The 72089-nt window shown below is 35.3% G+C and overlaps 2 protein-coding genes across 5 annotated transcripts; one reads left to right on the top strand and one right to left on the bottom strand.

The window, feature by feature from the left end:
• Positions 1 to 32414: 32414 nt before the first annotated feature.
• Positions 32415 to 49467, top strand: LOC136220133 (calmodulin-binding transcription activator 2-like). 4 transcript variants are annotated; one of them, XM_066007848.1, is made up of 12 exons: positions 32415 to 32670; positions 33615 to 33734; positions 35001 to 35116; positions 37143 to 37231; positions 38471 to 38516; positions 38814 to 39096; positions 40192 to 40472; positions 40858 to 41160; positions 41254 to 41939; positions 42417 to 42969; positions 45569 to 45877; positions 47793 to 49091. In XM_066007848.1, the coding sequence occupies exons 1-12, from the start codon at positions 32625 to 32627 to the stop codon at positions 47841 to 47843; spliced, it is 2883 nt and encodes a 960-aa protein (XP_065863920.1). In that variant the 5' UTR covers positions 32415 to 32624; the 3' UTR covers positions 47844 to 49091. The 4 variants fall into 4 exon arrangements, with proteins under 4 accessions (XP_065863920.1, XP_065863921.1, XP_065863919.1 ...); XM_066007849.1 differs by lacking the exon at positions 47793 to 49091 and adding an exon at positions 49098 to 49467 and having other exon boundaries at positions 32418 to 32670; positions 40378 to 40472; XM_066007847.1 differs by lacking the exon at positions 47793 to 49091 and adding an exon at positions 49098 to 49467 and having other exon boundaries at positions 32418 to 32670.
• A 5122-nt stretch (positions 49468 to 54589) lies between these two features.
• LOC136220132 (kinesin-like protein KIN-12C) lies at positions 54590 to 69664 on the bottom strand. Its single transcript, XM_066007846.1, has 33 exons — positions 68921 to 69664; positions 68591 to 68746; positions 68205 to 68288; positions 68014 to 68133; positions 67777 to 67890; positions 67591 to 67683; positions 67349 to 67509; positions 67200 to 67274; positions 66491 to 66578; positions 66339 to 66397; positions 66187 to 66250; positions 66033 to 66098; positions 65908 to 65954; positions 65763 to 65832; positions 65646 to 65684; positions 65493 to 65551; positions 64984 to 65041; positions 64834 to 64893; positions 62882 to 64691; positions 62722 to 62795; positions 61310 to 62605; positions 61113 to 61220; positions 60807 to 60970; positions 60644 to 60722; positions 60326 to 60400; positions 59853 to 60092; positions 58496 to 58594; positions 58332 to 58406; positions 58193 to 58251; positions 57258 to 57369; positions 56332 to 56445; positions 56118 to 56248; positions 54590 to 54925 (listed from the first exon to the last, which is right to left on the bottom strand). The coding sequence occupies exons 1-33, from the start codon at positions 69467 to 69469 to the stop codon at positions 54910 to 54912; spliced, it is 6414 nt and encodes a 2137-aa protein (XP_065863918.1). The 5' UTR covers positions 69470 to 69664; the 3' UTR covers positions 54590 to 54909.
• Between the last annotated feature and the right edge of the window lie 2425 nt (positions 69665 to 72089).

Below are 72089 nucleotides of genomic sequence, written 5' to 3'. Positions count from 1 at the left end.
AATTATAATTTCAGCTAAGGGATTCTCAGGCAAGGAATTTGGTTAGTCTTGATCATTGACAGAGATGATATTTCTTCTAAATTGCATATCAGACTAGTTTGGTATATTCTTCCTAAGTAATGAATTAACTAAGTAAGACTGTAATTAACTCCTAATTAACGAATAACCTTACCTCAGCGGTTAAGATTCAACCCGTTAATAGCGTTATGAATAAGAAGAACCTAATCTAAGCCAACTGATTCTCAGCGATATCGATTCAGAAACTTAATTACTCATTCACTTAATGTGATAAAGTCGAAAATAGATGTATTAATGTCACATGGAGAGTTCTCAGTTGTCAATTTGATTTTCCCCAAATACAATCTAGATTTCAACTTTATAGCATCAATTGCTACTTGCTCAGATTAAACTAAATAATGACTCGTTGATTATCTAGTTTAATCAGACAACTGTATGCTAGTTTAATCAAATGAACAATCGGCCGTATCATTCAAAAGGAAACGAACAATTGAGATAAAATCCCTAAACACAGTGAATAAACAAATGATATGAATAAATAGAAAATACTAGAAGAGAAACGGTCTCACAATACTTGAAGATTCCTGCCTTTGAATTATCCCTTAACCGAAATAAAGGGTTTAGCTATGAATAGCCATTAAGAACAAAATAAAATGTTTCGAGTTTTCTCACTCTGAAAGTTACGTTCTCTGGGAATGTCCAAATCTAAGAAAGAAGAGAGAGAGAGATAATCTAATCTAAAACCTAATGTTTTTGTAAATAAAATATATCCCTAAAAATTAGCTAAAAAATAATATCTTTCCCAATCACAAATCTTTTCTAATCTTCCCATATCTCCTAATTTCGTGCATGCTTAGTCATTCCCAACTGTCCAGGTTCATTCTTGATAGAATAAAGGAGAGTCCTGATCAATTCTGGAGTCTGCGATTCCCGAAATCCTTAGTCTTGGGCAAGACTAACTCCATTTTCGTTTCAGCTCCTCTGAATCAGCTCCAAATTCCCTTTTAGTCCAAATTTGTTTCAAGTTAAGTCCAATTCCGCTCCTTTTAATCATTTGAGTCCTGTGGAGGCAAATCATACCAAAACAAGCAATAATATCCGAAATAACACTAAATTAATTAAATAACCTAGCACTAAAGTGGACATTTGAACGTTGAATTGGACACTTATCAATAAACATCTCCACTAAGTGCTTTGAAAGCAATGTGGGATGTTTTTCACTTGAAAAAACATAAAGACACTTGAAAGGGCTTTATTTCATAAATTTTACTTGGGCTAAGCCCAACAATCCCCCACTAAAATTTTTGAAAACGTTTTACTGAGCAGTTACATAAGGTCAGACATAAACAGAGGTATCTTTCGATTTAAACCTTTGCGTAGTGAGTATAGTTCAGATTTTACTAGAGTGACTCGTAGTCTTGAACTCTATCTCTGACGTATATCACGCCATAAGCTTTTCAGAGTGTAGTTCTAGTAGCCCGTGAATTTATGGCCTTGCACGTCTATCCCGGTTTAATGAATGCTTTAGAGTTTTGCCCTAAACTCATAGGAAGCGGCCTAACTTCCACATTCATATAGGTGAGTCTATCAAAAGTACTCCTGTAGCTAGGTACTTCACTCCAAATGGAGTATAGACTTCATTAAGAGTTTCTATTATCTCAACCTCAAATCGCTTCAGGATATTCATGCTTCTAATTGCATGATCTGACTCATATTACCACACAACTTGTTATTACCCTTTGAACCTATTTCTTGGGATCTCCAGTCTATAGGTTGGGTTACCATTGTGTGTAACTCATCACTGTAGGGGCATAAGTCCCATACTCTTTGCCGTATTATGGACTTTCTCTCTAGCTAATCCTTTCGTCAAAGGATCGGCTAAATTCTCTTCTGAGCGTATGTGATCCACTCTAACAGCTCCTTTAGTGAGTAGCTCTCTCACAGTGCTGTGCTTACGACGTATCTGTCGTTTCTTATCATTGTAATAACGATTCTGAATCTTAACAATAGCCGCCAGTGGATCAATACAGCTGGAATCGGTTTTTCCCATAGGGGAATCTCAGCTAACAGACTTCTCAACCAACCTGCTTCTTCACTAGCCACAGCTAGTGCAATCAGTTCTGATTCCATGGTTGATTGAGCTAGAATATTCTGTTTCTTAGGCTTCCATGAAACAGCACCACCAGCTATATTGAAAATATAGCCACTAGTAGCATTGGAATCATCTGATAAGGTATTCCAGTCAGTATCACTATATCCTTCAAGGACTGCTGGAAACCTTTGATAATGTAATCCAAGTTTCATGGTTCTTTTAAGGTATCTCATGACCCTTTCTATAGCATTCTAATGCTCCACACTAGGTCTACTAGTAAATCTGCATAGCAGTCCTACGACATACGCGATGTCAGGTCTAGTACAATTAGTGGCGTAACGAAGACTGCCAATTATGCTAGCATACTCTGATTGTCTTACACTGTCTCCAGTGTTCTTAAAAAATTTTATACTAGGGTCGTAAGGTGTACATGCAGGTTTACAATCAAAGTAGTTATATTTCTTTAGAATCTTCTCAACGTAGTGAGATTGATCTAGAGAAATTCCAGTTTCAGACCTAGTTATCTTTATGCCAAGAATGACGTTCGCTTCTCCTAGATCTTTCATGTCAAAGTTCTCACACAACATTGACTTAACATTATTTACAACATGAATATTAGATCCAAAAATAAGCAAGTCATCAACATATAGGCATATAATGGTGCAAAGACCATTTTCATATTTATAGTAGATACACTTATCACTTTCATTCACCTTATAGCCATTTGAGATAATCAAGTTGTCAAATTTTGCATGCCATTGCTTAGGTGCTTGTTTTAGCCCATATAAAGACTTATCTAACTTACATACCTTATGGGCTTGACCAAAGACTACAAAGCCCTCAGGCTGATCCATATAAACCTCTTCTTCTAGTTCACCATTCAGAAACGCAGTTTTAACATCCATTTGGTGCACTACTAGATTGTGCACAGAAGCAATAGCAATCAAAACACGTATAGACGTAATCCTAGTGACAGGTGAATAAGTATCAAAGAAATCAACATTTTCTCTTTGTCTAAAGCCTTTAGCTACAAGGCGAGCCTTAAACTTATCTACTGAACCATCAGGTTTCAGTTTCTTCTTAAGGATACATTTACAACCTATTGGTTTACAACCTGGTGGTAAGTCTACTAAGTGCCAAGTTTGGTTTGACTCAAGTGAGTCCATTTCATCATTAATGGCTTCTTGCCATAAGTCAGCATTTAATGATGTTAAGGCTTCTTGTATGGTAAGTGGATCCTCTTCTACTGTGAAAGCATAAAAGTCAGAACCAAAGTCTTTAGATACTCTAGGTCTCTTACTTCTCCTAGGTTCAGATTCCTCAATCTCTTTTTGCATTATAGGTCTAGTAGCAGGTATGCTACTAGATGATGCACCCCCACTATTTCTCAACTTAAAAGGAAATCTATCTTCATAAAAGTCAGCATCGTTCGACTCCAATATGACTTTCGCATTCAAATCATAAAACCTATATGCTTTGCTATTCACAGTATATCCAATAAACACACATTCATAAGCCCTACTAGCAAGTTTGACTTTCTTAGGGTCAGGAATCCTAACATAAGCCAAACAACCCCAAGTTCTAAAATATGATAGACTAGGTGTTTTATTTTACAAGATCTTATAAGGAGCAATTTTGCTTCTGGATTTAGGGACCCTATTTAGCACATAGCAAACAGTCAAAAGGATTTCTCCCCACCAATGTGAGGCGGCACCTGAACTAAGCATAATAGCTACTACAGATTCGGTAAGTTTCCTATTTTTCCTTTCAGCCTTTCCATTCATTTCTGGTGAATAAGGTGTTGTGGTTTCATGTATAATACCATGTGTTTTATAGAAATCAATAGACAGGCTAGAACCATATTCTGTGCCTCTATCGCTACGAAGTCTCTTGACTTTCCTATTGTATTGATTTTCTATTTCAACTATGAACAACTTAAACATGTCAAACGCTTCACTTTTATTTTTCATAAGATAAAAAAAAGTAAAGTCAGAACAATCATCAATAAAGGTTATAAAGTACCGTTTGTCATTTCTAGTCAACTTTCCATCTAATTCACATATATCTGAATGAATTAAATCTAGAGGTTCAGAATCCCTAACAACAAGTTTATGAGGTGCTTTTGTGATTTTTGCCTGACTACAATAATCACATTTAAGAAATTCATTCAAATTTAATTTTGGAATTAACCCTAAGTTACTCATATTTTTAATGATTCGCTTATTAACATGACAAAAACGAGCATGCCAAACATTAAAAGTACACAAGGAGTAAACAGAAGCATTCACTTTATTAATCTCAACATTCAACTTAAACATGCCTTCAGTAGCATAACCTTTTCCTACAAATACATTGTTCTTAGTCAAAGTAAATAAATCTGCTCCTATAGTCTGAGTAAAACCAGCCTTGTTGAGAAGATAGCCCGAAACCAAATTTTTCCTCATTTCTGGAGTATGCATCACATCCTTCAAAGTTAAGGTTTTTCCAGATGTGAAGTTCAATTCCACACTACCAATTCCAGCAACAATAGTGGTATGGGAATCACCCAATAACACTTTCTTATCTTCGGTCACAGCACTGTATGTTTTGAACATACTTCTATCATAGCAAACATGGCGAGAGGCACCAGTGTCTACCCACCACCTATCTGATCCACCTATGAGGTTGATCTCAGAAATCATAGCAACAAAGTTATGTTGCTCTTCAGTCAGGTTAACACTAGGAGTAGTGTTTGGCCTGTTCCTGCACTTACGTGCCATATGACCTGGTTTCCCACAATTAAAGCATAGGAAAGCAGCATCATTTCTAGGTGGTTGTTGTTGTGGCCTATTTTGGTTCCTTTGAAGGTTCCAATTCAAATTAACTCGGGTGTTGCGGTTTTGGATTGGTTTGCGGTTCTGATTCTTAAAATTCTTTTGAGTGGGTTTCAGAACCGCAGTGGACCTTTTAGTGCTATTAGAAACAATAATCACTTCCTCTTTTAAATCTTGTTTTCGAGCTTCTTCCTCAATTCAGAGTCAAGTAATCAAACTTTCCATCGAAAATTCTTTTGTTTTGTGCCTCAAAATATTTTTAAAATCTTTCCACGAAGGAGGCAATTTGTCAATAATGACAACAACTTGAAATTGATCGTTTAAAGGCATACCTTCTGAAATAATTTCATGTGCTATCTTCTGTAATTCATGAGATTGAATTTCCACTGACTTGTCATCAGTCATCTGGAATTTGAGGTAGCGGCTTACAGCGTATTTTTTCGATCCGACCTCCTCAGTGTCATATTTTCTCTACAGAGCTTCCCAAATTTCTTTTGTTGTTTTTTCTTCAACAGTGTAGTAATCATACAGATCGTCAGTCAGTCCATTGAGTATATAATTTTTGCACAGAAAATCATTTTCTGTCCATCTCTCAGCAGCACGAACTCGTCACCATCTTCAGGAACAATAGGTTTTTCTGAAGTCAGAACAGAAGCTACCTTCTTTGTTGTGAGGTAGAACAGCATCTTCTGTCTCCATCTTCGGAAATGAGCTCCTTCAAATGGGAATGGTTTGTTAATCTCAGCAATCCCATTTGATTGTTCGGTAGCCATCAGCAGTAATTGAATCGTCTTAAAATTGTTGTAGCTCGAACTCAGAAAATAGGAACAGACCGAACAAAATTAAATGGGCAGAGTCGCGGACAATGTCGCTTTCTTTAAGACGTTCGCGGAACTTCCGGAATTTAGCAAACAGTATGAACTCCGGTCGCCTCCAGGATAAAACAGCCCTCTTAAATATGATTTTCGTATTGCACCATACGAAAATCGTTCTGTATACACTCTCTGTTTAACTTGCTCAGTTTTCGAAAAAATACAGAATGAATGAAAGTAAATTGTGTACTGAAGGCAGTCTCACATCACCTATTTATACAAGAAAAAAGAGCTGTTGAGAGCTCTGATTTCATGGAGAAGGTGAAGGAGGAAAATCAGGAAGACTGGGTTGGTGAAGACACGTTCAGAGCAAAGTGGACGTTGTGAATAACGTTCACAAAGACTGAATCAAAATGTAAATAATTAAATAAAAAAATATACATTTTACACCACACCAACCCGGCCCGGTTCGGTCGGTCGGACGGCGCGCACGTGTGTGTGTGGTGGTCAACCAAAGAGATAGGTCCTCACCCTTTCACAAAAGTGGGTACCCCTTGGGGCACACCCCAAGCATGTGAGGATCTTCTTTATAAACATCTCCACCAAGTGCTTTGAAAGCAATGTGGGATGTTTTTCACTTGAAAAAACATAAAGACACTTGAAAGGGCTTTATTTCATAAATTTTACTTGGGCTAAGCCCAACAAAAAGTTCTGCAACATCTCCAATACTAGAGAATAACCAAACTTGCTTAACAATTGAGCAGCCAACGAGAGCATGATAACTTGATTCATCACTCACATTACATAGGGGGTAGATATCACTAATAGGGGACACACTTTTGAACAAGATTTGAACATGTATGGAGACAGTTCGATAAGGTTCGCCATATTAGATTCTTAACTTTTGGCGTGATCTTAAGATTCCAAACACTACTCCAAAGGCTGCAATCTACCACCACATTGGTCGACAAAAAATTCTCTATAAGATCTCAATATCCACTCATGACTAAATATTTGTCATTTCACTCCCGAGACCAAAACCGACGATCATCAAATGCTCGGACAGCAATAGGGATTCACAAATAGATTTTTGTCCCCATCATTAAGGAGGCCCCTAATAATATCCTCATCCCAAATCGCTCCGTTTATAGTTCGAAGGGAAACCACTTTCTCCTCTTTTAACTCAGATAGGCTCACTTTTGATGTAAGTATTTGAATTATCTGGCAGCCAATGATCATATCATATTTTGATAGACGAGCCCGAACCAATTAGTTTGCGAGAACCCATTATAACCAAATTTTGATCATATGCCATTTAATTTAATTAACCTATTTATTAATAAATTTTAACCCATTTAAAACTTATAAACAAATTACACCTTTTCTCTTTCATTTCTAAAACAAGAGAACCAAGCACTCTATCCACTGAGTCTCGGGTGTGTGATTAGTTCATATGTTTCTTAGATGATTAAGCCAAAATAAGTTAGGTTTTAGAATATTTTATTAATATAAAACCATTTATATCTTTCGTTATAAGTTAGATTGTTTAAGGTGCAAAATATTCATTCATTAGTACCATACTTAAGAATGTCTCCATGACATTAAAAAATGATTCTGGATAATATATGAATTCATCATTAGTCATATCCAATATGAAATATAAATAGGGTGTCCTAATCCAAAATATGATCACCCAAAACCAAATGTACTTTGTCTAGAGGACATAAAAACAATCCAAAAATCATCCATAATCCATAATCATGAAATATAAATCCCTCATAGAGGGAGTACATCCAATGTATATGTCCCAAGCACTAGGCTCATCATGTTTTGTTGTTCTCGCCATCTACTTCTTGGTCCATGCACATTTGAATAACAAGTTTTATAACAAAGATATTTGAGTTAGCGGTCGGGTCTCCATTCCTCTTCTACTCTTTTAGGAAGACAAAACAGTCTCATTTCCAATGCCCCATCTCATAGTAATGGAAACAACATTTATCCTCCTTAGACTTCTGTTAAGCCCAAAATATACCTAATATATCATCAATAATTACATCAATATTGCTACGAATTTATGCTATTCATACCTATTTAGAATGCTTTTACTTTCGAATATGTTTCTTTCTTGCAAAGTACATAAATATTTGGTAAAATCCAAATAGGAGTAAAAAGAGCTCAAAAATAGAAGAAAAGCCCTACAAAAGGAGTCGAAGACGACAAAAATTAATAAACGCCAAGTCAAGGACACGAACGAGAGCTGGAAAACCAAAAATGCTCCGTGCCGCGACCGTGGCTTTCCCTTTTCACGGTCGCGACACGCGTCGCCAGCCATTTTTCCCTTCGTTTGAAGACCACTTGATGCTCCCCCATTCTCGGTAGTGAATTTGATAATTCTCGGTACGAGCAGGAGATTTGGAAGCCTAGTTACACACTTTCGTTTTCGACGGAACGCGGTCGTTCGGGTGGATAAGAACGTCCCTTCACAAGATATACGTCCTTTCACAACGGACACGTCCCTTCACAAGGTATACGACTCTCCACAACGGATACGTCTTTTCACAACGGACACGACACTTCAATCAAGACCCTTCAACATCTATAAATAAAGAGTTGATGGAGAAGAATGATATAGAGAATAACATATAATGTTACAATATTAAGAGAGTTAGAATTAGTGCAGAGTTTATGCAAAAACTCTGACTCAGAAATGAGTCAGAGATTAGAAGTTCATTTCTGTTCAAAACAATATGATGTACACACATTGTTTATTCAATAATAACAAGTTTAGTAGCGTTTAGACATTGTTCCAGTTTAGTTTTCATTTTAGTAGAGGCCGACCGTATCCCTATTACGAAGTTACAGCGAGAAGATTGAGTAGAGGATTCGCCCCTGAGCCTGACAAACTCGAACGAAACCCAAGGAAAGGATTGATCAACCCGTTCACTTGCACGCCGTCGAAGAATTCAATGCTCCATATTCTCTGTAAACTTGTATCAATTTATATTTCATCTAATAAAGTCCGTTCTATTCGATAGATCTATATGCAGCACTTTGGTAAATGAGCCGAAGTGGATTGATGCTGGTGTTTTCATTAAAACGTATTTAATTCAAATCTTTACAAGGAAACTTTGTTGAACACTTAGGCAAATTACTATATCTCGAAAGAGTTTTAATTTGACTAAGGGCAACTATATCCCGAAAGGGTTTTGTCGCGTTCAAAGCCAATTAATTAGAGGTTCCGTCATTTATTTCATCGTTATAATTCATACAAAGTTTAGAGTTGTTTCTTTGCTTAATGCAAACGAATACATTCGTTTACTTTTCTAAAAAGTTCTAAAAGTTCCTATCTTGCAAATTCATTCTTAAATCATAATATTTTCTAACATTTTCATACTCTAACCTAATTCTCATTCTAGCAATTTCAAAACCAAAACCGATAAAACGATTTTCCATATTATAAACCTTAAAGTAAATTCAACCGATTATAAATAAGTTTTGTTTAAAAAACGTTCCCTGTGGGATCGATATCTTTTATTACTACAAGCGTATGTCGTGCACTTGCGGAAATCGCTCAACAAGTTTTTGGCGCCGTTGCCGGGGAACACCAAATTTTTAACAAAAATTTATGTTTTCCGTGTTTTATTTCGAACCTTGGTTTATAATATATTTATGTATTTATTTATTTTTATAGTTTTTATATTGAGGATGGTCACTAGGACTAAATCCTCGTTGTTATTTAATGTTTGCAATTAGATGTTTGCAGATAAAAAAAAATCCAAGTTTTTTCAAAGATAAACTGGAGATTTGATTATCAATAAAATTCACAGAAGGATTCTACAGAAAAGAAATTTGGCTAGCAGATACATCAGAAGGAAAAGAAATTTTATGAAACAGGATGTCAGACGTGACAGATGATTTTTCCAGAAAATTTACCTCTTCCCAAACACCTTTACCTCTTTTCTATACACTAAACCCTTCACCAACATATCAAATTTCTTTGTTAAGAAATTTATTCATTTCCTACAAATCCAAATAATTTCCCTTTTTATAACATCCCTAAACACCTACATCTATCTCTCTAAGAAATCACCATGGAAAATCTTCTCAGAAAGATATATCAGAAGTAGGATGAAATTACCTTATCCGCCAGGAAGGAATTGTATACTTTCAATATAGTTTTGAAAGTTTCAGTTAATGTACGTAGTTTTTTGTTCGTGGCCAGAACCAGAAGTTCGGACATTCAACCGAAATCACTAGATCCTTAAATTGAGAAAACGCTAAAAAAAGAAAGCGCTTAAAAAAAATGTGAAAAAAAAAGAAAAAGAAAAAAAAATATAAAATACTAATTTCAAGTTGGGGGGTATAGTTTTACTTTTTAATTCCCGCTTGAAATTATTTCTAGGTAAGTTAATATGAACAAGTTCGTATTTAGTTGATAAAAATATTTTGAATAAGAAAGAGCTCCAATTCAAGCAATTGAATTTGCGAACAAGTTCTTTGAAAATTAATTCGCTTAGTTTTTGCGTTTAGATTTTCTTTCTTCTTATCTCTTGTTCATAATTTTTATGTTTATTTGTTTTTAGTTTAATTTATTTTTGTTTTATTTTTATTTCATAAGTTTGATTTGTGTATAAACAAGTTTTATCCAATAAAAATTCTTTAAAATTATCTTTCTAAATGTTTTGCACAAGAATTTTTATTTCTGAACATACTGAGAATATGAATTCTCAGTAGAGAATTCAGGATTTCCAAGTAAAGGAAGAGGAAAAATATTTCTGAACTTACAGAGAATTGAAATTCTCTGCCGAGAATTTAAAAATTCTCTGAAACTTCAGACAAAAAAAAAATCTTCTGAACTTACCGAGAATTGAAATTCTCTACCGAGAATTTAAAAATTCTCGGTAACTTCAGCAAGACAAAAAAAAAATCGCGACCGCGGATCGCCATTCACGGTCGCGACACGGGTTTATATCAGACCTGTATCTTCTCGTTCTTCCTCAGTTCCTGCATCATTTTGAAAAATTATGTTTCTTCATGTTCAAATGGTGTGAATTTGTACATTTTCGTTACCAACAGACACTTTAATTCCTCTTCACATCATTATAAACAATTGACAATGATCAGATTTTTTTGCTTACATTTTCTATTCATCTCTATCAGACAAAATCTGATTTCTTTTCAGTTATCACACATTTAAAAAACAAAGTTACAGAAACTTTTTCTTCTTTTAGAACCATGATTTCCAAGCATAAATCTTCCAAGAAGATTACTGCTGCACACCATATGAGTTGGCCCATGAGTTCTTTCTTTTGACAAAAGACAGATCTTCGTGCAAGCGAAGATTGATCTTTATCGGGTTACGCAAATCCCAATTCAAAGAGATGAAAATTTAGTTTATTTAGTTTTGTTCTGTTTAATTTTACTTTTTGTGTGTTTAGTTTGTAAATAGGTTTGTTTTCATTTTTATATATGTATGTTCTTTGTGTTATTATGTACATGTGTTCTCCTAATTTTAATAAAACTATCAAGTTTGATTCTTTGATTCTTTCTGTTTAAATATACGTTAACCATACAAGTTATAGTTTCAATGAATTTAGTTCTCTACATATGTTTTTCAATTTTGATAAACATATCCACTTTTGATTCTTTGGTTTTTTTTTTTTTTTTTGATTAGTGTATATGCAAATTATTTCAATGAATCTATCTATATGTTAACATGAATCAGTAAAACCTTCAAACATGAATGTGTATATGATGTTAAAATGAATCTGTATATCATTTCATTAATCTGCATAAGTTTCAATGCTTCAGATTTAATGTGAATTAGTGATTAATAATTTGTTTTTATTACTTTTAATCTATTTGTTTGTTTCTGTATATATGTTTGTTTTCCTAGTACATATATTCTTATTGATTTATGTACATATGAGTTCCTGCAATATGAATTCAATTCATTTCATACTTTAATCTTCTATTCTGGTTTATGTCTGTTAAAATTTATAAACTATTTGCAAATGATTCTGTTCATATATATCTTCAATGTTATTAAGTCATGATCTTTATTAACTATACTAAATTTTCATTTTCATGCCACCAGTGAGTTTAATTTTAATTATGCAATCATGAACTTATATCATGTTGATTATTATATCAGTATGAACTTATTAACATATAACATACAATTTTTCATTTGAATCTGTATCAATTAGACTACATTTAATGTTTCAGGTTAAATGTTTCATTATCTGAATGCTTATTTAATTAGAATAAGGTTCATGTTTAAGTTTTACGCATGAATAAATACCTACATGAACTTACATTCATTATCTTTTAGAAGATTAATTTACCTTATGAGACTTAATGCACATTGATTCTACATTAACTCTAATTAGGAATTTAATATTTCCTTACTACTAATTTAATAAGGATAAACCCTTGGTTTTCCTTACATTTAATGTTATTTATTTTAGTTTTTGAGTGCAGGTACAGTTTATATTAAGTTCAGGAACCATTTCAACAAAAACAATGCACAAACCAAGTCAAAAGGAACCAAATTTGGCTATTTCAACCAATTCTCTACCGAGAATTAAGAAATTCTCGGTATGAGCAGCAAAAACGGACCAAAATTCAGGGCAAAAATTCCCTGAAAGTCGCGTGCCGCGGCCGCGGCTTTGCGATTCTCGGTCGCGACCCGCGCCCTGTAGGATGGGTATAGGCACAAAATTGTCCAATTTTGCAACCTTTTCCTATTCCTACACTACTTCCTCATACCTATATACATCTTTCCCAAACACCACATCCATAACCTCCACTTTTTCCACACCATCTCCACCGGGTTCCCTTCACAAGAATAGGTTTTATCTTATCTTTTCTCCATTCCTTTATTCTCTTCTGTTATTTTTTATTAAATTTGGTAAAATTTCTATTTCTATTTCTGCTTGGAGAAAATCCATTTCATATTTATCTATTTTTATGATTTATTTCGTACACATTTTTCGTGTTTTATCAATTTTTGCACCAATGAGGACATGGTCCAATTTAAGTGTGGGAGGAGATATACATATATCATTTTGTTTATACATGTACGAATAAATGCAACGAATAATTTTTAAGCAACATTTTTAAATGCAACACTAGTTTATGCAAATGCAACATATATTGCAACACAATGTATTTAACATTATTTTTCATAACTTTACATTTTTATATGTTTAAATGATTATTTTTAGGTTATCATTATCGGTAGAAATAATATTTCTATACGGGTAATATTTTTCAAATTTTTCACAAATCTCCGATACGATTTTAAATAAAATTGTCTCGAGTGAATGTATTTAAGTAAAAATTCTTTATTCAATCTCTATTTTATATCATGCAAATCATGATACAATAAATCTTATTTTAAGTTTTCAATTAGGTTTATAGGCATTAAATTGAACTAACAATTTTAGCTCGGTTTGATTTCGTCTTACATTAACACCAATTGAAGTTTTTAAGGAAACTTTAGCCATAATACATGTTGAGTTTTAAGTCAATATAGGATGAATGTGCTATCTTTCTTTTTCCCAACTTACAATTTTATAATTCATATTAATCAATCAATTAGTTGAATTCTTAACTTTTGGCCACGATTGAGACCAACCTTATCACAATCGAGGTATGAAAGGGAAGAAAATTAAGTACCGTTTACTTTTGGCCACGGTTGCGACCACCCTTATCACAACCGAGGTATGGAAGGAACGTTTAAATAAAAATAACAAGCGTGTATAAGTTTAAAGTAACGATTGCGTCCACCCATGGCATGGTCGGTACCTCTTAAGCAAACACTAAGCAAAAAAAAAAGCGTATAAGGTTACGGTTGAAACCACCCTTATTTCGGGCGTAACCAAGCAAATAAAAACAAATACTTATAAAAATATAATATATCTTATATATTAGTTTGGGAAAGAATATTTTGTGCTTTGAAATGCCTTGAGATGAAAAATTCGATAACATGCGTGCTTATATCGTCCCGAATGCTTCAATTCAAAATTGGAAATACAAGACAAATGATATATCGTATTTATACTAAGTTAGTTTGATATTTTGCGTATAAATTTGCCATGCGAAGTTAGTCTTTTCGGCTTAACTAATTCTAAAGGTAATACAGAGATATATGTTTTATTTTCATAACGAGATTAGTTAAAGAATAAATTCAGAGAAATTTTGCTCGGGACTAGCAAAAGATTAAGTGTGGAGATTTGTTAAGCCCAAAATATACCTAATATATCATCAATAATTACATCAATATTGCTACGAATTTATGCTATTCATACCTATTTAGAATGCTTTTACTTTCGAATATGTTTCTTTCTTGCAAGGTACATAAATATTTGGTAAAATCCAAATAGGAGTAAAAAGAGCTCAAAAATAGAAGAAAAGCCCTACAAAAGGAGTCGAAGACGACAAAAATTAATAAACGCCAAGTCAAGGACACGAACGAGAGCTGGAAAACCAAAAATGCTCCGTGCCGCGACCGCAGCTTTCCCTTTTCACGGTCGCGACACGCGTCGCCAGCCATTTTTCCCTTCGTTTGAAGACCACTTGATGCTCCCCCATTCTCGGTAGTGAATTTGATAATTCTCGGTACGAGCAGGAGATTTGGAAGCCTAGTTACACACTTTCATTTTCGACGGAACGCGATCGTTCGGGTGGATAAGAACGTCCCTTCACAAGATATATGTCCTTTCACAACGGACACGTCCCTTCACAAGGTATACGACTCTCCACAACGGATACGTCTTTTCACAACGGACACGACACTTCAATCAAGACCCTTCAACATCTATAAATAAAGAGTTGATGGAGAAGAATGATATAGAGAATAACATATAATGTTACAATATTAAGAGAGTTAGAATTAGTGCAGAGTTTATGCAAAAACTCTGACTCAGAAATGAGTCAGAGATTAGAAGTTCATTTCTGTTCAAAACAATATGATGTATACACATTGTTTATTCAATAATAACAAGTTTAGTAGCGTTTAGACATTGTTCCAGTTTAGTTTTCATTTTGGTAGAGGCCGACCGTATCCCTATTACGAAGTTACAGCGAGAAGATTGAGTAGAGGATTCGCCCCTGAGCCTGACAAACTCGAACGAAACCCAAGGAAAGGATTGATCAACCCGTTCACTTGCACGCCGTCGAAGAATTAAATGCTCCATATTCTCTGTAAACTTGTATCAATTTATATTTCATCTAATAAAGTCCGTTCTATTCGATAGATCTTTATGCAGCACTTTGGTAAATGAGCCGAAGTGGATTGATGTTGGTGTTTTCATTAAAATGTATTTAATTCAAATCTTTACAAGGAAACTTTGTTGAACACTTAGGCAAATTACTATATCTCGAAAGAGTTTTAATTTGACTAAGGGCAACTATATCCCGAAAGGGTTTTGTCGCGTTCAAAGCTAATTAATTAGAAGTTCCGTCATTTATTTCATCGTTATAATTCATACAAAGTTTAGAGTTGTTTCTTTGCTTAATGCAAACGAATACATTCGTTTACTTTTCTAAAAAGTTCTAAAAGTTCCTATCTTGCAAATTCATTCTTAAATCAGAATATTTTCTAACATTTTCATACTCTAACCTAATTCTCATTCTAGCAATTTCAAAACCAAAACCGATAAAACGATTTTCCATATTATAAACCTTAAAGTAAATTCAACCGATTATAAATAAGTTTTGTTTAAAAAACGTTTCATGTGGGATCGATATCTTTTATTACTACAAGCGTATGCCGTGCACTTACGGAAATCGCTCAACAACTTCCCATTAGTCTTAGAATGAGCTTTGGTGATCTTCTCATTAGGCTAAAAACCCTTATTTTCCTTTATGGGATTCACATTAGCCTTCCTCTTGCCCTTTCCTTGGGGAGCATTCCATCTCTACACCAACATTATCGGAATTGACTTTTTGATTGACTACTCAATGGTCTTGAGTATCTTGTGGAGCTCAGCAATAGTCTTATCCATCCTTTACATGTTGTAGTTCAGGGTGAATTAATCAAAGCAATTTGGTAAAGGACCCAAGAATGAGATCAACAACTAAATCCCTTGAGATGGGTGACTCAAGCTTCTCAAGTGTATCAATATACCCTTTTATCTTGAGCACATGAACAATAATAAGAGTGCTCGATGCCATTTTACATGAATTAAGAGCCTTGATCATCAAGAAGCGTTCTTGATGGGCCAACTCTTGGAACATCTCCTTGAGATTTCCTATGATCACATAAGCCTTTTGGTTTATAAACTACTTCTGCAGTACGACGGCCATTGTGGCCAACATCAAGCAGGTCACAGATGTGGAATCCTTCCAATGCAACTCATAGGTATCCACAACGGCTTGGATCGTGTTCTAGACCAGTGCATTTGTAATGATCCAATTCAGAACATATTCCTTACGCTCTTGTATGAGGACTATCCTTAGGTTGCGAGCCTAGTTAAGAAAAGTATGACCGTTTAACTTGTCCTTCTTAAGGACATACACAGGGAAAAAGAATATGTGTTTGCCATTTAATATACATAGAAAATTAAAGTTGATTAATTGTGAGGTCTTTTATTTATCCCACTAAAATGAATTAATATCCCTTTAAATTAATTTATGTTGTTGTATGCAATTATTAGTGGGCCGGATCCTTAGTTGGCCTCAACTTAGTCAAACTGAGTCTGTACACATAGTCTTAGTGATTTAGGTAGGAAAACTTCTAGTTACATCATTATGTAACTCTCGGTTCGGAGGGATTAAGTTGACACATCCCATTTTATACTTAGGGTCAGGGTCTATCTAGGGTCCATGTTAAGTCAAACCACCAAAACTATGCTAAGGCGTATCCAATACTCGTAACTCTTGCCTCATAAAAATAATTCAACGCATTTGGCTTTAGCACGACCCATGTTTAAACGATCAATTCCTTTATAAGGTATGTTTATGGAAAGCACTCTTTGACACTTGTGCCTTTTGTGACTCTATAGGGCATCATCTCTTGCATTTCTTTGTGGATTGCAGTTTTGATATGTGGTCAACAATGAACCTGGACATTTCTATCTCTCTAATCGACACGTTTCAAGATTGGTTTGATAATGTTCTTAAATGTGGAAATAACACAGTAACTAAAAAATATGTATTATTTTATGACGCATCTGGCGTATGGATGGAAATGGATACTGTACTCGCAGGTATCTGACACTATCTGACTCTAATGGGACTACTCATACCCTGTTTGGGGATGATAAGCACTGCTGAACTAAAACTTAATGCCCAAAAGTCTCATGATCTCTTTTCAAAATGTTACAGTAAAAATCTTATCCCTGTATGAAGTAATGGTACTAGACATGCCATGCAATTTTAAAGACATGGTCTAAGACTACTTTAGAACCTATAACAACATTAAAGGGGCGAGAGAAAGAGGAATGAAGTGACTAAATTTAGTGAATATGTCCATACTACAAAGATGGTGTAAAACCTTCTGATTTTGGCAACTTGTCAATGAAGTCCATTGTCACATCCTTTCATGCTTCTTTAGGAATGGGCAAAGGTTGTAGTAACCCTAGATAGGTTGAGTGATCCACCTTGCATCTCGAGCGGGTATCACAAGTAGACACCCATCTAGTGACATATGTCTGCAGTTTTGGCCAGTATAAATGTTGGTGTAGTCTTATGAGAGTACCTTTAACCCCTGAATGACCACCAATAGAACACTTTGTGACAAGCATTGTCTTGTTCTTAGATTAGTATTATTGCCAATATAGATTATTTTTTTGAATCTAATAATGTCTTGTTGTAAGATATATTTAGGTCACTTGAAGGTTGTATGGTGAGTTGTTGAAATAATCTATTGATCTTATAGTCCTAATTTGATTAGATCTCTAATTGCTAACTAGCTTTTGGTCTGTGCGATGCACGGATTCATCTTGTCATATAAATATTAAAAAAATTGTAATTTAATTATTTTGTCTAAATTAAATTAAATTATTTTATTTTTTTATTTAAAAAATTGATATGTAATTAAATTAATATATTATATTATATTTTTTATCAGTAAAAAAGGAGGAAGTGACACCTGAGCTCCATCGTTAATGTTTTATATTATATATAGATATAGATGATGTAACAATTTCTCTTACTTAATGAATTACTTTTTTTTTATAGAAATTGGGACGAGACAGAACTTGGGCGGGGTGAGCACCCGTGGCCCAAGAACTGACAAACCCGTAATATATTAATAAACGAAAAAAGAGTGTTTGAACAAGAGAAGAGGAAGGAGAACAAACAAAAAGAAGGGGGAGGAGAAAAGTTTAGGAAAGTCAAGAAAAACGCAAGTGAGAAATACTACAAATGTCATCATTGATAAACCTGTGGCAAAAAGCAGGAGCTGAAGGCCACCAATTGATCACTGAGGAAGAGACTCCAAACTTTGCCAGTGCATCAGCAACTCTATTTCCTTCCCTAAAGATGTGTGAAAAAAGAATGTTCATCCTAGAGCAAATGCTGAGACAATGCAACCATTCTTGACGAATACTCTAAGGAACATCCATGGAACGATGTCTAAGCAGATTAACAACGTACATTGAGTCTGACTCAACCCAAAGCTGATGCCAATTTTTCTCCCAAGCAAGTTCAATTGCAAAAATAGCGGCTCTCAATTCAGCCATGTAAGCAAAAGAAGGAAGGGTAGAAAAAGCAAAACATCCTTTGGGAAACCCACGATAGTTGCGAAAAATACCTCCCGCTCCTGCCTCGCCTGGAGTGCCAAAAGCAGAGCCATCCACATTGACTTTAACCCATCCCGGAGGAGGTTTAAGCCAATGGACCGGAATAATGTTGGGAGCCGGAGGCGGCCTAGGAGAAGCTAGAAGATGGGATAAGATAACATCATCTCTCCGTGAAGAGCAAAAACCTTTAGAAGTGGCAAAGGACTCTCGAATCATTCGAAAGAGGGTGATTTTCGAGTGCTGAATAGAAGGAGAAACTTCCTTAAAGATTGCTTTATTCCTGCAATGCCAGATTAACCAGATGCAAGTGACAGCGGCAACACACCAGATCATCGACACCTGAGAGCCAAAATGAATGCTACGAAGAGAGCTGAAGAAGTGGATGAATTGTGAATAACGAGGCAAAGAGCAGTCAAAGTGAAACTCAAGGGCCCTCCAAAGAGAATCTGCAAAAGAATAGCTAATGAATAGGTGGTTAATGGACTCAGCATCCCTACCACATAGAACACAACGAGAGGCAAAGGAGAATCCAAGATGCTGTAGGAGGTCGTGAGTCGGAACCCGGCCATGCAAAACTCTCCAAAAAATGAAGGAACGAGAATGGGGAGTGTGAGCATTCCAAACAAATTTATACCAGTCCACCAAAGAGGAACTAGGACTGATAATCAAATAGTACTCTTTGGCAGAGAAAATACCCTTCGTAGAGGGCTGCCAAACGCAGAAATCAAGATCATCTCTACCCCTATAAATAGATCGAATACTGTCTTGAACAACCAATGGAATAGTGCCTAAGTAAAGCCACTCCGAATTAACCAAAAAATCATCAACAGAATTAAAGCGTGAACGCTTATCTTGATGATCAAGACCCAATTTGTCCGCCACCGATGGAATGATCCACCTATCTGTCCAGAAATTGAGCTTTGAAGACTGGCCAATCCACCAAAAGGTCTGGTCCCAAATAGATGAATAAACAAACTTACAAGAAGACCAAATCAAGGACGGAGCAATGGAAGCTTTAGGCAAACCAGAGACAGCCAGAAATCTAGACTTCATCAGAGAAATAGCAACACTGGTGCCTTGAATTAATTCCCAACACATCTTACCCAAGAGAGCCTGGTTAAAGATCCTAAAGTCCTTAATGCCCAAACCTCCATCCTCCAAACTTTTGCAACAAGTTTACCGGGGAACCGTGATTGACTTTCTCTGGTCAACACAACCCGTCCAAAGGAAATTCCTAACACTTCTATTGAGCTTATTCAACAAATCCACTGGCCACTTATAGATCAAGAATGAGTGAACCAGAGAACCAGTAATAGTAGATTTAATTAGAGTTAAACGCCCTGTAAAGGAGAGAGAGCTACCTTTCCACTTGCTAAATTGAGAGAGAAATTTGTCTGCAAGGCTACTGAGATAACAAGCTCGTGGAGCTCCTTTAAATAGAGGGACTCCTAAGTAACTGAAGGGGAGACACTCCAGACGGATGCCAAGACAGTGAGCAAGACGAACCCTCCTCGAGGGACTCACCTGAGAACCAAAAAAACAGCAGATTTGTCCCAACTAACCTGCTGATCGGAGATCTGTCCATATAGCAGGAAGAAATTCTTGAGAGCATGCAAATTGCTTAAGGATGCCACTCCAAAAATGAGCATGTCATCAGTAAAAAGAAGGTGAGAGGGAATAGAATTTCCACCAGAATAATACATAGGAGAATAAGTACCCTCCCTCACCATCTTAGCAAGCCAACGAGAGAAAAAGTCCTCAGCAATGTCAAACAGAAGAGGAGAGAGGGGGTCCCTTTGTCTAACCCCTCTAGAACAAGAAAAATAACCCTTTGAAGAACCGTTAATCATCACAGAAATATGAGCAGATGCCAGAATGTTTAGGATCCAATCTCTGAAAGTGAGAGAAAATCCAAAAGAGTCTAATACAGCCAAGAGAAAGTTCCAATCTAAAGTATCAAAAGCCTTACGGATATCAATTTTTAAGGCCATGTGACCACCAAAACGTTTTCTGTCAAGCATATTAACTCCCTTAGAAGCTAATGCAATGCACTGGTGAATGCTTCTACCTTTAAGGAAACCATACTGGTTGGGAGAGACAATCCTTGCTGCAATAACTGCAAGTCGATCTGCAAGAATTTTTGAGATGATTTTGAAACCAAAGTTACTCATTACAATTGGACGAAAATTCTCTATTCTGTCAGCTTCATCAACTTTAGGAATTAGAGCCATAATACTAGAGTTTAAGTCAGGCAGGATGCAACCATGATCAAAGAAAGCCTGAACCATATTGCAAACATCCTCCCCTATAATATCCCAAAAGAAACGACAAAAAGTTCCCCCAAAACCATCAGGACCAGGGGCACTATCAGGATCCATGGAAAAGACCGTATCTTTAATAGCTTCAATGGAAGGTTTAGAAATTAATTCCTCATTCTCCAAGGAAGTTACTAAGTTAGGAATTACCTCATTAATTGGAGAAAGATCAATATGCTCCCTAGAACTACGAAATAGATTAGAGAAATACTCAATAACATGATCAGCTAATCTTACCATGTCAGAAGTGGGACCCCCATCGCTGATTCTTAAATGATGAATGCCGGCCCAAGACTTTCTAACTTTAGCAGACCTTTGGAAAAAACTATTGTTCCTATCCCCCTCTTTAAGCCACTTAACACGGCTTTGCTCTTTGTACATCATCTCCTGCCGAAGAAGTTGTAAATCAAGGTTGGAGCACGCGGCAGAAGCAGCACTACTCAACTCCGGAGAATCTCCTTGCTCTGAAATTTGCTTTTGAATATCGGCAAGATGAACTTCTGCCAGATGGATATTAGAATCAATTCGGCCAAACACGTTTTTATTCCAATCCCTGAGAATAGGCCTAAGAGTGCGAAGTTTATGACATAATAGTTGTGCAGGAGGGAGAGAGATGTGGGATGTGGTCCAATGATTAGCAATTACACCCTTTAAAGAATCATTAGTGGTCCACATGGCATGGAATCTGAACCTCGCAATCCTTGGTTCCCCAAATCTGCATTGAAGGAGCATTGGGCAATGATCAGAACTATACCTTGCCAAATCCGTGCAAGAGATAGAGTCCCAAGAATCTAAAAAGCCATCGGACACCAAAGCTCTATCCAGACGACATTCAACATGAGCCGCCCCATGCCGACCATTGGACCAAGTAAACCTCTGACCCAAAGTATTAATATCAATAAGATCAGAATCATCAATAAAGTTCTTGAATTCCCTGCAGGATCCAACAGCGGGATGAGAACCAAATTTCTCATGAGAGCCCGTAATAGCATTGAAATCCCCAAACACCAACCAATTATTATGTGGAAAGGCACAACTATAGAGAGAAGACCATAACTCCCTTCTTTCCGAAGCCAGGTTACTACCATAGACAAAAGAAAGCAAAAAAGACTTACCATCCAACTGGTGTTGAACAGTAACATGTTGGACATGAGAAAAATGAAGAGAAAAAGAAGAAGAATCCCTAAAAAGAAGCCAAAGAGTCGGCGAATCCTTATCATTCCACGCAAAGAGAGAAAGACCCAAAAATCTCCAAAATCGATCAGAAGTGTCACTAAAACAAACAAGAGGTTCTGCAAGACATAAAAAATCAGGACGATGTTGTTGGCACAGAAGTTTCAGGGCTCGTTGAGTGCGATCATTACCGATGCCCTTACAATTCCAAAATAACACAATCATTGAAACCGCAAAGGCGGCTTGCTATGCCGTTTACCATTGACCTTAAGGGGAATACTGTTATCTTTGGGCTTCTTTCTTTTCTGGACTTTAGACCAAGTCTTTTCCTCTGGTTCATTAACCACCTGCAAACTATCACTGTTTTCTGAATTCTCAATGATTTGCAAAGTAGGAAATTTAGAAGCCTGAGGATTGGAATGAGAGGTTTGCCAACCCAAGATTCCCAACTCTTTATCAAGTTGATAAGATGGAAAGCCAAGAGAAGGAGAGGCGGGGGCCGTGCCAGAATTAGAATCAAGAACTGACTCACTAATCTTAACTGAACTATAAAGTACCATCTGCAAATCACAGTTAGGTTTGTCAGACTCTCCTTTGTCAGGAGCCCCTTTAGAGGATTCACCAGTAACAATATGAACTCTTGGCTTCTGTTTCCAAATCCGAGTAACAGACCTACCTCGAGGCTCGGGAGATCCCATCTTTTGCTTCCCATTTCTTTGCTTTATGTCAACATGTTCTTCACGACGAAGGTTCCTCCTACAAGCTCCAGCAGAATGACCAATGGAATGGCAAATGGAGCATAAGTCAGGAAGCCTTTCATATTCAAGGGAAATCCAATGCATAGAGGTGTCGGTATCCACCCTTAGTTTGTATTGAATTTCCTTAGAAAGCTCCACATCAATCAAGATCCGAGCATAATGACCTATTTCACCCTCCACAGTATTCTTGTCAAAACGAAGAGGCACCCCAATCGCCTTTGTAATGCTTGCCATGATCCGCTTATCCCAAAATTCCCAAGGAAGATTGTAGAATTGGACCCATACTTGAGCAGATGTGGATTTATGAGAGTCCGGATTAAATCTCGGGCTCCATGGAATGAAACGTATAATCCCAGAGCAATGGCACCACGACTCCAAACAGATTGGAGAGCCTCTGCGGACGAAAGAATGATGTGGTAAAAACCTCTACCCAGAGAAATCAATTTCCAATTAGGAGAACAACCCCAAATAGATGAAAGTTTGGCCTTCAAGTCCGGATGCTTCCAAGGAGATTCCCCTTTAGCAAGAGTGATACGCCCGATAATAGAATGTTTACAAAAATTGAGCCTTTCATTGTAAATATCCTGCTGAATTTTGATGGTTTTAAAGCCGCCTTCTTCAGATACAAGAGATCGGTCCACGGGGGAAGGAACATCAGGAGAAATGGCCGCAGAAGGAGCAGCACCAACAAGAGTAGCCACATAGGACCTAGGGCCAACAAAGGGCACGGGTCTCGAAGGAGGACAAATCGCAGCATCACGAGATCCAGGCAAGGCTGTTGGGGTTTAGTGTCCTATAGACAATTGTTCTAGGATACAAACTTAATGTAAATAAAGTGTTCTCTATATAAAGGCAATCCCTTTTAAGAACTAAATAAAGTCTAATAAAAGGAAATCCGTAAGTTTGTTTAAAGTGATTATAAAGTGTTCATACAAGCATGAAGTGAGACGAAACTTTATAATAAACTAATAAACTTAAAACCACCCCAAGTCAAGTAATATGTTCAGGATTGACATATCACTGTTGAGACTTGCATGTAACAATGTCTTCTGTCCCGATAGAAAGCTGATCTCACAAGCTTCATATATACAGATATCTGAACAGTTACATGGATCCGATGAAAAGAAGTTCATTAGGATTGGGGACCCGACTTGAGATAACAGGATGGGTAGATTCATCCTTGTCACATGTTCATCTCATTGGTATTAATAGGTATAAGTAATCCTCAGACTCAAAGGAATGTTAATTAGTAATTCTGGATTACGGAATGTGACGCTTTGATCCTGTTGTAACACGATCCTTAACAGAGATGACTCTGGGGTGTGAACAGCAGACGTTGGGTATCACAGGAAGTAATTGCGGGATAGTTATACATTGGATTGAGCATTTATCACTCCCGATAAATGGGAGATATGTCCATGGATCGCCTGTGGAAGACTTGACTCTAAATCCTTGCAAGGTGATAGCTTAAGATTGAAATGCAGATTTCTCTTAACCTATCTAATTGGAGTTGACTCGGCCTGTACAAGTAAAATGAACGTCTCGCTATATGTGACTTGACATTATCCATAGTCATAAGATTCAGTTCAAGGACGTAGTTGATAAAGGATCGAATTATACTGTAACTAATACGGAAAGGTCAACGACAGAATCAACCTGTCTTCTTATAGCTCTGGGGGATGATTACAGACTTGCTAATCACATTCTTCGTACATCATTCCGTTATACAAAGATTAAATATAATTCTTTGAAAATTAATTTAATAGTTGCATACGGCTAGAAGCAATAAGAACCTAATGGGTCACACATAAGACTTGGAACCCAAAAGAGAAACAGATGTTAATTAATTGATGGAAGCCCGACTAAGCCCAATAGGGCCCAGTAACTGTAGGGGGCGAAATTTATGTATTAATACATAAATAATTAATTTGATTTTATCAATCCTAATTAGATTAGGATTATGAATTAAATTAATAAAAGGATAATAAATTAGGAGTTTTAATTAGATTATATTACTCCTATTATTATCCAATAAGGTTATTATTATTATCTTTATATTTAGATATATTAATAGATAATAATTAAGAATTCTATTCCGAATTAAATTCTTATTCAATAACCTAATTCTATCTAACTAGGGATTAGATACAAGAGATTATAAATACCCCCTACATAGTGATTTTCGAAATCCTCCCCAAGCAATCCAAGAGAGAGAATTTCGACCCCCTTGTTCGAGGACGAGATTATCTACCGCTTCCTTTCGTTCAATTGATTTTCATCTCTTTCTCTTTATCCTTGATCTTGTGTTGATTAATTAGAGACAATCTACTTTGGTTGTTATAAACGGTTGATTCTAACTTGATCTTCCATTGTTTTTGTTTTGTGCTCGGGAACTCGAAGTAAGAGTTGTGGGCACTTCGTTTGCAACAGTAGATAGAACTTCTGAAAGGTATTTCGTTTATCCCTCTTTATATGAAATAACGATTAACGGATCTTGGGTTAATGGAAATAGGTTAAAATTTTTATATTTCCGCTGCTATATATTTGCCTATTTTCCTTCAAAGGCATGCTTTAAGAAAGAGGATCTAGAAAAAAGATGAGCAATGGAGCAATCCATCTCCATCAGATCTGCGAGAGAGAAGACAGATCTGAGAGAGAAGACAGATCTGAGAAAGAGAAAATAGATCCGAGATCGAATGAAGACTGATCTGAGAGAGAGAAGACCTTATATAACTTCTTTCTTAATGAATTACTTTGTTTGCCAAAAAAAACCTTCATTTAAGGATGAACATAATCTAATTCGATTTAACATGATTATGTTCGGTCCATAAACCAAACCGAAGTAATCCATTTTCATTAAACTGAACTGAAATATAATTCGGTTCGGTTTAAGTAAAGACCGAACTGTCAATATAAAAATAAATAAATAATTTAGTTATAAAGATTTTAAGGTAATTTTTTTTCTCTAAAAAAATATTTTAACATAGTTGTTGCATTAGGTTGTAAAACTAAGTAAATGAAATCAATTTAATTTAAAAATGAATCAGCAATTAATATGATTGAGAATTAGTAAATAAAATTACCATATCAATTAACTAATACACATTAGTATTGTTTTTTTTTTTATGAATTAATTTTTTTTTAAGTGAAAGACAATGATATACATATTTTGGAAATAAATCTATTATAATTTACAAAGCAATAATGTGAATGTTACCATTAAATCAAGGTGCCTTCTATGCTTACTTTGTTTTTGACAAAGTAAGATTTTGTCAAAACCAAAGTAAGCATAGCCTAACCCTAAATCTAAATTCGAAAATAATATTATGCAAATTAGAATTATCAAAGACAAAATTATAATGATTACACAAATTAAACCCAAATTTACAATAATATTGTGCAAATTAGAATTATCAAATACATAATTATAGGGTAAATTATATACGTGGTGTACAACATTTGCACAATTTCACACTTTGTTGTACAACTTTTAATTTTGCACACAAAAGTGTACAATCTTTTGGTGACCTCCCACTAAAGTGTACAGCCGATAATTGTGACCGGTCAACGTCTGATCAACGCGCCAACTCACTATTTTTAACAAATAAAAAATAAAAAATAGGACCCATTAAATATGTAATTACCTAAATACCCTTAACATTTTTACCTTTCATCATCTTCTCCGTCTTTTAACTTCTCTCTAACTCCTCTCTCTCTAAACTTCTCTCTAACTCCTCGCTCTCTCTAAATTTCTCTGTCCAATGTCCATCAAATTCACCTAGATTAGTACCCGAATCCCACATATTCAGCATCAACAAACCCATTAAAATAAAAAAAAAATTAACTCCAACCAAACAAACACCGCTCAGTTTTTACTCACACGAAAGCTCGAACTAGAGATTTCCCCTTCCCATCTCCACATGCAATCCTCAATCCATCAGGAGACCACTAAAGATCATCAATTCGACCAGAATTTTTTCTAGCAGAAGCGACCCATTCACCGTTGGGGGAGTAGTGAGCAACGATGGCTTGGTAGACATGGTCGGCGTAGACAGAAACGTCAAGAGGGTTATTGAGATTCAGAATCAAGACTGATGAGAGAGTCGATCCCTTAATCTTTTAAACTCTTTCACTCTTTGAGTTTTTGTGCAAACAGATCTGTTTAATCTGCTGAATCTAAACCCATTTTTAATTTGGTTCTTATTAATTTTTTTTCTGTAAAAAATGGTTGCGCATTTTAGTATAAACAAAGGGGTTGCTGCGGTTTTTTTTGTTTATTGGGTATGTTCTCACTTGACAAGTAGTGGTGAAGATGATGAAATAGGCAGAGGCGGAAGTGGTGAAGACGATGGAAGAGGTGGAAATGGCGGAAGTGAAAGAGAGAACCTGAGAGAGAAGATGGATATTCATATGAACAAAATAAAAGAAAATACAATTAAGGGTAAATTGGTCATTTCACATTAGGTGAATCCACTTTTATTTTTTAGGAGGTGAAAAATAGTGAGGTGGTGCGTTGACCGATATGTTATAATTACCGGTTGTACACTTTAATGAGAGGTCACCAAAAAGTTGTACACTTTTATGTGCAAAATTAAAAGTTATACATCAAAATGTGAAATTGTATAAAAATTATACACCACGTATGTAATTTACCCAACAATTATAATGTCCATTTAAAAAACACACAATTATAATGATTGCATAAATGGGGCATGTGTACTAGATAGAATAATTAAGGGCCCGTTTGTTTTACCTACTGTTTGCTGTTACGGTTTGCTGTTTGCTGTTACGGTTAGGGGTGAAAGCGAGCCAGGATGGTTCGCAAACTGTCCGAGCTCGGCTCGGTCCAAGCTCGGTCCAAGCTCGACTCGATAGAGCTCGGTTCGAGTTCGGGATCGGCTCGAAACATTCATGAGCCAAGCCGAGTTTCCTTAGGTTCGGCTCGAAAGCTCGTGAGCGGGCTCGATTGATTTTTTAACTACTATATATATTTTAATAATTAATTTATAATGTAAAAAAATAATGAATAAAAAAATAATTTTTTGATTTACCCTAAAAAATAAAAACATATGTAACTAGGGTCCATTAGCTTATAAAAAAAACGTTAATTGAAGTGGCCCAATTTATAAAAAAACGTTAATGGAAGTGGAGTGGCCCAATTTATAATCCATTAGTTTGGGTTAGGCTATGAATAAGGTTTGAAGAATAAATAAAAAGTTGATAAACCTGATTAACCCACACACCATACGATCAGCAGTATTCTTCACATACATAGCGACGCAGCCACCCACACACCGTACCGATCTTCTTCTCTGTCATCGTTCTCTCTATCTGCCGGCAACCGGTCTCGGCTTTCTCTCTTGCTAGGAAGAAGGCTTTCTCTCTGCCATGACAGGTTTAGGCAAAGCTTTAAATATTCGTTTTTGGAAAGGAAACAAGGTTTTTAGGGAGCAGCTCGTAGCTTTCGTTTTGAAGCTCAGTAGCTTTTGTTTTGAAGCTCAGCTGCTCGCTTTTCTTAAAACCAGAAAAAACAAGTTTAAGTTACTTAGTATACATTACATACAATTACTTACATTTGGTTTTTGCCCTCTTTTTCTCTTTCTGTATTTGTGATTTAGGTAAGCAGTTTTTTTGTTTCAATTTTCACTAGTATTTTTGTTTAGTCGCATCCTGAAATATAATATGTTGTCGACAATTCTGGAATTTAGGTAATTAATTAAAATGAAATATAGAAAGACATGTCCATATATTTATTTCTTTTGATGGTTTTGTATTTCTTTTATGTATTATAGTTAATTATTATATATTAATACAATACAATCATATTTACAGGGTGATGATGATAAAGACAGAATCATTCTTCCGATTGCCTAGAATTAGATTATTAGATTGTGTTCTATGAAGGACTGTTTTTCTTTCGCTTGATGAATTTGTGGCAAATTTGAAACTCTGTGGTTGTGGATTACATATTAAACTCGAATTTGTTACATTCTATATTTGTTTAATTTTATATTTGTTGTAGATTGTATGCTTGTATTTGTTTTTTGGAGTTTAAATTTGGCATTCCTTCGTTAGAATGTTGATTTTAGATAATAAAATATTAATTATAGTAAAATTGAGTCTATTTAAAACTGTTTTTTTTTTAATAAAATCAAAACGAGCCGCTCGACGAGCTTCGAGCTCGAACCGTTCGACGAGCTTCGATCTCGAGCCGTTCGTCGAACCGCTCGACGAGCCGCTCGTCGAGCTTTGAGCTTCGAGCTCGAGCCGAACCCATATCGAGCTCGAGCCGAGCTCTAAAATTCCAAGCTCGGCGAGCTTCGAGCTCGAGCCGAGCCGAATCTCAACATGTCTCGAGCCGAGCCGAGCCTGTCCCTGTTCGGTCTCGGTTCGGCTCGAGTTCACCCCTAGTTACGGTTTGCTGTTGGAAAAAGCTGCTTTTCCAAAAAGCAGAGATTCTCTGTTTTTGTAAAAGGCTGTTTTTCAGGTGTGAAAGACAAACAGGAGGTTACTAACCAAACACATAATACTGCTTTTCAAATTTAAAAGGCAAAAGGAGGTCACTAACCAAACACTTAAAACTCTCAATTTTGAAATAAAAAGGCACACAGAAACATGAAAAGGAGCAAACAAATACATTCCATAATTAGAGTTTGTTTTATTGGTTTTTCAATTTCATAATTATTGTACAGACTTATTATTCTTTACCTCTTATTATTATACAAAACACGCCCTAATAAACATAAAATGATAATAAATTTTCGGTTCGGTTTTAAGAGAATAAAATTGATGCGAAAACTAAATTGTTAATCGTGAGCAATTTTATTTTTAACATTGACAGTTAAGAGCAAATTTATCCTTAACGTTTACAAGTTGGATTAATTTAAAAAATAACTCATCAAGCTGTCTTCGATGTCACAAGTTTTGTCTTCTACACTTCAACTAACTGATATGCAAAGAGTGCAGAATAAGAAATAAAATATATGTATTTTATAATGATGTCTCAAATTGACCCAACCTGCCAGCATTAGGGATATAATAGCTCTTGACTACCAACGTTAATTTAGAGGTAAAATTGTATCATTTTACATGTTATGAGTAAAATTGCTTCTAGTTGTCAACGTTAGATGTATTTTTGCACCACAATAGCCAAATTTAACCCTAACGTTTTAAGTGAAGTGCGGATTTAGCTTTAACGTATGAAATGATGTGAATTTGACCTTAAGGTTTCTAAGCACGATCAATTTTAGACATGTGCAATCAAAAGTTTGAAAAGACTGATTATACTATTATTTAACCGTCACATCAAATCTTTTAAAAAGTTTTTCGATAAATTGAAACAGTATTTTGGTTGGTTTTTGTAACTATAATAACAACACCGTAAATATTTTAAACAGTTTGACAAAAATGTTGTGATGAACTTTTATGTAGCAAATTTAGTTTTTAGCATTTTAATAGAATTTTCATAAGTTTGTTAGTAATATACTAAATATCTTTGACATAATTGATATTTGAAGGTCTGATTTTTAAGCAACTGGCGGGATCTTCCGATGCTGGCTAGTCCGTTGCACCGGCGCATCCGGAATATGCATAGAAATGGCTCTGAACATGATTTATGTTTTTGGAGACCTGCAAGCAATGGCCTCTTCACGATAAAGTTATTCTATCACTAGTTATGTGCTCCTCTGGCTTTGCCTTTGGTTTTTCCAGTCAATTTGGAAACCTTTTATTCAGCCGTCACACTCCATGGTCTGCTGGCGTGCGTACGGGGGCTCTTTACCAACTTATGCCACGCTCCGTGCTAGAGGTCTGCCTCTAATATCTCGCTGTCCGATCTGTTTAATAGCTTATGAGACGAGTGACCATTTGCTTGTTCATTGCCCCTTTGCTTCCCAAATCTGGTTCAACATATCAGCTTTATTTGGTAGAAGACTTGTACTTGATTTTTCTCTACAGACCCTCTTGCAACACGCCTTCTCACACAAGTTCAGCTCGCAAATCCTTTCCCTCTGGCAAGTCGCGCTTGTCAACGATGTTTGGTTGATCTGGTCTGTAAGAAATGCTGTTATTTTTGAGAGCAAGCCTCTAAACATTCATGAGGCATTACGCTTTTCTTTGGTCTGCTATTCGTAGCTCTGATAGAATCAGCAAAGGATTGGTATGAAATTCTGTTGTGGAGTTATCAATTCTCTATAATCTCGGGTTAAATGCTCGTCGTCATAGGGCCCCTCGAATCATTAAAGTTAGATGGCAGCCCCTCCGTCTGATTGGATTAAAGCTAACACTGATGCATCCGTGATCTCAGGTAGAGCTGGTTGCAGTGTGGTTTTTCGAAATAGTCAGGGGCGTCCTTTTGGGTCATTTGCCTTCCCCCTTGATTGTGCTTAGGTACATATGGCGGAATTGCAAGCTGCTATTTTCGCAGTTTCGATTGCGAGATCACATGGTTGGACTCGTCTTTGGATAGAAAGTGACTCGACTTACATTATTCAAATTTTCCGTACCCGAGCGCAAATCATTCCCTGGACAATGCGAGTGGATTGGTTAAATTGTTTAGATTCAATAACGCATATACAGGTGGTTGTCTCCTATGTGCTCTGTGAAGGAAATCAAGTGGCGGCCGCTCTTGCTAATTACGGACGTCTGGCCTCTGATTTACAAATGTGGAATATCCTTCCGGACTTCTGCTCCCTTCTTGCTGAGATAATGTCATTGGTAGGGATATGTTTAGATTTTCTTAAATCATTCTTTATACTAGATTCATATTTTTTCATCTCTTCATTTATATATTTTGGTTTTATGCCTTTTCGGAGGTGCCAACCTGTTTGGGATTCCCATTGGGCTAGGTCCGTATTTCAATAAAAAAAAGATATTTGAAGGTCTGAACTGGCATTTAAATAACAATCAAACCAGTTTTTTCAAATTTTCGATAACGAATAGCTAAAATCCACCATACAGAAACGTTAAGTTTAAATTTACACAATTTATTACGTTAAGACTAAATCTGCACTTTCCTTAAATCATTAGAACTAAATTTAATCTTATTCCATGATTTATTTGGTTCGAATTATTTTTAGAAATTAGTATTAAAATAGGTTTAAGGTTTTTGAAAAAATATCAATTTAGATTTTATATATAAAATAATATTAATATAAATTTAATATTTAAAAGAATATCAATTTAGATTTTGATAACACGTTGCTTGAGTAGGAGAGGGATGAAATCTCTTCCTGTGGCTCGCTCCTTCGTTCGCTGGCTCGGCATACCGTCATCTTAAGGCTAACTCACTTATCACCAACTCAATTGAAACTTCATTACTGGTTCGAGGCGAGGATCAAAAGAGTCTACTATTTATTAAGTTAAGGAATCTAAGGTTGGGAAAGATTTGAATCCGATAATTGTTAGTTGCTAGCTAACAAGACTATAGGATTCAAAGGTTTCCGATTTGAATGCAATGGATCGCGTCGCGTCTACTTATTACAACTACTACTTATTCCAACAACTAATAAAAAAAGCTATTCGTATTGATTGCCATTAACTTGTTGCGTGAAGTAATAGACTTCATGTTACTCTCCGTGGAAGTTGATTCAATCTAGATAACCTGACCTATTTTGATAACCTTATTATGACAGAACTTGACCTATTACAAGAAAAGCAACCATGTACTTGCATGTACCGCAGATATTCCTCCGAGAAAAGAAAATGGCAAAATGCCACGTAGGCATACACATATATCCGCGCGATCGCTCTTCCTTCCTGAAATAGAAAAAAGAAAAACAAATCCATTATACATTTGACTTATAAATACTCATGCTCTCTTCTTCCTCTTTTTTTTTTTTTTTTTTTTTTTTTATCTTTTTGTGATCAATCGCTGGTGAAAATTTAGGGTTTATGTCAATGGCTGATCCTAGAAAATGCCTCGCCAATCAACCTCTTGGTTAGTCTCTCTTCTCTTTTTGTGTTTCTTTTCGTCGTCTACGACCTCTCATTTCTGTTTGCTCTGTTTGTGTTACGCTTTGTTTTTTCTTTTGTCGTCAATTTTTTCATGAATGTGCGGTTTGGAATATGAATATCTAAATATAATCGTAGTGATTAGTGGCAGAGAAAGGGAGGGGCCTCAGGTCGCTGGAATTACCCCTGCCAGGGATAGTTTCGGCCCTGTCTCCGGAAGATTGGGGTTGGAGATGTCAAGATAGTGTGGATTTTTTTTTTATATATAAATTGGCTGCTGAGAGGGCGAGCCTTGTTGTGTGACCAAGTGGTCACGGGTTCGAGTCTTAGGAGCGGCCTCTTGCCAAATAAATTGGCAGGGGAAGGCCTGCCCCCAGCACACCCTTGTGGTGGGATCCCTCCCCGGACCCTCGCTCAGCGGGGACGTGTAGTGCGACCGGGCCGCCCTTTTATATAAATTGGCTGCTGAGTCTAGTAGTCCTGTATTCGCCACTGATACTGATCTTTGAATACTCTCTCACTAAGGAAATGGAGGAAACGGAATTTCTAACAAAATTTAGCTAGGAAACTTTAATGGAAACAGAAAAGAAATGGAAATGAAATGCGGAAATGCTGGTAAAGAAGAGTTTCCGTGCAACATGCTCTCTCATTTTCCCTTCTTTACTACATCTTCCTTATGACACATGTGCGGTTGCATGCAAGAACTTTTAATGGAAACACAATGATTGGATTTTTCGAAACAATCGGTGATCGTTAACCGTTGCTTGTTATATTTTGGTTATTTCTCGCTGCTTCATTGTGAAGATTACCTGGTTTTTACTTTGTATTTTGTTGGTAGAACATGAGGAATTCTTTTACAGTTGTAAGTTGTTGTCAAACTTTGTGATAGTCAGACCTTTATTTATCCATGGATGTCTTTGAAATTTGCAGAATTACAACATATATTGGAGGAAGCTAGACATCGTTGGCTTCGGCCTGGTGAAATCTTAGAAATTCTTGGCAACTACCAGAAATTTACGTTATCTCCAGAGCCACCTATTCAGCCTTCAGGTTTCCATTTACTTCTTCTGCAAATATATTTGTTCTCTGTTTATTTCCCTTTAAAGATTTCTAAATTCATGTTTGTTGATAGACTCATTTGCATTACATGCATTTAATAGTTTGTATCTCTTCGGGTTTCCATTGTTTTTCTTTGAGTTGACGACGGTAGTGGTAGTGGTAGTGTGAATTGGTGATTATGGAGGTGATATGATAAATACCAGTAAATTCATTGAAAATAAATGATCAAATTCGTGCTTTTCTTTTGTTTGCTTCCAAATAAGGAGACATGACGATGTAATGGCTTCTTATAATGTACAATGCACAGGAAATTACCCTCATGTGCTCTATCTAGAATTCATATGTTAAAGGAGCTAAATTTTTCTTTTTGGTCATCCATATGCATGAATGGTGCAAATGATTAGACCTTGTAGTTGTTTAGCTATAAACTTGTTATCTTGTTTAATGAGTCCTGAAGTTTTCTTCCTATTCACTTTTCAAGACAGTCATTGAACGGGGTAATGCTTTTTTTGTTTTCTCAAAGGTATATTAATATAATGGGGATTGGAACACCATCTTTTACGTCTTTGCATTCGCTTGCTTTGGCTTTTAGGCCTTGAAGCTTGTTATGATTTTCTGTCAAGTTGGGTCTTCCACTGAAATTTGGAATGCATTTTCACCTTGACAGTTGCTAGATAAATTCTTTATGGGGATTATCTATTATATGTTTGAAAGAGCCATGTTGACTTAGTTATGTTATGTTCCTGCACACTAATGTGCCCTTGCACAACATTTAAACAAAATTTAGGGGGAAAGATGAAAATGGCTTTCTTGTTGTTGCTTCATAATATGTTTATAGTAGGGAGCACACGCCCATACTTTTGTGGGATTCATTTGATGCAAAGATATAAACAAGTCCATTGTTATGTGTAAAACTAAAACATGCTGGCAGAAATTTTCCTACACTATGAATAGAGTGGTTGGCATCCATAATAAGATTAGCAATTTTAAAAACTTATTATAGTTTTATACATTTGTAATTTGCTAATTTGCTTATGACTTGACTTGGATTTGATAGGCATTCTCTTGAAAATGATAAACTGATGATGCCAGTCCTGTTTAGATAAGTATTGCCTACAATTAATAATGCTGGACATGTCACTTTCTTATAAACATTATTGGGTTAATGGGCTCAACGCTATTCTACTCAGGGATTTGGAGCTTCAACATTTTACGTTGATAAATACAAACTGCAACTAATTTATCTTATCTTTTTAGCTGGATCCTTATTCCTGTTTGATCGTAAAGCACTTCGATATTTTCGTAAAGATGGACACAGTTGGAGGAAGAAAAAGGATGGAAAAACTGTTAGAGAAGCTCATGAAAAGTTGAAGGTGTGCAGTTCAATTTATTATTTGTAAGTTCACCTATTTTTTTGGCCGATCCTAACTAGTGTTGTTCAAGAGTCTTCTAGGGGGGTAAATTACACTTATGGCCACTGAACTTTACTCATTTTCATGGTATGGCCACTAAACTTCAAAACGTAACATAAAAGCCACTCAACTTTACACGTTCTAACATTATGGTCACTAAACTTTAACTAACGCCTCAAAATGACCGTTAAATGACCTCAAAACCAAAATTTTGAAGAATTAAAGTTGCTTAGAATATCATCAATTCTTGGAATTTTTTATTTTGACGTCGTCAACGGTCATTTTGAGGCTTTGATTGAAGTGTAGTGGCCATAATGTTAGAAAAATGTAAAGTTGAGTGACTTTTATGTTGCATTTTGAAGTTTAGTGGCCATACCATGAAAATGAGTAAAGTTCAGTGGCCATGGGTGTAATTTACCCGTCTTCTAGGTATTGGTTCCCATTGTTAGGCAATTGATCTAGAGGTTCATTAACTTGTATGATAAATTGATGTTAACAAGTTTTGTTCTAGTTTCCATCTTCACCCTGCATGAGTTGTTAAAACTTGTTTACTTATTGAACATTAATATATACTGAGTTCTCAAATAATTTTAACTTCTGATTGGGTTCCTTCATCTAAAGTGAAAATTTAATATCAAAATATAGATTACCATATACAACAGCAAAGCACATATTTTCAAATTCTCAGGACTTTGCTAATAGGTGTTTCAGAAAACAACAATGATGATGAACATAGTTATTAAATCGAGATCGACTCGTGACTCGAAATCCTCATTTTGTGAATCGGGACTCGTGAATCAGATCAAATTCAAAATGTTAATCATGTTTAACTTTAAATATTAGTCTAAAAATGCAATTTTAATGTCCAAATAGAAATTATATCAACTTATCAACCAAGCACATGAGTTAAAATTCAAATCTAATGCAATCCTAATAAAGCTAATTGACAAAGCATTCTTCATCATCAAGAGAATCATCATCATCTTCTTCTTCCTTTGGAGAGTAGGAGGAATTTTTATTTTTGAAAGGAGAGAAAGAAGAGAGTTGGCGGAAGTGTCTGATAATGATTTAGGTTTTTTTATCACAATAAATTGATTTGCTTGCAAAGTAATAGAATTTGTAGAGATTAGTTTTATTATTTTTTAATTTCAAAATTGGTTTTATTGTTTTCTATCGGCTCCAAATTCCAATTGAGTCTCCTAGTTTTCTTAAATTCCTTTTTAATCTGGCCAGATTCGATTTTGACTTCAACAACAACAACAACAAAGCCTTAGTCCCGAAATGATTCGGAGTCGGCTAACATGAACCGTCATACGAAACCGTGAAATCAAGTAGTGTCAGCGACATAAATTCTTCCCCTCCACTCCGTCCTATCCACTATCATATTTTCCTCAATCCCCAATAAATAAATTGTGTGCATGTTAACATGAATCGCTGGACTGAGCCGATTCACCACAGATTCGGGCGATTCATGTCCGATTCACATATGATTTCAAGTCATACCACAGATACGCCTCGGAATCCCATGGAATCGAATCGTACGTATGAGTCGACTCGTATGATTCTAACAACAGTGATGATGAATGCCTATCTACCTGGAAAGTGATGGGAGTTGCTATCTTCATTTATTCACTTCTTTGTTGTCGAATTAGCATAGATCTTTCTATGCCAATGCAATAGATTTATTAATTCCTCTGTTGATATGAGTGAGTGAGATGGACTTGGTGTAAGTAGACTAGAACTGAATCATGTTGATGACTTAAACATTTTTTGATAAGGAAAATCCCCAGTTAATATAAACTATTATTAATCACCTTCCAGACAGCATTGAGGCCTTCATTCTTTGAGTAGGCGTATTTCTGAACAGTGGGCATAATTGTGATCATCTTCATTGAGATTGTTTCTGCGTGTTTTCTTCTTATCTTTCACTGTTTGTAATGTTGGTTAGGCAGTCTTGGTAATACTTTATTTCTTTATTGGTTTGTAGGCTGGCAGTGTGGAGGTTCTTCATTGTTATTATGCACATGGGGAGGACAATGACAGCTTTCAGCGACGATGTTATTGGATGCTTGATGAGTGAGTTTGACTCAAGGACTTCCTGATTTAAATTATAGTTTGCTTTCAATTGCTCATATTGTCACAGTCACACTACTACTGCTGTAAGAGAGCTTGGGAAAAAGTTGATAAACTGGAAAGCATGAGGCTTTTCTGTGATGAGTTACTTTATTGTTAATTACTTCTTATTGTCATTCTTTTGAACTTTATTTACAAGTACGTGCCCCCCTGAACATTATTAAAAGCACCATTTGACCCCCTAAACTAATCAAAGCTCTGATTTAACCCCTAAACTGAATAAAAGTAGCATCAATTAACCCTCCCTCACAAAATAACCAGTCACATGCGAGTGCGTGTAGTACACGCCCCTGACTAAAAGTGAAAAAATTAAAAACAAAAAAACAACATAATCTAGGAGTAAATGGTTGAGGAATAAACAGAGGCCCCCTATTTTACATTTTTCCACTGCAGATAGAGGGGATTCGAAAGCTATTCCATTTTCTTCATCCTAATTTCTCTATGTTGAGGAAGGGAAGAAAATCCTCCCGAATCTCTTCCATCCACTGAAAAGAAGTCGAAAGTGTATACCAAAATAAGGAAAAGTCTTCCACTATGGCTTTCGACCACTCCCAATAATCTAACTCGCAAGGTAACCATTCATCTTACCTCCATCTTCTCCATCTAATTTGCCCCTAGCATATATTCCGGAGAAATTTTTCTGTCAGCCCTCTCATTCCTTCCAAATTGTTGGACCCCATGGAGTGAAATTAGAAGCAGGCATGGCCACCCACTCCATTTTCATTAGAAAAAGAAATGGGTTGTTTGAGTTTTTTAGTTTCTGTCAATAGTTTCGGGTTCTTAATTTTGTGTTTGGTGATGAGTTTTTGATGATTCAGATTTGATATTTGAGTTCAGTGTGTTTTTTGTGTGGAGAAAAGAGATAAAGGAAGAAAGAGAGAGGAAAAAGAATGAAGAAAGTATTAATGAAAGTTAAAGAAAATAAAAGGGACTGTCATGGAATTTTTTAAGGGACTGTTATGATTTTTTTCACTTGCTCAATTTTCTCCCTCTTCCACGTCAGATGCCACGTCAGCATCAGGAAAGGATGTATAGTTACCCTTTTATTCAGTTTAGGGGTTAAATTGGAGCTTTTATTAGTTTAAGGGGCCAAACGGCCTTTTTAATAAAGTTCAGGGGGGCACGTATGCATTAAGCCTTTACAAGTTCTATAACTTTATCTGGTTGTTTTTTGGTCCTCAGGAAGTTCGAGCATATTGTTCTTGTGCACTACAGAGAAGTAAAGGAGGTATTCCTTTTCACTGATTATAAATTACATCTCCTTATCTCTCTCCAGTATGATTTTTCTGTTATTTATTAATGAACATTCTGCAACCATAAATTTTAAAATTTGAAGTGAAACCTATTGTAGTATTAATCATAAGCGAAGAATTGCTTAGCCTTTACTTTATTAGTTTATTGCTCTTCTGTATCACAAATGTCTCCAATGTGGTTGGTAGGTCCAAGGACTTATAAATTGTCTGTGTTATTTGCAAGTACATGCTTCAGTGTGCCTGGATGGTAAACTTCTTTTCTTCTGATGCAGGGCTACAAATCTGGTGTATCACATTTGCTGGCAGATTCAAGTATACAGGTTGACAGACCTCAACCCAGTTCTGCCCCTTCCTTTGGGCAAACACCCTCACATGCTTTTATAGCTCAGGCATTTTGCGAATCAATTCCCAACAGAATCGATTGGAATGGGCAAGCATTGTCTTCAGATTTTGATGATGTGGATTCTAAAGATGATTTAGGGGCCTCTTCTCTCATTGAACCTGTCTCAAATTCTATGTCTCATAATGCTTCTTTACTTGGTGCTGAAGTTGAAGGTAAGATAATTGCAGGGTGTCAAAATAGTTTTGATTTATTTTGTATACTACATAAAGCTTATTTTGTTAGTAGTTCATGGAGTCTAATAAGCGCAAGACTCCATGGATGTATGGGGTTTTACGAGTGTCTTGATGTCTTATCATAGAAAAGCATGTGAAATTAAGTTAACTAGTTTAATTATTTGAGCTGGCAAAGATCAAATAATTCTCGGGCAGCAACTTTTGTCATATATCTTATCAGGGTTGTTGTCCTTTTGAGCTATTCTTTCCTAATTCTTTTGTTGTGGACTTGATTTTTTTGTAGTATAATTTGAAGGTTATTGTCATGCATATATGACTTGTATTTATCAGTTATTATTTAACATGTTTTTGGGAAGTACTTTTTGTATCTTAAGGGATTGCTTAGTTGTAGAAAACATCACCTGTGTTCTAGAAGAGTTTTTTGAAAAGCCTGGAAAATAGTTGTTAGTTTATCTAACTTTATGCATATAGAATATTGGAATATAATTTTCTATATATTTCTCATTTTGTTCTATATTTGGAAAATTTGAGATTTTCTCCGACTCCTTATTTACATGGAATATATATATATATATATATGAGTTATTTATCAATCAAGCATTCTTCTTACGGCTAGATCCAATCTCCTGATCCCTGTGGAAAGGAAAAAGAATTTCACCTCCTTCCTTATATATATATGTGTGTGTGTAACATTTTAGTTATTTTACAATATCTACAACTATTTTATTAATCTGTAGATATTAAATTCAATCACTATATATTTTCTTATTTTCTTACATAGTTAATTCCACTCTAAGGAAGATCTATGTTTCATCCAATTTTTTGGTTTTCTATTCATAATTTATTATACTAGCTATTAGTTTTCTTTCATATTTCCCATCGAATATAAATTATATATAAACTGTATGTTTTATAGAACTGTTTATATATTTTTACTTTCTAATGTATCATTCAGTTTTGCATTTGAAAATTGAAAATCTATAACATTGGAAAATGGAAAAGAACACTTGAAAAAGGACATAAAAAAACTTTTCTGAAACTAAACAAGACCTAAATGTTTCTGTTGCTTTTCAGAATTCCCTGTTTTACCAAGGAATTCACCAGGAACATGGTTTATTGGATCTAACTTTGTTCAAACCTCTGGATCATCTATGTTGCCTGGAAGTTCCTCCTTCAGCAAGAGTGCATATCATATGCATGACCAGAAAAATTATGTTGGTCAACATGATGGAACTGACTTCATTAGTCATAAGTTAACAGATTCCAGATTGGATGGTGATGTTCCAGATACAGTTGCTACTGAAGATAGATTGATCACTGATATAGCAGCAACAGTTCATCAGAGATCAATTCAGGTCTTCATGCAGTAGTTTTTTTTTATCATGTTATTTTCTCTTTTCGGATGTTTATGGTAGTTTTGGTTGATTTATTGCTGTATATCACAGAAATGTCAGTTCAATTCCTGCTTACTTTTTCTCAGTGATCAAAGGGGGAAAGAAATAGCCATAGGATTTGGAAACCATTTTATGTGTTGTAGGTTATCTTATAGCTCATTGTATTATATTATCCTGGTAAAGTCAGTAATGAAGAATTACCAAGTGATATGACTTTAATTTGGTTCCTACCCAGTTTCTTGTATTATATTATATCATATCTTGTTGTGGCAGGATATGACTTGATTTTGGTTCCTACCCAGTTTCCCAGATCTTCTTGCTCTCTAAAAGCTGTTTCTTTTGCCAGATTGATATCAAACCAAAAGACGTTGAAGCAAATAATAGTGCAGTAAGAGAGCTAAAGAAACTGGATAGTTTTGGGAGATGGATGGATAAAGAAATCGGTGGAGATTACAATGATTCTTTGATGGCATCTGACTCTGCGAATTATTGGAACACGCTGGCTGAGAATGATGACAAGGAAGTGTCCAGCTTATCACATCACATGCAGTTGGATGTCGAATCATTGGGCCCTTCACTTGCCCATGAACAATTATTTACTATACATGATTTTTCACCTGATTGGGCTTTTTCTGGTGTTGAAACAAAGGTGTTTTTTTTGTTTCCTGATTGCATGAAGATGTTATTCATCAGAATTGTTGCACAAATTATCTTTATCTTTAATGTTTGTTCTTTTGGACAGGTTCTAATCATTGGTACATTTTTAGGAAGCAAGACACTTTCCAGTGAAAGCAAGTGGGGCTGTATGTTTGGTGAAATTGAAGTTTTTGCTGAAGTTCTGATAGATAATGTTATCAGATGTCAAGCTCCTCTTCATGCTACTGGGAGGGTCCCATTCTATGTCACCTGCCGTAACAGGTTAGCATGCAGCGAGGTGAGGGAATTTGAATTTCGTGAAAATCCGTCAAGGACTCCTAGAATTGTGCAAGGGGAGGAACTGCAGTTCGAAGTACGTCTAGCAAAGTTGTTTCGTCTATGCCCGGAGAGTACATCTTTGAATTGTTCCATTGAGGGATGTGGTAAATGTAAGATTATAAGTACTTTAAATTCAGTGAGAAATGATAGGAAGAAAGACTTGACTAGTGTCAAACAGAGCTCTATGGTCTCTGGGGCCAATTGCATGAATGCTAGAGATAATTTGATTCAAAGTTTGTTAAAGGATAGATTTTTTGAGTGGCTGGTATTTAAAGTTCATGGAGGAGGTAAAGGACCTGATGTGTTGGACAATGAAGGCCAGGGAGTTATACACTTGGCTGCTGCTCTTGGTTATGAATGGTCGATGGCCCTAATAGTCACTGCGACTAACAATCCTAATTTCAGGGATGCACTAGGAAGAACAGCACTTCATTGGGCATCATATTTTGGGAGGTCAGATTTTCTCTTTCTTCTCTTTTTTAGGATTGCTTAATTCGTTGGCTGTTTAATTTACAATGACCATTCTGATTACCCAGATCAAGCTTTCATCTATGCTTTCTTGCTGTTAGAACATTACATATCATCTTGCTATATTCTAGGAAGCACCGACATGGGTACTCATACGGGTGCAGCAAAGGAAATTTCTAAAAAATATGAGACATGGGTACGACGGGGACACGCTAAATTTATATATATCATAAATAATAAGTGTGTTCCCGGAGTGTCCGACTCCGACACTTGTATGTTAACCTCCTAGAAGTGTCGGTGCTTCCTAGGCTATATTGGATGATGTAGTTCCTTTTCTACTATGCCTATGGTAGTATGGAGTCTTTTTTTTTCGCTTTTTTCATATATATGCATAAAATTCTTTGTATCACTTAAATAAGTTGTGTTAAAATTATTATCTTCTTGTGTGTTTGCTTCCCTCAGAGAAGAAACTGTCATCACACTGGTTAGACTGGGTGTGGATCCAACTGCTGTTGATGATCCGACATCAGCATTTCCCGGAGGAAGAATCGCAGCTGATTTGGCATCAAGTCAAGGACATAAAGGAATAGCTGGTTACTTGGCTGAAGCTTTTTTAACTAGGAACCTTTCTACTTTAAACATAAAAGGGCATTCGACAGACAGTGTTCCAGAAGACGAGGCTACTGCGAGCACAGCCAATATTATGTTTCCATCAAATGGAGGAGATGATCAGGTTTCCTTGAGAGAATCCCTTGCTGCAGTCAGAAAATCAACTCTTGCTGCAGCTCTAATTCAAGCAGCCTACAGGTCTTATTCTTTCCATTATGGACGATTGCCTGAGAGCCCCGATGATTCTGAAATTTTGGCTAGCCTATGTCCTAAGAACAAAAATCACAGGAGAAGTCACTTTGAGGACTATTTGCATTCTGCTGCTGTAAAGATCCAACAAAAGTATCGTGGGTGGAAAGGAAGAAAAGATTATATGAAGATGCGCATGAAGGTTTTAAAAATCCAGGTACTGAACACAAATATGTTGCTTATTGAAATTTCTTACGTATTCGGTTAATTACTGTGCTTTGATTTTGCTTGGCGAACTATTTCTGATTGGTTCTCTGTCCTCTCATTTCTCTTTTCTCCTTGACCTCTAGTGGATGGCTGTTAAAGGCTCAACGCTAGGCTCAAGGTGCGCGCCTGAGGAACAGGAGGCGCAGAAAAAAAAAAAAAAATATATATATATATATACTTTATTACTAGTTAAAGCATATCAATATCACTAATACTCTATTACTAGTTAAAGCATAAGCCAAAAAAACACACTTATGACCATACAAACAAGACAAACCCACATAAAAAACATAATACTAAATGTCAAAAACACCAAGTTAAGTTCATATTTATAGAGACATTAATATATACTTAACGTCTCAACCTAAGTACCTAACTAATGTCTCAACCTAAGTACCTAACCATGCTATAATTCTAGGCTGCACGTTTCTGCTGGCTCGTCTGTTTCTGTTTGAGTGGAGACTATTCTTTACGTGACTCTGCTCTTAATCCCTCTCTAGTCTATCTATATTTACGTCTCTTGATATTCTTATTTAGATCAAGGGTTAAGATTAAGTTTATCTGAAAATTAGATTAGTGGTTGAGATTAATCAACCATTTGTTTTACACAAAACAGTAAAAAAAACCTAGTGAAAACAGTATATGTTACTATGTCTCTTGATATTCTTATTTAGATGAAGGGTTAAGATTAAGTTTATTTAAATTATATTAGTGGTTGAGATTAATCAACCATTTATTTTACACAACAGCAAAAAAAAAAAAAAGAAAAAAAAAACACTAGTGAAAACAGTATATGTTACTGAGGTGTGCCTTGACTCACGCTCTGAAGGCCAGGCGCACAAGGATAGAGCTTTTTAAACTGTGCATCGCCTTGTGCAATCAAGGCTCACTACCTTGAGTCTTGCCTAAGGTGCGCCTCCGGTGATTGGCAACTGTCAAATTAAAATCTATCTATGTTGTGGTAATATTAAAAAGGGTAAATAATTTATTAGTACCCTCCTTTTTACCTAAAACATTGTTTAGTCTCCCTATTTTGGAAAGCACATTATAAGATCCATATCTTTTGTCAATATTAACCCTTTGGTCCTTTTGTCTATTTTTTTCTAGATTTTTAACCGTTATATTTGGCATAAACAGACAGACAGAAAATAACTGAGTAACGTGACCATTTTGTATTTATTATGACTGTTTGGAAAACTAAGATATATTCGGTTAAAAATCTAAAAAAACTAGACAGAAGGACCAAATGGTTAATATTAACAAAAGATAGGGACCTTATAATGTGTTTTTCAAAATAGGACTAAATAGTGTGTTAGGTAAAAAGGATGGGACTAACAAATTATTTACCCTATTAAAAATGAGAACCCTTAGATGCATAGTTATTAAAGGCGCATGGCGCACTAAGGCGCAAGGGGTCCTGGAGCCTTGGCGCATGGCGCACGGCGATGGCGCGCGCCATAGCGAGACAAGGCGCACTTACAAAAATAAAAATTATAAAACTATAAAACTAACATAAAAATGCAATGAATACTAAATCATGAAAATATCTTAAGCATAAATAAATTTAAAATGCAAAATAAACCCCATATCAGCAAACTTTAAAGTTGAATACTAATTTCTAAGTTCTACTCCTAATCAAAACTCTCCAAATCCATCACTCCTCATCATCACTATCACACTCCTCATCTAAAGCATCATCATCAAACTGATCCTCTTCATCCTCATCAACAAACTCAGTTTCTTCTTCCTCCTCATCTCGAACCCCATATCAGCAAACTTTAAAGTTGAATACTAATTTCTAAGTTCTACTCCTAATCAAAACTCTCCAAATCCATCACTCCTCATCATCACTATCACACTCCTCATCTAAAGAATCATCATCAAACTGATCCTCTTCATCCTCATCAACAAACTCAGTTTCTTCTTCCTCCTCATCTCGAACAACTACATGGGCTTTTCCTCGATCCTTGGAAGATGATACTTTAGCCTTTTTTCCTACTCTTCTAGTGTTATATGCACTCTCTTCAACTCCAGCAGCCTTACCAACTAAACCCCATGTTAGAGTATCATTTTCAAACACGAGTTCATCTTCAACTCTTCAAATGACTCTGTCTCTTGGTCTTCTAATTAGTTTAAAACGTATAATCTCTCTCCTCTTTAATACTTCTTGTTAATAGAACATGTGCTCCATCCCAGATATATAAAAAAACTGCCCATAACTGCCTCTAACTGCCAAGGCGCGCCTTAGTGCGCCTTTGGCAATTGCATTTGGCGCACAATGGCGCACCAGGCGCGCGCCATGGCGATTGCGCCTCGCCATGGGGCTGCCATGGCGCTAAGGCCTGCGCCTGGTGCGCCATGCGCCATAGGCGCGCCTTAGGCGCGCCTTTAATAACTATGCTTAGATGCTATTAACTCTACATTTGTATATTATCATGCTTTGCAGACCTGTTATTTCTGAGAATGTTAATTCTTTCTTTGTGGTTTGATTTTGGTAAAGCTATCCGAAGTTTATGCAAATGCTTATTCAGTCTGCTATTTTCTTTTAGGCACATGTGAGGGGAAATCGAGTGCGTAAGCAATATAAAAAGGTTATTTGGTCTGTTAGTATTGTTGAAAAGGCAATACTACGTTGGAGGCGAAAAGGATCAGGTCTGCGAGGATTTCGGGTGGAGAAGACAATAGGAAATGCGAAACCAGAAACTGACAATACTGATGAATATGAATTTTTGAGAATCAGCCGGAAACAGAAGTTCGATGGAGTTGAAAAAGCTCTAGAAAGGGTGAAGTCCATGGTACATGACCCTGCGGCCCGTGACCAATACATGAGGCTAGTTGCTCAAGCTGAGAATCTCAAGGTTAGTGTTTTGTATAAATTATTAGGTAAACAATTTATTAGTCCCTACTTTTTTTACCTAACACACTGTTTAGTCCTCATATTTTAAACAATGTGTTAGGGACTAATAAATTATTTACCCAAATTATTAATTTCAAGTTAAATGCCTTGCATGACAAGTGAAGGAGAATTGTAAACCATTGTTCTCTCTCTCTCCCACATAGACCTAATACATACATAGTCTCTCCTAGTTAGGTCATAAAAGCTGATTCCCCTGTCCCTGAACTTCAAAATGACCGATTAGTGAACTTCAAAATGACCGATTAACTACTTAAAGTGGCGTATTGGCCCCTGAATTTGCTTAATTGACTTATTGTCCCCCTAAACTTGCTTAAAGTGATGATGTCTGCTTCAACTTGTCTAAATCCCCACTTGCTCTGCCATATAAGACTTAGGGGCTTAATCATGTTATTTCAAGCAACTTCAAGTGTAAACCATTGTTCTCTCTCCCACAGACCTAGTACATACATAGTCTCTCCTAATTAGGTCATAAACGCGACTCCCCTCTCCCCCTCCCTGAACTTCGAAATGATCTATTACTGAACTTCTAAATGACCGATTAACTGCTCAAAGTGGCGTATTGGCTCTTGATTTTGTTGAAATTGACCTATTGTCCCCCTAAACTTGCTTAAAGTGATGTCTGCCTCACCTTGTCTAAATCTCCACTTGCTCTGCCATATAGGATTTAGGGGCTTCATCAAGTTATTTCAAACAACTTCAAGTGTAAACCATTTTTCTCTCTCTCATAAACCTAATTCATACATAGTCTCTCCTAGTTAGGGCATAAAAGCTGATTCCCCCCTCCTTGTCCCTGAACTTCAAAATGACAGATTAGTGAACTTCAAAGTACCGAATAACTACTTAAAGTGGCGTATTGGCCCCTGAATTTGCTTAAATTGACTTATTGTCCCCTAAACTTGCTTGAAGTGATATTTGCTCTGCCATATAAGGTTTAGGGGATTAATCACGATATTTCAAGCAACTTTAAGTGTAAATCATTGTTCTCTCTCCCACATACCTAGTACATACATAGTCTCTCTTAACTAGGTCATAAAAGCTGATTCCGCCCTGAACTTCGAAATGACTGATTAACTGCTCAAAGTGGCGTATTGGCTCTTGAATTTGCTTAAATTGACCTGTTGTCCCCCTAAACTTGCTTAAAGTGATGTCTGCTTCAACTTGTTTAAATCTCCACTTGTTGTGCCATATAGGATTTAGGGGCTTAATCACGTTTTTTAAAGCAACTTCAAGTGTAAACCATTTTTCTCTCTCCCACATAGACCTAATACATACACAGTCTCTCCTAGTTAGGTCATAAAAGCGGATACCCCCCTCCCCCTTACTGAATTTCGAAATGACCGATTAACTACATAAAGTGGCGTACTGCCCCTGAATTTGCTTAAATTGACTTATTGTCCCCTGAACTTGCTTAAAGTGATGATGTCTGCTTCAACTTGTCTGAAACTCCACTTGCTCTGCCATATAAGATTTAGGGGCATGAAAGCCGATTCTCCCCTCCCCCTCCCTGAACTTCAAAATGACCGATTAACTACTCAAATTTGCGTATATGCCTGCTTCAACTTGGTCTCCACTTGCTCTGCCATATAGGAATTAGGGGCTTAATCACGTTTCTTCAAGCAACTTGATCTCCTAGTTAGGTCATAAAAGCCGATTGCCCTCCCTGAACTCCGAAAATGACCGATTAACTACTTAAAGTGGCCTATTGGCTACTTAATTTTATTAATTGGAACTCCTGGCACACTGAATTTGCATAAATTGACCTATTAACTACTTAAACTGACACATACCATATGCTGCCCAGCATGTTCTTATTGGCATTTAATTATGTTTGAAACTCAATGCTCTATCCTCAACAGATGACTGATGAAGCGATCAGGGAATCGCGAGAAGATGAATGTTTTCAATAGAGAAATGCAATATAGCTGACTCTAATTACCCAGTAAATTGATGCCACTATTATATGGAATCAAGCTGCTGCGTTTTTACCGGGTTAACTAATTCTTTTTTGGTTTGATGGTCATCTAACTTGTGTTAATCAAAATGTAGAGAGGATGAGGGAAATGAAGGATAGATTTTGGATTGTAAACCCGGCTAAATTTTTATAGCTGCTTCTAAGGGTAACAGAAAAAGGAAGATGGTTTCCAATCAAAGTTTTTTTAGGGATAAAATGTACGGAAAAGGTCATTTCTACCAAGTATATATATTTCGGTTTATAGTTTCTCTGTTGGCTCTTTCTCCTGAAAATTTCTCCTCTCAAAATAATTGCGTATTTTTTATGCCTAAAGTTCTTGATAAATGTTGACTTTAATCATTAGAGCATTGAGTTTCAAACAAAATTAAAAATTTAGTTAATAGTTCAATAATGCAATAAATTTACTTGAAGCAAGTTATTGTTTGATTATTTTACTTGGGTGTAATTGTTGGGGTCGGGTTGGCCTGTGGCTTCACGGGTTCATACTTAAAAACATCCAATCCAAGTCTAGACCGTTGTCAATTTAATTGAGCTTGGGCTGAGTTTGGGTTTGAAAATTAAATCTCAAAGGGCTCGGGCGGAGTTTGGGTTCAAAAATTAAATCTCAAACCCGCTCCAAGTAGGCTGATCTTTTTGTATAATACATAGAAGTCATATATGGAGTAAATATATCCATTTGTCTCCCTCTACTCTTTTTTTTATGTTGAATATGTCAAAAAGTCCAAAATCTAGGCCTGTAAGATCCTTCTGTACCACTATATCGTCATCCAAGAAAATTACTTTGTAAATTTCTGGGAAGATCTCGGGCAGGTAAAAGCGTAAATGGTTCAGGATGTACTTCGGGTTTTTTACTTCAAATTACACCTGTTCATAAGATCGCCTAAACCCACCTCTTATGAAGGCTTGAACATTTTATATAAGAATTGGTCCGGTCTGGCCTGAAACCATTCAAGTCAACACATAGATTTTGTTGGGCTTGGGATTTGTCTCGAAAGCTCGAGCCTAACTGTCCTTATATTATATACATTTTATATGCTTATTTATTATCTTTATTTGATTTTTATTACTTTGTTAAATAGTTTTAGGATATATTCAATTATTAACTACTTAAACTGACAAATATGATATGTCCAAAACGTTCTTATTGGCATTTAATTGTGTTTGAAACTCCATGCTCTATCCTCAACAGATTACTGATGAAGCGATCAGGGAATCGCGAGAAGATGAATGTTTTCAATAGAGAAACGCAATATAGCCGACTCTAGTTACCCAGTAAATTGATGCCACTATTATATGGAATCAAGCTGCTGCGATAAAACGGGCTAACTAATTCTTTTTTGTGGTGATGGTCATCTAACTTGTGTTAATGAAAATGTAGAGAGGATGAGGGAAATGAAGGATAGGGTTTGGATTTATAAACCCAGCTAAATTTTTATAGCTGCTTGTAAGGGTAACAGAAAAAGGAAGATGGTTTCTGTCCAATCTAAGTTTTTAGGGATAAAATGTAGCGTTAAAGGTGATTTCTACCAAGTATATGGCAAAGTGAATATCTATCTGTCTCTGTATCTATGGTTCGCTTTATTCTTTCTCTGTTGGCTCTTTCTTGTCAGAGATTAATACAAGATATAAGTTCGAGCTTTTAGTTAAGACTCAATCATATATCTTATATTAATCTCTAGGGTTAATTTAAAAAACATAACGTGTGGTTTCTCTAATTTCTAGATGGATAGGTGCTCGTGGTGTTTTTTTTTTTTTTTTTTGAAAAACGATGTGTGAGTTTGCGCATTTGCAAATCGTTGGCATTGTCAATTTTACCGTTTATGATTTAAAAATAAAAAATTACAAGAATTAAATTAAATTCTAAAGAAATTTAATTTTTCAAATTTAGGAGAAAGCTTTAAAAGTGATAATTTTATAAATTAAAAAATTTGGTTTTGGTTTCATGGTAAATATGGTACTAATCAAATTTAATTTTTAAAATTTTCTAATTTTAGGTCATAAACGGTTAAATTGACAATGTGAACTTAAAAAAGAACCTAAAACTCCTTTTTTCATCCAATAAAAAGGGTACCAATTTCTTTTTTAGATTTAAATGTTGGCTTGTGTGTCATGTAATTTTTTTTTATTTATGAGAATGCTACCATTTCATTAAGTAATAATAAGATTGATAGTACAGCATGAAAATAGTAAGGAATAAAACCTCACATACCTATAGGCAAAGTCTATTACATGATCCACGAAGGTAAGAAAAAGGCTACAAAAAGCAAAAAAAGCCATGAAAGGTACAACTAAAATAAAAGATCGTTGAAACATATATTTATCGTAATCCCAGATTCGCAGCGGAGCAATCGTAGTTTAATCTTTATTCTTTGAACCATTCTGAAACATCGGATCTAAGTCCCTTCTTTTGCAACCACGTAGATCTAGTGATCTACGGATAAGATCTACCTTTTCTGTGCTTGCTACAACAGAAAATGTTATAAAAACAAAGATTTTAACAAACAGATGCACGATAAACGGATCTAGAGATCGAATAAAATATGTCAGATCTGACCAAAATAAAATGATACAAACAGAAAACGAAGGGAAAAACAACTAGCACGAAAAATAAAGAACATGGGGAGGAGGAAGAGGGGTGGGGGTGGTGGGCGGCGGAGGTTGGTCATATGCATGGAGGTTTATATAGATTGACCAAGAAATCTTTTAGTCCAAGGTTACTCAAAGGAGAAGAGAAAGCTTTACAGGTAACAAGTGCAGCAGTTGATTTGGAAGATGAAAATGTAATGTGGCACTATAGGTTAGGTCATGTTTCTTGGAAAAAACTCAAACATGTGCCTAATATTAGTTGTACGGAATCTTTAGTGCTTTGTGAAATCTGTCCTCTTGCAAAACAACACAGATTATCCTTTCCTATTAGTAATACAGTTTCTGATTCAGTTCTTGAGCTTTTGCATACTGATGTTTGGGGGCCTTACCATATATCTTCTTCCAATAATGCTAGATTTCTATTAACAGTTGTTGATGATTATTCAAAAGCTTTATGGACAATTATGTTAAGTTCCAAAACAGAAGTTCACACTGCAATGTTAAAGTTCATTCTTTTAGTCCAGAACCAGTTTAATACTACAGTTAAAACTATAAGAAGTGACAATGGAAAAGAATTTGTGAATGCTGCATATGAACACATGTTATCCAGTCTTGGTATTCAACATCAGAAAGCTTGTGTCTATACACCTCAGCAAAATGGAGTTATTGAAAGAAAACACAAGCATTTGCTTGAGGTAGCAAGGGCTTTATTGTTTCAGTCAAGAGTACCAAATGATTTCTGGGGAGAAGCTATTAAGACTGCCACCCACATCATTAATTTACTACTAGTAGAAGGTTTACAATGGCAGACTCTATTTGAGAGATTATACAAGAGACTACCTGATTACACACATCTCAAAGTATTTGGATGTTTGTGCTTTGTTACAAATTTGAATCCACATAAGGATAAATTTGAACAAAGAGCTTTTAGAGGAGTTTTTCTAGGCTATGCAGCTAGTCAAAAAGGATATGTTGTTTACAGGCAAGATACAAATCAATTTGTCATCACCAGGGATGTCAAATTTCATGAAAGTTACTTTCCTGACCAGCAAACTCAATCATCTGATAATATTCAACCATTATCTAATGATTCACATGATCATGATGTACCAACAGTGGAACAAAATTCTTCTAACATTGATATTGATCCTTCAACAAACCAGGATTCATTTCACACATCACGTAGAATTAAAAAGAAGCCTGGTTGGATGACAGATTTTGTAGGTAGTGTTGATCTGCTTACTACAGATAATGTTTCAGAAGAAGGTGTTTGTCTGCTGCCACACTTCTCTTCAGATCACCAAGCATTTCTCACTAACTTGCTGGATGAAAAAGAGCCAAAATCTTACAAACAAGCCACACAAGATACAAGGTGGGTACAAGCAATGGCAGATGAATTACAAGCTTTAGACAAGAATGGTACTTGGATACTCACTAAACTACCACCAGGAAAGCATTGTATAGCTTCTAAATGGGTATTCAAAATAAAAAGGAAACCCGATGGTTCAGTTGAGAGATTTAAGGCAAGATTGGTGGCAAAGGGGTACAATCAAACTTATGGACTTGATTATACAGAATCCTACTCTCCTGTAGCCAAAGTCGTAACAGTTCGAATGTTTTTAGCTATTGCAGCAGCTAGACAATGGCCAGTACATCAAATCGACATCAACAATGCATATTTGCATGGCTTTATAAAGGAGGATCTTTATATGAAACCACCAGAGGGATATTTGAAAGCTAAAGAAGGTCAAGTGTGTAAACTGGTTAAAAGCTTGTATGGTTTAAAACAAGTAGGTAGGATGTGGAACAAAGAAATGTCAGCTAAATTGGTTCAGTTTGGATTCCTAAAAGCATCACATGATCATTGTCTCTATTCCAAACAAGAGAATGGATATCTAACTGTATTAGTAATGTATGTTGATGACTTGTTAATTACAGGTACTTCAGAAAAACACATCATTGCACTGAAGTAGTTTTTACACAAACAGTTCACCATTAAAGATCTTGGTTATGTAAAATATTTTCTTGGGGTGGAAGTGGCAAGATCAGAAAATGGAATGGTACTATCCCAAATTAAGTACATTAAAGATATGTTGATTGATACTCAACTACAGGAGGCTAGTATAGTCAGTTCTCCATTGCCCTCAGGGTTTCAACCCAAACAAGAATCAGCAAAATTAGAAAATGCAGATACTTACAGAAGGCTCATTGGAAGGTTGTTATATCTAGGATTTACACATCCAGATATTTGTTTTCCCACACAACAATTGAGCCAACATATGACCAATCCACAACAACATCATTTGGATGTTGCCCTACACATACTCAGATTCCTTAAGGGTACATTGACTAGAGGAATATATTATCCTGTTCAATCTACACTTCCTTAAAGTGAATTACTTTCATGTTAGCAGCTTTCAGGATTATTATTTCTGAACCAATTCCATTATACTGTGACAACACCTCAGCAATAGCAATTGCAGCTAATCCAGTTGATCACGAGAAAACAAAGCATTTTGACATTGATATTCACTTCATAAGAGATTATGTGGAGCAAGGATTCATTATTACACCACATGTCTCTTCTGAACACCAACTTGCTGATCTTTTTACGAAGATATTGAGCACACACATCAATAAGTTTTTGTGCAAACTTGGCGTGATCAACACAAGAACACCAAGTTTGAAGGGGGAATGTTAAGTTTACTGTGTTATATTCCCAGTTACAAGGCTGTTAATAATTAGTTACACAATTGAGTAGTTATCCAATCAGTTAGGTTGTTAGCTCTATAGTTAGTTGTTATGAGCAGTTAGAAAATAATATAAATAGTAGCTAAGCTCATCTATATTTCACGATTCATTTTTCCTGTATTGTAGAGTTCTTCTCATATTCTGTAAGGTTCCTCTTTCTTTCCTCTTAATACAATTCAATATTCTTTTCATGTTACCATTCCTTTAGAGTATATTAACCCTTAACTGATTACATTAATTATTAGCCAATCACCTTTTTATTTAGTTGATTTGATAATCTATTTGTATAAATATGTTTAGTAAAACTTAACTGATTGCTAATATTTTGTTTTCGTAAAATAATAATTAAGAACATTGATCTTTTGACTATTTTTAAAAAAAAAATCTATTTAAATGGTTAGTTGCTAATTGGAAAGCGTTTGGGATTATTGAATATAAATCGGCTTTCGGCTATTTCGTTAGCCTTAGAGAGGGCTTTCTCCAACTCAAATAAATATAACTTTGTGCAAATGAATAATATTTATATTTATCAATAGAATTACACATTTCTTAAAATAAATTAGTATTTAAAATGACATTCTTAATCGTATCCTAGAAAAACATCATATACACATATTATAGCTTAGATCTTTATTAGTACGCAAAAAAAAAAAAAAAAAAAAAAAAAAAAACTTTAAATTTCTCAATAATTTCCGAAAACCTTATTTTCAATAAAACTTAATTTGATTGATTCAAATTTCCAAACTCACATGAAAATAAAAAAAATAATAATAAAGGAAATAAATTCCCTAATTTAATTAGGTAATTAAGGGTAGTAATTACAAATTTGAGACAAAAAAAAAAGCCTTTTTAATAAAAATGTTTTAATCAATTGAAAAAACTCCTAAAACAAACCTTTCTTTTAATTAGCGGTATTCATTATTTCAAATCGTGTTTAAGCAAATATCACTATTAATTTTTATTTTACCACAAACCTACATTTGACGAACACCAGAAGCAGAACCAATGGGGGGTTACAGGGGGCTCCAGCCCCGGCAGGCGGCCGGAGAATTGAGAAAATAAAATTTAGTAATGGTGTCTGGTAATATTTTGGATAGACTTATATTGAATATATGTAGTATTATTTCAATGTTTAAAGTTAGATGAGATGGTTAATGATGCTAGTTTCTAAAAAAAATGATGACATTTTTACAGTTTTAATGCGTTGTAGGCTAAAAAAAATTGCCCAGACTTAACGGGCTGGACTTTGAGCCCCGGATACTTTGAGCCCCGGGTCATCCGGGGTCCTAGTTCCGCCACTCACGAACACTATCAAAAAAATTTATTTGAAAAAATAATCGGTAATTCATATTACAAAAACTATTATTTTCGTGAAGGTATGTTTCATAAGAATCATAAAAACTCGCTGTCTGGCTCATTAAAACGTGGATGAAATTTACACGCATTTCATGCATAGAGAAAAATGGAAACCATGTACATGATATTGCCGAATGGGCAAAAAAAAAAAAAAATCGGATTATGCTTTAACCTTGTAAGAGTTTCCATCTTTTGATTGGACAGTTCTTCATAATCTTCTTTGATTTCAGAGCACACCTTCAACTCTGCTAGCTAGATTGCATTTGATTTTGTGTGTTTTTGTACATGCTGATAGTTATCATAAACTGCTAAGGATTTTGCCTCCTGTAAACCATCATAGAATCTAATGAATAAGGTTGTAAATGAGCCGAGCGGTTAGGTGTTCTACTCAATAAAAGTTTGATTTTATTTGGTTTAATTTATAAATGATCCGAATTTGAGCACGATGAAACTCGGCTCGAAAGTTTACGGCTCGATTATAGTTTCGTGTACAAGTTTATGAACAAACTCGATTATAATGTTCGTGACCAAGCTTGGTTCGATTATTTTTTTAATAATGGTATTTCTATAAAGGGAAAATGTAAAACAACGTAATTTTGTGTAAACATTAGTTTTGTAGGTTGTCAAACTATATAATTTTGTGTTAAGGAAATTTCAAATGAGCATAATTAATGAGTTGTTAACGAGCCTAAATTCATGAAGAGAACTTGTCAATTTTCTAACGAACCGAGCATGAGCAGACCAACACTCGGCTCATTACGGCTCTACTAATAACTTAAACAGTCTTGAATGTAAACCATTTAAACTAAAAGCTTAAATAGATAGTTAAGGTCCAACATCTTTACACTAATCTCTGACCTACACCCACATGTGAATGCCCCAAATGTACAATACAAGTTCATCTTACAATGTGTTAAATTTATTCAACAAATGGGATTGTCACTATATGAACGCTTTGTCAGATATTAATATAAAAATTATTATTGGGTTTTAACAATCAGTTTAACCTTTTAGTTCAAATGGTTTCATGATATGGTATGGAATCAGTTTAACCTCTTGGACCAAATGGTCAAGGACTCAAATTCTCACAATCTCATTTATTGATGAATTTGAACACATGGTGGGATGGGGCAGTGTTGTGCCCGAGAAACATTCACGTGAGGGAATGTGCCATAAACTATTCATATTAATCTCTGACATTGAAAGCTTAACCGGAAAATGGAAATAGAAACGCATACAAAACACACAAAAAAACTACTGAAGAGTGGAGTATCCTGTCATGGAACCGATTGAACTAAAAGCTCGAACTGATAGTTAAGGCCCAATCATAGATCTTATATTAATCTCCGACACAACCCCACACGCAAATGCCCTTTGGGCTTGCAGCGTGCACAAGACAGGCCCATCCCGCCATGTGTTTTTAATTCTACAAATCTGAGGTTACCAGGACTCGACCGCTAGGCCCAATCATAGATCTTATATTAATCTCCGACATATCCATGTAATATAGATTTACCTGTTTTTCATTTCAATGCCATTCCCATTGATTTTGGCATTTGGATGGTTACGATACTGAGCAAGTTCTTTATTCACACGGAAAAGGAGATTTTCAGACCGGGCTACCTTCTCAGTTAAATTAGTATCAACCTGTAAGATTAGAATATTTATTATAATCCATACATATCCAGATTATCAGTCGTCAACACAATCAAAATGCAAAGAAGACATGCCTTAGATTTTGACATCTTCTGAATATGCGAGGCTTGAGTACTTCCTGTCTTAAGAAGAGTTTTTATCATCTCATCCAGTTCTGCAACTCTCCTTATTAAATTGCTTTTATCCTTCTGTAAAAAAAAGTGTAGTTGAAACACATCATCATCAAAAACAGAGAAATTCTACTATATTCTTGGACTAATAAACCGGCCAATTAAAAGAGCATAAATAGTTTAGGAAAAAGTACGAAAATAAACCTTGTGATTTGGCTGATTTGTAAAGATAATCCCTGTGGTTTAAAAGTTTGCAAATATGGATGTTGTGCTTTGTGAAATTTACCGTTAAATAATATACGAGTTATTCACAAAGTCAGTGTTTTTAATTGCTCCAAATCACTCCCAAAAGGGGTAAATAGTCACCACAATAATTCTTGACTGAATTACTGAGTTTGTAAACAGTACAAAGCACGGAATCCATATTTGCGAACTTTTAAACCATAAGGATTATCTTTACAAATCAGCCAAACCACAAAGTTTATTTTTTACTTTTCCCAATAATTTGTTAGTTCCTAAATTTTACATAGCACACTGTTTAGTCCTCGTATCTTAATAATACATCGTTTAGTCCTTAACTTTTGGTCTATTTAACTGTCTAGTCCCTCTACAAGGGACTAACCTATTAACGAATAGAACAAAATTTAAGGATTAAATAATGTATTATTAAAATACAAGGACTAAACTGTATGTTAGGTAAAGTATAGGGACTAATAAATTATTTACCTTAAAAGAATGATACATATCACTTCAATCGGAGATGATGATATGTATAAGTGACATTAATTAATTGATCAGATGTATTGCTCCGAAAATATTGCAAAATATCTCTCAAAAAGCAAATTGTTATTCAACAGCAAGAGTCAATTATGGTATCTCAGTTTTACTACCTTCAACATTTCATTTTGTGCAGCAAGCATCTGATCTCGCTCCTCTAGTTGCTCTATATCCATCTGAGCAGCAAGCAACTCTGTTGCCTTTTCATTTATTTCACAAATGCAGCTGCAGTTACAATATCAAATTGTAAGTGGTTATGAATATAGGATTGTTCTGCTAAGAGGTTAAAGTGTAGGGTAAATTACGTTATAGCCTCCGAACTATAGAGTTACTAACAGTATTACCTATAAACTTCATTTCCTAACATAAAAATTCTTGAAATTCACATTACTATCAACATTAAAGTTCAAATAAATAAAAAAATCTTATCAAATTTCAACTAAATGATGAGAGTAAAATACGTATTGACCATAATAGATCAAGGTCATCATTTTGTTCATTTCTTTATTGATTTGGATTTTAATGTTATCAGATATTAATATGAATTTGATCTTTAACTAAAAGTTTAAGCTTTTAGTTCAATTGGCTTCATGATAAACGTATGTGTTGTTCATGCTTTAGGTCTAATTGACATTCAAGTATCGGGTGTGTCAGTTATTAATATAAAGGGCTAATTATAAATAACTACCTTGTGATTTACCTCGAAATTAAAGTTGCTTGAAATATCATTTAACTCTTGAAAATTTTCATTTTGAGGTCGTTATCGGTCAAATTTGGCAAAGTAAAAGAACATGTCAAATTTTGCAACCAAGGGTTGTGTTTGAAAAAAAATACCACAGAGTCCGCAAATCGGCCAAACCACAAGATAGTTATTTATAATTAACCCTAATATAAATTCAACCTTAACTGTTAGCTTAAACTTTTAGTTAAATTGATTCCATAAATAATAAAAGTAAACTTCTAATAATTTTTATGCCAAAATTTAGGAATCATTATTTCAGTAACCCTATAGTTTAAGAGCCATAGATTGCGGGTGAAAGCGCCAAACCTCTCCCTTTCCTCGATAAGATAATCAATCTCTCGTCTCAAGTTGGAGATTTCTTGCTCCTATCACAGAAAACAAGTAATTAATCAATATCCAGTTTTAATTAACAAAATTATAATGAACAAATTGGAGATATCTTTACCTTTAACTGGAACTCTTCTGTTTGTTGTTGAGCTGCCTCCACTAATTTTTGAACTTGGTGCTGGTCAATCAAGTCCTACAATATGCAAACAAGAAGAAATCACAGAACTGAAAAAGGAAGCTATTGTTTTCATCACTTATATAGATGGCTTGAAAAAGGCTTACTGCGTAGTTAGTCATGTCGAATTTGACACCAAGTAGATCACGAATGACATCGTGAGTCATGCTTTCTGCTGCAGCTAGTCTTGCATTTAGCATACATACCTGATCCAGTATTTAATTAACTCCAAAAAGTAAAGAATAAGGACTAATACATATGTTGACTTCTTGACTCAAAATTTCAACTGGACCTCTGAACTTTCAAAAGATCCAAATGATCTTTATTTTTATCTAATTGCATTCAATACTGTCCTATTATGGGAGACACGCTCCGCCACGTGTCAAAAAGAAAATGTCAAATAGATAAATAATTAGGAACTTTTGAAATTCACAAGGTAATTGAAGTTTTGGGGTTATTGAATGCAATTAGACCATAAGCCACGATTTAAAAGAAAATGCCAAATAGATAAATAATTAGTAACTTTTAAAATTCACAAGGCAATTGAAGTTTTGGAGTTATTGAATGCAATTAGACCATAAGGGGGTTATTGAATGCAATTGGATTGAATTCAATTGGACAAACATAGGGGTTATTGAATGTAATTGGACAAAAATAGGGGTCATTTAAAACTTTTAAAAGTTAGAATTAAGGGGACAGTTGAAAGTATAAGTCAAAGAATAAAGATAACTGATGAACTATGTTACATGGAAACGAAACATGATATTTGTAAATATATTGTAGAGAAACTCCTCTCCAGTACAGTTTTCACATTTTGTTTCTGTTTCTATTTTTGTTTCAATTTCATTTCAGTTTCTGTTTTCTGGCTATGTTTTAGGAATAATGTTTCCCCGTGTCCATTTCCATTCCCGTGCAGCATAGATAGAAAATATCTAGGAAACGAAAATGTCGAGCAAACCTATAAATAATAAAAAATGCACATGGATATATTTATAGATTTTTTAAAGAATGTATGTCCTTTTTCATATATATACATTTAGAAGTTGCATACAAGTTACATAATAGAGGGAAAATAAATTCTTATTTTGAAAGCTTATAGAAAATGAGGAAAATACATTAGAAATTTAATGAACATATAATTACTAGTGTATTTTTTATCACATGGGCCTTAATATCTAGGCTTATTAAAATCCTAGGGTGGAGATTCAAAGCATTTTAGGGCTTGGATTTAACAAGCCTAGATCTAGCGGTGAATGACCAAATTTATTTCGTCAGTGATCCACTTTTAAAACATATTATATCCTAGGTAACAAGTTTCTAAATTTTAAGAAATGAGTTTCTAATTTTTTAAATTACGGAAATATTTTATACAAGTTTTGAAGAGTTGCGATTTCCTAAACGGATACTGAAACACTTCAAAATTAAAGTTTACTTATACCAAAGTCTTTATACTGCTGTATTTACCTCCTTCTGCCGACTAGCCAATACTGTTTGTAGCTCTTCAATGCGAAGCCTTGCCGCTGACAATTCCTGATCTTTCTCCAAATTCATCTGCTGAACTAAACTTGAAATGCATCTGAATGGAGAGCTTGAGCCCCTGGTTCTAACTGAACTTTTGTCACTTCTATCTACTGTTGCTGTTGCGAATGATGAACTGGACATATTTGTTCTAACTTCATGAAACATAGCCTCCAATGTCTTGTACTGTTCAAGTGTTTAAGTTATGATATGCAAAAGGACATAGGATTATAACCAGGCGCATCTAAACAACTCCAAATTAGGGTGTCAAAATGAGTTATCGTGTTATAACGATGTTGTGTATATAGGATATTATGCAAAAAAAATGATAATTGTGTTAAACAAATCCTAATAGATGGACTGTTTCTGTAAATAGACACAGGTACACTTATTAGCCTAGTCTATTTATGAAAAACTACCTTGTCTTGGAATTGTGATGCTTGGGCTTCAGAATGCAGTACAAGTTCCGAGATGTAGTCTTTGCATTGCTTGATCTTCAAAACAGGAACAAAGTTTCAAGGAATATGTAGAGAAATAGATATTAATAGACAAAGAATGTTGTAATGAAAAATATATAAATTAGCAGCAAGCCATGTTGTACGGAAACTCTTCTTCAGTAGCTTTTTCGCGTTTTGTGTCCGTTTCCATTTCATTTCCATTTCCATTACTGTTTTCTAGCCATATTTTTTTTAGAAATAACGCTTCCGTGCAACATAGGCAGCAAGTCAAGACCATACCTCTCCATCCTTCGCTGCAATGTCCCTCTCAAGATGTTGTATCTGATCATGAAGTTCCAGTAACTTACTGTGCAAATATCTGCATCAAACACATTTTTAAATCCAATGAAAAGTGAAGAAGAAACCGGTGCTTAATACCAATAAAGATAGCAGGATTATAAACCTGGACATAGGATCTTCTTTAATAACAGAGCTTATATTTCCAGAATCCACCGCGTCAGAGAAGTTCTCAACGGTCAACAACCTTTGTCTCAAAGCTTGAAGTTCCACTTCCAATGATTCTCTAATTAGTCGATGTCTTTCTACTTCGTCATTCATTTCGTATACCTGATTGAGAAAACACTGTTTTTAGTTACTTTAGAGATGATAATTATCAGTGTGTACAGCTAAAAGCTTCATAGATACAGGCACATTAGATTTCTTAAGTTAATTACTTTTCAAAATTTTATTTTGCCACTGAGAAACTGACCTTTTTCTCCAAAACATTTATGGTGCACTCAAGCTCCTCAATAGAGTTCTCTAAAATCTTGACCTCCTCTTCCTTTTGTTCAACATATAATTTACTTGCCTCTGCCTCCTACAAATGTTAAAATACTTCGTCAATATTACTTGAACATCCATCTGTAACATCTGCTTGATCTTGAGGAATGAGTTTTTAATACATACCTCTCGAGATTCAACAGCAATAGCTTCGTTTTCATCAGCTAATGCATAGGCCATCTCAAGTTTCTCATTCAGTGAGCAAATTTCGCCGCGAAGTTGATCTTTTTCATCAATGGTCGCTTTCAACTCTTCCTCTAGACCTTCAACTGAAGAGCGTACTTTGCTCTCAATAGAAGTAGTTAAGTGAATAACTTCCTTTTCCAGGCCTCTGACTACCTCCTTTTGTTCTTCCAACTGTTCTTCAGCTTCAGATTTTTTGAGATAAAGATCTTTTAGCAGCATTCTTAACTCGTCATTTTGATCTGCCAAAGTATCTATTCTTTCTTTAGCTTGTGTAATATCGGAAAGTGACATGGACAAAGCATTTTCAGTATCCTCCAGATGGCCTTCAACTCTTTTATACTGAACCAGCAGATTATCAAGCTGACTTGTTTTCATCTCCAGCTCTTGTCGAACTTCACTTAAAGATAAAATTAAATTTTCAGATGCATCTTTTATCTCCTTTCTGTCAGAGGCTGCTTCTTGTAATAAACTAAGATCAAAAAGCAAACCCTTCAACAAAACTTCTTTCCTTTCCAATTCTTTCTTAAGAGACAAATTTTCATAGATCATATTCTCATATGATAGGCTTACCCCTCCCTCTTCCAGTTCTGTGATCAATTCTTCTCCTTCAACAAGCCTTTGACTAGTATTTGGAATATCATCTTCACCAGAGGAGCGAACTTTCTGCACACTATTCATCAAGTATTTGTGTTGTTGAAATGGGAAAACCGCATGTTGCACATTCAAGCTAGGAATTTTTTGTGTAACCTCTCGTACAACACATTCATGGAAGATGAAATGAGCAAAATCCTTCTGCATCATCTCAGAGAAAATATCTTCCAGTGATGATCTTGAGTTGAAAACGAATTCAAGCAGCTCTTTTCCCATAAACAAGAGATTTGAGTAGAATTCCTTATACCTGTCATCCACCTCCCTTTGCATTTGCGTAAAACATCCTTCAAATAAAGACATAGATTTTGCTACTTCTACAAGACCTTGATACATTTCCTCCACTAGTAATTCGTTCTCTTTTTCTTTTGAAGATATTAAACCCTTAAGTTGCTCATTTTCTTCGAGTAAAAATGACCTCTCGGTCTTCACCTTCTCATTAGATTGCTTCCACATATCGTTCAATTGTCTTACCTTTTCATTTTCTTTCAGCATTGCATTCAACATTTGATCAGCTTCAATCATTACTGCACGGGCCTCATCAAATTTTCCTAAGAAACTACTAGCTTGATTGACCTTGTCATCTGCCTAGACAATTGAAAACATTGGGCACAGTTTAAGATTACTGATTCTGTTCATCTTGCAGTAGATGAATAAAGAAAAAAGTAGAATTACATATATAAATTTTCTGATCAGATAACTACCTTTCTGATATTATGACCTGATACTTCTGCAACCTTCATCCTAGACCCAAAAGATTGAATTGTTCTGTTCATCTCTGCCATAATAATAGCAGATTAAGACCTACTTCAACACAATTTCTCATAGTTATTCAAAGATCATATAGATTAGAATACAGCATACCTCCTGGATAAGAAATATCTAGAATATCATTCCCATCAAAAATTGTGGTGAAATGAGCATGTAACTTCTTGAATGAATGAAATGTCATGTCCAGCTCCTTTCTAAGGCAGAATGCCGTTGCTTCATTCTGATGCAAATTTTTCATCGGCTTCATTGAATTTTCTGGCTTAGCTTCGACTGGTGAGTCATTCTGAAATGCCAGGTTTACAACTAGTTCAGTATTCTCTGCAGAAGACTTAGAGCAGCAAGCATAGGAGAATCTATCCAATTGATTCCCGGAAATGGCACTTTCACTTAAAAACTCAGAACCTGATGAGGAATAACCTGACAAAGAATTATCAGCACTCCAGCTGTCTACTTCTGTTAAAGATTCATCAGTTAATAGGTAACCATGTGGACTTATTTTTTTGTTAATTGAATCCTCGATGATTTTAAGTCTTTCATTCATCTTGGCAAGTTCTTCTCTTAACGGATTCAGTATGTTCAGCTGGTCCTCAAACAAGTGAAATGGAAGTGGTTTTGAGGCTTGCGATTTGACTGTAGCAAACTGAAAGCCTCTATCATCTTCTTTTAGTTCCATAAGCATACTTCTCATCTCCCGGATTTCATTCACCAAGTCTCGGAACCATTTCATGTATGTTGTAGAAGCTTCAGTAATATCTGTTTGGAGGGATGCTATATGCATCTCGACATCCACGTAAAATGCATTAATAGTATTTTCCAAGTCAAGTTGAGCCTCAGCACCTTCCATAGTCAGAGCATTTTCAGGAGTTTGAATTTGAAGGATCTTATGGTTTTCACTTTTGGAGGCGGAAACCGGTTTTGAGACTTGACTACCTCTTTCAAAGTCATTACTGGGAGAAGCCTTGTGATTATCTGACTGTGGATATTCGTTCAAAGCTATTGTTGCTTCCTTCAAGGTATATAACATCAGCTCCATTTCCGTTACCATCTTCTGAGCATCTTCTAAGCTTTCTTCGAGCTGTGAAATTGCTTCTTCTTTGTCAATGCATGCTTGGGCAGCCCTCTCAAGGTTTTCTCTAACCAATACACTTACTTGAGGAAAAGAAGAAACAATACTCTGAATTTGACCTGAGGCATCTTCAAGGGATTTTGAACCTTCTAAGAGGAAGCTTGTGAGTTCAAAGGTTGCCTTTTCCCAATCCCCACAAAGCGCCTTTATTTGCTCCTCTTTAGCCTCTAGGACTTCTTTTAGTCTTACATTTTCTTGGGTCATAAAACACAATTTTTCATTGAGTTCTAACTGGAGAGCACAAACCTCCTCTTGTAAATAAAGAATTGTTCTTGCTGTCTCCATTTCAACCTGTTCACGGATTGATTCGACTTGATTCTGGTGAAAAAACTGTGATGCCTGATCCTCTTGATATCGACAATTAAGTAATTTGGCCTTCTCAAGGTCTTCAGTAAGTTTTTCTAACTTGGTATGCAATGCCCTGCTCCCAATAGCTTCAATCCCCTCCATCATAGGACCTTTATTTTGTTTTTCAAGATTTTGTAGTTCTAGGCACCCATTTCCAACTCTTTCTACTACGCTCTTGTTTAAAATTTCCATGTACTGTCGATTCTGCTCTTGGATAAGTTGCAGTTCGTCAACTAGACGGGCCTGCTCAGATTCCATTGCTTCAATTAATAATCTGGCATCTGCCAACTCTTTTTGAGGATTACTAGGCTCATTAACTAAGGCAATACTTGTCTTCTGATTATTTTTTATTTTAAGATCCGTGTCATCTTTCTGATCATAAGATGCCATCTCAGTAATAGAATCACTTTCAGTAGATGTGGTTTCAACCTGTAAAAAGTGATCAATATTAAGTAACACCAAAAGGAAAGAAAAAGTATTATGTTCAAATCCAGCTATAACATCATATCAGCAGTAAATGACAACTCGCAAAATAATTTGCACATCAAGCCAAGCAAAATGTCACACTCACCGGGAAATATTTATTGGTATGCCTAAGCTCCTCATCATCCTTGCAATAAGAATTTGTGACCTGCAATAGAGGTAAGTTATTAACCACCTATAAGGAACAAGCTAAGTCATCACTCACTAAAAAGTCTGCTAGTTCATTAGATATCCTTACAGCAGCTTGAGTACATGTTGAGTACTTCTTCAGTTCCCCTCTTAGTTCCTCAATTTCTCTGAAGGAATGAACCATAAAAAGTCACTCCTACTAGTTTCATATTATGAAAGCACATGATTTGTTTTTTCCGAAGGAAAAATAACATAGTGATATCCAGAATTTCTGAATGCAAAAATATAAAAGAAAAGCACCTAAATGACCAAAAATATTGGCAAAGCATTCTAAGATAATCATGTTGAATTTGTCCTACTTCAAATCTGGACTAGTATCAATAAGCAATTTCCCTCATAAACCTTTCATGTATGAATTAAATAACAATGAACAAAAAGTTTACTGCACCAAAACCTCCTTGGCTCTGCAAATTTTTAGAATTCAATTTCAATTGATCAAAGAGAAAGTTTGAGAAGGAAACAAAGACCTTGGCTAGTATATACAGAAGCCAAATGGGTAGAGAAAGTATTGTTGCGATAGAACATTACAACGAGAAACAAACTGATTTGAAAGAATACCTCAACAATTTGGAATTCAAGTTTCTGCAATCTTCCAACTCTTTTAAGATATCATTATCCTGCTCTCTCGGATCATATACAAATTTGAACAATAGTGAGACTTCAAACTTGAACACCAAACACTTGCCAAGAAGTTGAATGTTACTTTCTTACTTGATTCTCAGAGGACTTTGTTCCATGCGTATCTAAGACCTGCATGCTCAAGAAAATTAACTTTGAAATACGTCCATGTAATGAAGCTATTTAACAAGAAGAAAACATTTCAATAACCTGCTCCCGTAATTCTGAGATTTCAGCTAATAGTGTCTCTCGTTCTCCTTGCTCATAAAAGTTCCGGAACCTGAAAAAAATGGAATCATACATTTGGGAACAACTAGCAAAAGTAGATTCTTCAAAATGTGGCACACTATTATACCGAGCTGGTGAGAGGTTATGATGCTTCATTAGTAAGGACAATTGATCCTGCATGATGAGGGAAAATGCTTCAGTTCTAATTTTCAGCAGATTTCCAACTAAACTTTGTTATACAGCATCTTTTACCTTTAAATGTTGAATTTGCCGTTGAAGAGTACTAACATCACCTGAAGCATCTTCATTCACTGTAGCCTATATGATGAACAGAGATAAATGAAAAATTAAATGCCTTCAAGGTTTCAAGATCGTAGCCATATTTGCTAAGTTCAAGTTTAAGTACATTATTTTGGATGAGTTTGGCACGTTGGGCAAATTTGAGTGTACTTAGAGTTTCAAGTGCAGAGCTGCAAGGAATAATGATTTTCATATTTAAAAACTAAATACAAAATCCGTAAGGACTTCATGACTAGAATGATAAAATTTAACACAGACCACGTGGATGGGCTAATATTTGCTATTATTGTTGTTTTGGAGTTTCCACCAAGAGAATCCTGCATCCATATATTTAGAAATAGAATTTTTAGTGAAATACCAAAATTATGTAGTGCCACATAGACACTGTACATTAGAATCAATATTTTCACCTGAAGCAAAAATGTCAGACGAGAATCTCGGTAGGGCACATGTCTATGTTTTCCATGTGCTAAATCAACCAAAGACATTATCACCAATCTAAAGCAGAAAAAATCACGAGTTAATACATGCTTAAGAGACCTATTATAATACAACACTAAGGTCAAATTGTTAAGATAGCCAACTCTATGTTAGCGTTCAGTATGCTCTTATTAAACATACAATGGGAACATATAAACTGAAACCTTGAGAAAACTAATATAAGATTTTGTAACACAGTCAGTGATGATAGTTCCAATTTCTTGTGCAAAACCAATGTTCGTAATGAGCTGATGGAGAATTCTAGAATGGTGGTGTATTGCCTTATTGTTCTCAAGTCATGAAAAGATGTGTTCTACAATCGAAATTTAATGATAACAGCCCGATCAAATTTATTTCAGATTATAATTTATAAAATAAAGGGGTTCAAATTCAACTTGTATTGTAATCTTTAGTGTGGACTAGTAGCTGGAGTACTTCTACATTTCAATATTAGACAAGTCACAATTTGTTTCATCATGAAACAAGTTGAAATGTTATCCAAAAGCTGGCCTAAGATGATTATGCTTTTAAGTGCAACGTTTCATCAAGAGAATAACAGAAAATCCAAAGAAGCAAGTACTACATGAGGAAATGTCTCTGAAGAAACACAAGTTAAAACAAGGCATCTTATCGTATTACCCTAGAGTTGATAAAGATTTGTTTATACTTGCTGCTTCCTTTAAACGCTCTCCTTCAGCGCCAGAGCTTTTTTGCCTAATTGATCAAAAACTTAATCAAGCATTGGAGACAGTAATATGTGAAGGTAATAGTAAAAAGAGAAAACTTACCTCTCGGAACCGGCCAAATCTACCAAATTTAACCTTGCAAACCTATAGTGCGTCATGGAATCTTTTTCCCACCAGCTTTCAAGTATACAAGTGAAAACACTGTGGGAACGACTGCTCTCACTATTCATGTTGGTTGCTGCAATTTTCCTGTTGGCAGCACCCTGTACAAATTGAAATAGAAGTCATCAGATTGTGTCAACCTAATGCGCAACAAGTTATCATATAGCACCACTTTTACCCACCTGTGACAGAAGCTTGATAACATCGTTAACAGTCTTCACGTTCGATTCTGTAAGGTTTTCAACGTATACACCTTTCCTTAAGTCTTCTCTAAGCTACGATAGCAAGAAAAGAAAAAGGATTATCATTTATTGCATAATAATGCATACAAAGGCCTGACCAAGAATCAAGTTGCAGTAATTGATTACTTGCAAATTGGTCGACGAAGGCTCTAAAAGATCTGTTATTTGCTCATTGTATATCTCCACAAAAGAACATTTGCAGCTGAACCTGAGCTTTTCATTTCTCCTACTCTCTTCTTCCTACAAACATTCATCATATTCATATAAACCTCCTCACGCCCAACCCACAAAATGCAAAAAGAAATCACATCAGAACTAATGTGAATTTTTCTATATGTGGAAAAGAAGCTGAAACCAAATTACCTGTCGTATCCTTGAAAATAAATACTCAAATGTACGAGGTGTTATCCCGCAATCTTCACCAAATATGTCTTCTTGTTGATTTATCTCACCCATCATGGTGTATGTTTTCCCACTACCTGTCTGCAAGACAACATTTTGAAGATTACTATTGTCCAAATTCCATCCATCAGCAAATATATTACAATCCTTACCTGGCCATAAGCAAACATACAGCTATTGTACCCAGACATGCAGTTCTCCACCATAGGCAGTCCAACAACCCTGAATAAAGTTTCCTATATCAACCAAATGAGAAGGATTAATTTATTTATGTTCTATTTAGCTTAAGCATCAATAACATAGAAGAAAATAAAAGCATGAATTCTTAGGTTCTTCATGTGTCATCACTCAAATACCAAAAGAACATTATCGTTGAGCTTATACTATATAAGCTTTCAGATTTTTTCAGATCATAATAAAATCGAAAAATCATAGTGAGAAACAATGCATTACAGGGAAATACCAAATACAATCCCACATCATAGAACTTGTCTTTCATTTTAGTACTTTTATTCCATAAAAAAATGTGATAGAATACCTGTGATATGGTCTCGCACGCTACGTGATCGAAAGTAAATCTGGTTTCAGGATGACCAAGCCACAGCAAAGACTGTGAACTCTCCTGCCTTACGCACGTACCCTGACCTTGTGAAACTCTTTCCATGTAACTAAGTGGTCGAATTCTTATCAAAACCTGCGGCAAAAGAATCTCATGTTATTCATAAGATCTTTATATTGGAGCTCTTTTTCTATTATTTCTTTCTGCCCTAGCCTTACTAGCGGGTTGGTTACAGCAGGAAAGCCTGGGAGCCAGCCAGCAGTAGACCACTACATTCAAATCCTGAAATTAAATAGGCGATGAACAAACCTGTACGTTGTGTTCCGCCCAAAATGCAGGATCTTCGTCAAGCTCAAAATGCTGAGCTTCCACTGGAAACTCAGAAATTTCCATAGAATTCCTTCTTGAGTGCCTATAAGTAGAGGTTGTCTCTTTCCCTTTAGCGAAGTGTGCAGCTCTAACACCGAAACCATAAGCCCCCATTCCTCCACCAAGAGAAGCTCTATTACCACTTCTCGTTGGCGTGTTCTGCACAGAGTTTGGCTCCAAATGCAGTTTCCCCTGGCGATTTGAAACCCTAGGTGTTGCATAAGTTCCACTCTTATCAACAGACTCAATTTTCTTACCAGAAAGTCTAGCAGTACCAGCATGAATTGCGTCGAGTCTCTCAGTTTTCTCCTTGGAATTGAAATCTGATTCGTGAGTCTCTCTATGGAACTGAGATGGATCAGGAATTGTGTTGAGTGGTGTCCTCGGAGGAGGAAAGTGAGCTGAATTCAGCGAGTTTTCCAATTCATTCTCATTTGCTTCCTCTTGTTGATTGCTCGAATGAGCATTTCGAGCTACGATTCGTGACATGATGAAAATGCGGACAGAAACTTGAAATTTGAAATTTAAATATGTGAATCCATAGCTTGGACTTGATTAAAACCCTAAAACGAAATGGATTTAGATTGATCCAAAGATCTTCATGCTGATATGAGGGAAGATGATAACGATGAAATGATTAGTGGATTTGAGTTTCCAGAAAATGAATGCTCGAGTGAAGTTTGAATGTCGAAGTGAGCTGATTCAGAAGGAAACCAGGCCTGGCCGCCCAATTTCAATTTGAACTTTGTTGTTTTATTATAATTGCCCTGTAACTTTTTAGAATATAAAAAGAGCCCCCAAATGTATTTCAAAAATTGAAAATAGAAATTTTATGGCAACTGAACTTTATCTATTTTAATATTATAGCACTTCAATTCTTAACCTAATAACCTTTAAACTTTATATTTTTTTAATAGTGAGTCAATACCTTACAATTATTTTATCATTATTATTATTACAACCATTATTATTTTTATAAAATTTTTATTTTAATTATTACTATTTTTAAATGATTATATTATTATTTCAGTTTCGTAGAATTCAGTTCAGTTTATTTAATTTTAATTAAAAACAACCGAGTTATTTGTTGGGGGAAAATATCGTGTTCTGAAAAAATTTATGCAGAAAAATAAAATATTTTTCAGTGTTTGACAACAACACTGAAAAATATTTTCCGGTGTTTGACTACAACACTGAAAAATGTTTTCCAACCACTAAATATAGATTTTTTTTATTTTTTTTATTTTCAATTGTATATATAAAACATAAAAAAGAGATTTACATATATTAAGCACAAATTAAGCATCAAAAACACACATAAACTGTAAGGTATCGTTTGGTTCGCGGAATGGAATGGAAAAATTGTAAAAACACGAAAAAAGAGAGGAGAAAAACAGTAAAAACACAAAAAAAAATACAAAAAAGAAAGAAAAAATGAAATAAAAGTGGAAAATGGTGAAAACGCAAAAAACATGTAAGCGGGTTAACATAAAAAGAACACGTTTTCGTGTTTTTCATGTATTTCATATTTTTCATGTTTTATTCTTATTTTTTCCATATTTTTCATGTTTAATTCGCGTTTTTTTCATGTTTTCGTATTTTTCACGTTTTCGTGTTTTGTTTGTATTTTTCGTCTTTTCATGTTTATCATGTTTTTCACGTATTGTCACGTTTTTGTGTTTTAGCATTTTTCATGTTTTCGTGTTTTTCGTATTTTTTCACGTTTTCGTGTTTTTTGTATTTTTCACGTTTTTGTATATTTTGTGTTTTGTCACTTTCACGTTGTTCATGTTTTTCTGCTTTTTCAAGTGTTTGCTTTTTTTGCGTTTTTGTATTTTTCGCATTTGTTCACATTTTCATGTTTTGGGGGGTCTTTTTATATTCTCGTGTTTTGTAACGTTTTCACGCTATTTATATGTTTCGTGTTTCATATTTTTACATTTTTTAATGTTTTTCCCATTTTTGTCTAAATGCATATGTTTTGAGAAAAATGTTTTACCCTTTTGAAAATGGTAAAACATTTTCCCTTATTTATTCTTTCCTTTTCCATTGACTTACCACTTATTTTCTTTTGACTTATTTTCCAACCGAAACAAATATTAGAAAATTGAAAAAATATTTTCCTATAAAATATTCCCCTCAAACAAACAGGCCAAGAAAAGAGATTAATTAAGCTAATAAAAGAGGGCCAAAGTGTTACAAAAGAAAAAGAAAGGGCCAAAGAGCCAATTGAGGCAAATTTGTAATGATGGCTTGGATGAAAGGCGAGGATTATAAGAAATTTTTTTTTTTTTTTTTTGATAATAGGATTATAAGAAATTTAAATAATTGGAATTTGAATTTTGTCTATACACCGTAAGAAAAAGAAAGAAGTGGGTCACTACCACAAACTCTGTGATCTACTGGCGGAAATCTACAAAAAGGAAAAACTAATATCATTTGAATTAAAGGACAAAATAGTCCCTGAATTTAGCAAACATGATCTGTTTAATCCAAATCGAGATTTAAGTATAATTCAATTCCAAAGTTAGTAAATTAATAAATTAGTCCAAATTCAATCAACTTTTAAATATTAAAATTAATTGTTTCTAGCTAATTTATCAATTTTTACCAACTTCGAAGCTGAATTGATAGTCAATTTTCGATTTGGACACCTTATCTATCAACTTCATAGTCTATTTTAACAAGTAATTAGCACCGATTGTTACAAAAATTTGGACATTGTCTCCAAAAAATCACAAAATTATAATTTGTCTCAATAAAATCATTTAAATTTGTTTTTATCCCAATAAAATCACTTTGGACGTTTTTCGATCATTTTTTCACCGAAGTTGATTACTTGATATCTCAACACCACACCAGCGCAAATTGTCATACTAAAAAAATTATAACTAGACATTTTAATTGACAATCGATATGTCACGTGATTAGATGTCGCATAATCAACCCTTGTGAAAAAATGATCGGAAACCGTCAAAAGTGACTTTGTTAGGACAAAAACAAACTTAAGTCATTTTATCGAGACAAATTAAATTTTTGTGACCTTTTGAAAACATCGTCCAAACTTTTGTGATTGTTGGTGCTAATTACCCCCATTTTGACCCTTATC

The sequence above is a fragment of the Euphorbia lathyris genome, chromosome 2, assembly GCF_963576675.1.
Source record: "Euphorbia lathyris chromosome 2, ddEupLath1.1, whole genome shotgun sequence".
In the NCBI taxonomy this organism is placed as follows: domain Eukaryota; kingdom Viridiplantae; phylum Streptophyta; class Magnoliopsida; order Malpighiales; family Euphorbiaceae; genus Euphorbia; species Euphorbia lathyris.
This window is presented reverse-complemented; position numbering and strand designations above follow the sequence as displayed.

Bases quoted from the DNA above. Each gene is read 5' to 3' on its own strand.
- LOC136220132 (XM_066007846.1), bottom strand. From the start codon at position 69,469: ATGTCACGAATCGTAGCTCGAAATGCTCATTCGAGCAATCAACAAGAG. The intron at 65,955-66,032 runs GTAAAAGATGCT...CTCATCATGCAG, and splicing joins GGCAAATTCAACATTTAAAG to GATCAATTGTCCTTACTAAT. The intron at 60,093-60,325 runs GTAGTTTTTCAT...ACACTTGAACAG, and splicing joins CATCACAATTCCAAGACAAG to TACAAGACATTGGAGGCTAT.
- LOC136220133 (XM_066007847.1), top strand. From the start codon at position 32,625: ATGTCAATGGCTGATCCTAGAAAATGCCTCGCCAATCAACCTCTTG. The intron at 32,671-33,614 runs GTTAGTCTCTCT...TGAAATTTGCAG, and splicing joins CCTCGCCAATCAACCTCTTG to AATTACAACATATATTGGAG. The intron at 41,161-41,253 runs GTGTTTTTTTTG...TCTTTTGGACAG, and splicing joins TTTCTGGTGTTGAAACAAAG to GTTCTAATCATTGGTACATT.